The sequence below is a fragment of the Chanos chanos genome, chromosome 5, assembly GCF_902362185.1.
Source record: "Chanos chanos chromosome 5, fChaCha1.1, whole genome shotgun sequence".
Classification (NCBI taxonomy): Eukaryota; Metazoa; Chordata; class Actinopteri; order Gonorynchiformes; family Chanidae; genus Chanos; species Chanos chanos.
In genome coordinates, this window is record NC_044499.1 from 31,665,522 (window position 1) to 31,737,610 (window position 72,089).

The 72,089-nt window shown below is 42.4% G+C and overlaps 3 protein-coding genes across 4 annotated transcripts; 1 reads left to right on the forward strand and 2 right to left on the reverse strand.

Annotated features, from left to right (window-relative positions):
- Positions 1 to 11,182: 11,182 nt before the first annotated feature.
- Positions 11,183 to 20,487, reverse strand: oat (ornithine aminotransferase). The gene is made up of 10 exons (XM_030773377.1): positions 20,430 to 20,487; positions 17,885 to 18,106; positions 17,057 to 17,281; positions 16,683 to 16,778; positions 16,252 to 16,379; positions 15,313 to 15,435; positions 14,635 to 14,763; positions 13,981 to 14,094; positions 13,739 to 13,883; positions 11,183 to 12,656 (listed from the first exon to the last, which is right to left on the reverse strand). The coding sequence occupies exons 2-10, from the start codon at positions 18,090 to 18,092 to the stop codon at positions 12,496 to 12,498; spliced, it is 1,329 nt and encodes a 442-aa protein (XP_030629237.1). The 5' UTR covers positions 18,093 to 18,106; positions 20,430 to 20,487; the 3' UTR covers positions 11,183 to 12,495.
- Positions 20,488 to 21,697: 1,210 nt separating this feature from the next.
- On the forward strand, positions 21,698 to 41,288 carry lhpp (phospholysine phosphohistidine inorganic pyrophosphate phosphatase). The gene is made up of 7 exons (XM_030775641.1): positions 21,698 to 21,828; positions 22,480 to 22,667; positions 23,197 to 23,350; positions 24,213 to 24,276; positions 24,545 to 24,637; positions 24,872 to 24,963; positions 40,960 to 41,288. The coding sequence occupies exons 1-7, from the start codon at positions 21,698 to 21,700 to the stop codon at positions 41,054 to 41,056; spliced, it is 819 nt and encodes a 272-aa protein (XP_030631501.1). The 3' UTR covers positions 41,057 to 41,288.
- A 7,865-nt stretch (positions 41,289 to 49,153) lies between these two features.
- On the reverse strand, positions 49,154 to 68,803 carry fam53b (family with sequence similarity 53 member B). 2 transcript variants are annotated; one of them, XM_030775592.1, is made up of 5 exons: positions 68,732 to 68,803; positions 59,241 to 59,458; positions 58,195 to 58,255; positions 55,447 to 56,168; positions 49,154 to 50,277 (listed from the first exon to the last, which is right to left on the reverse strand). In XM_030775592.1, exons 2-5 carry the CDS (start codon positions 59,328 to 59,330, stop codon positions 49,933 to 49,935), a joined length of 1,218 nt encoding a protein of 405 aa, XP_030631452.1. In that variant the 5' UTR covers positions 59,331 to 59,458; positions 68,732 to 68,803; the 3' UTR covers positions 49,154 to 49,932. The 2 variants fall into 2 exon arrangements, with proteins under 2 accessions (XP_030631452.1, XP_030631453.1); XM_030775593.1 differs by lacking the exon at positions 68,732 to 68,803 and adding an exon at positions 68,607 to 68,719.
- Positions 68,804 to 72,089: the final 3,286 nt, after the last annotated feature.

Consider the following 72,089-nt stretch of genomic DNA (forward strand, 5'->3'; position numbering starts at 1 on the left):
ACACAGCAAGATACACGAAAACCTTCTGAGATAGCCAGCTAATATATCCACATACATAAAATTTTCATTGACTTAATCCAAAGGCTGTTTCAAAGGCCATATTTAGTATGTAACAGAAGTTGAGAGAGAGGTTTTCACCAAACTTAATATAATTATAATAATAATAATAATATTTATTTAGAGCCCAATATCACTATTTATAGTCTCAAAGGGCTTTACATGTCTATAACAAAGTCAAATCAAAATTATATCATGCATAAATTCGAGAAAAGTCTTGTTTAGTCTTGTTTTAAAGGTATTGAGAGAGTTTGCTTCTCTAACTTCTTTAGGTAAACCATTCCAAAGGAAGGGAGAGCGGTAGGAAAAGACTCGGTTGCCAGCGGACTTCTTTTTAACTCTTGGAATGACTAATAATCCAGAATCTTGAGAGCGCAGGCTGCGAGGTGGGTTATAGGGTGTAATTAAGCCAGACAGGTAGGAAGGCGCAAGCCCATGTAAAATTTTATATGTTAATAAGAGGACTTTAAAATCTGCCCTTGCATGAATTGGGAGCCAATGAAGGGAAGCCAGGACAGGGCTAATGTGATCAAACTTCTTCGTTCGGGTCAGAATTCTAGCAGCAGCATTCTGGACCAGCTGAAGACTATTGGTACTAGAGGCAGGCAGACCAGAGTAAAGAACATTGCAGTAATCGAGGCGAGACGTGACGAATGCGTGAACAATGGTTTCTGCATCAGCCATACTTAGAAAGGGCCTAATTTTAGCAATGTTATGGAGGTGATGAAAGGCAGTTATAAGCACAATGAGAACGAACAATTCGTTTTTTGTTGTTTGTTTTTTTTCTTTTTCAAAATTGTTCATTCAAAAACAAACAACAAAACCTGAAACAAAGGGTATGGATGGCAAGAATTTAATAAAGCAAGATTAGCATCAAGCAGTTTGTGATACAGACATAGCAATTACAATTTACAAGCCAGGCAAAGCTTTGGACAATATCCTTGCTTGGCTTACTTTGTCTTTGATTTCTGTCTTCACTGACTATTGAGTTTTGCCTGGACAGACCACCATTGTTCCCTCCATGGGCCCTATCAGTTGCAACAAATCCGCTCTTCGCTGAAAAGAAAGGAAACACGCTAAAGGTTTGTAATTTCCCGAGGAGTGGCAGGTCTTCTTCTTCTTTCCTTTTTTTTTTTTTTTTTTTTTGTAGCAGAGCTGGGATTGTGATGTGACTGACTTTGATTGGGTTCAGATGTCAGAGAGAGATAAAGGAATGGCTATTGACACCAAGAAGATGAGTTTAAACACGGAGGACGGCGATCATCGTGTCACAGGTTGGCATTCCTCGCTGTGGCTAATTGGACGACTTGTCACGGCGGCTGAGCAGCTAGCAAATAATGCCGTTCCCTTCGTAACGCAACCCAAATGCCAAATCTGATCCTATCTGGTGCTGTCAGAGAACACTGCGTCTACACACCGCCTCTGCCCCTGCTGTTGTTCTCAGTAGATGTGACACCATGAACCCAACAGAGAGAGCTCTGGGAACGAGGGAAAGAACACCAGTGCTCACAGGATGAAAGGTCAAATTCTGATTCTTTTTTTTCCCCTCTCTTTTTGGTTCAACCTGAATTAACACAAGAGAGAACAGGGAGAAATAAACAACAGCTGGAACAAAAGAACACTGTTTATATTTGGAGAAATTCTTATGATAGTTCCTATGATTTCAATTCATTGGTGGCCTGATTCTTAATGTGATTCAGTGGCTCATTTTTGCTTTGTAACTTGTTGCTGTTGCTTTTGCTGTTGTTTTAATTCAAGATGCGCCAGTTTGAAAATGGAAGGTAATCAGATATGAAAGTTTGACAGAATTGCTTTCCATAGTTTGATCAAGTTGGCTTAACAAAAAAAGGAGAAGAGCTAAAATGATAACCCCGACCAGGGATGCAAATATCAGCTCAAGTCTTTGTGCCTACATGGTCTGTTGGATTTGGTAAAAAAAAACTAAATATCTGATTGGCTGAAAAATGTCCACACCTGCACCATAAAAATCAGTGTTTTATTATGTATTCAAGACACAGAAAAGAGCAGGATTTTGGCCCTGTAGGACCAGACCTGAGTATCAATTTTTTGGTGCATCAAGACAAAACACTAAGGAAGCTGTGTCCATCAAAAACCAGGTATTTTCACTCATTCTTATTTTGCCTCTGACCCTTTTATTAAGCAACACATTTAACAACATGAAGCCTCACTGGTAAAAGCTTTTAACTGCGCGGGCTAGTTAAAACACCCACGAAAATTTGAGGGCAGTCGGAACGAGCTTCCATTAGTGCATGTTATGGGGTTAATATATGTATTCAAGATACTATCATTACAAATCTAATGATAACGGGTATTACAAAACAGGACCCGTGATTCTTGTCAGTGGCATCCCTGTTGGATACACCCTTTGCTGCAATAAATGGCCTTTCTGTCAGCGTGCTCTGTGAGAGAGCCCAGTGTAGTGTCATTGTGGTACAATGAGGGCATACTAATGCTAGATTGGTCCAGCTGTTCTTTCCATGGTTGGATGGATGGAGGTAATTACCAGGCCTCGCATCCATTCTCATTCACAGCACTCAGACTCCCGGGGCAACCGTTCTCCGCCTCTTTGGATAATAGGGTGAACCTCACATTCCTTCAGAGAGAGAACTGACCTGTTCTTAAATCCACATCAAAAGTTACATTTCAGCCTCATTTGCAATTATATTAAATAATTCCAGCGATATTTGTTTCATATACAGGATATGTATAGACTATCAATATCTCAATACTGATTCCATTAGGCGATCTAAGAGCTGTAAAGAGAAACAGCATTCCCAGAGGAAGGCTATGTATTCAGCTTTAGATGTTGTTTTGGAAAGTACCTTTTTTTAAACTAAAATTTGGAAGTGAACAGTTCATTACTTGGAACTAATTTTTCACACAAATGGTTTTGATGATAATGACTTTGGGGGGGGGGGGCATTGAAAAGATGCTAGACCTCTAAGGGAGCTCACACTGCTCGTACCTCCATCCCAGCCACTTATTGCCTGTGCATTCCAGCAGATTGTGTTCCTTGTTCTTCCCTCTGTGGAGCATAAGCACAGTCAAAACTCAATCTAGAAAAATGTCGCTAGTTTACACAACCCAAGTGTCCCAGCTATATTTCAAGAGGTGTACAGTTTCTAAATAAGCAATTTTGCAAAACAAAATAACTTTCTTTCCGAAAGACAAATTCATAATTCAGCATATAAGCACTCTACATTCTTGGCTCTTGGCTGACATCATTTCCCGAACGGAAATTGTTGACTTTCTCCTTGGGCTTACGGAGCTGAGTTTGTATATCAACAGCTCTCTCACGCTTCACGTTGTGGCTGTCAAGTCTCTCCAAAGAAAGCAAACAGCACAGATGAATAACTTAGAACAGTGTGGAAAAATGTTTAGAACCCATTAGACAGCTTTATAAATGTTGAGGGAGCAGATGATATGATAGACTAACACTATGTAGAACTGAGAGGTTTTTCATGTTGCTTTTTGTTTTGTTTTGGAGTTTTGTTTTGTTTTTTCTCAGTGGGCATTCAATGCTCCACAAAGATTACACCTCAGTCAGCCTGCGTCTAATCCCCATGGCTAAATACTTAGCCTTTCCAGTCCAGACAGGTAAAAGTGAATAAATTAACCTAAACGTTGTGACGCCTGAAGTTATTGTATGGAAACATGCATGAATGCATGAAAAAAAAAATCACATTAAAATCTCCAACCAGGAAAAAATCATGTCAAAACTTGTGTAAATTACGAGCCAACCATTATATAAATATGACTTGCAAATTCAGATAAATAACCCCCCACATATATTGTAAATATGCAGCATTAAGAGTTCAAATGGTGTTTGCCAGGGACAAAATGCAACCATCAATGGAGGCTTGTGGTGTACACTCAGAAGTGGCTAGCAGTGCATGCTAAAGCCATTCAGGCCTAAGCTTTGGTAATCTTACCTCCAGCTGTGCCCAGCCGGCCGGATATTGGGTTGGCACAGTAGCCGCCTCTTTTTATTTCCCCAGAAGCAGCCCTGCATGCTAACAGCAGCTCAGACTGGGGGGTAGAAGGGGGGAGGGGGGTTGCTCACTGACACAAGGAAGAGTACAAATCTACTGAGTCAGCAGAGAGGAGAGGACAGAAAAGGAGAGGAGAACAGAGGAGAGGAGAGGACCCCAGAAAACGTGCTCTCCATCAAGAATGTTCACTTAATACGCTATTTTCATTAAACTGTTAGTACAAAAGAAACATTTGTAAAAGTGTGGGGTCGTGCAATGTAATGGTTATCATGTGGAGCGTTATTAAAAGTTTTACATATCCACCAAGATTAAATTTCTCCTCTGAAGGACAACGACATAAAAAGTCATGCTCAGTATCAATGAGCTTCACTTGAAATAGTAACAAATGACTTCAACTGGACCCAAATGCAAATCTCAGCTCTCTTATGCACTCTCTGTCATGTTGTCTGTGGAAGAGAGCTATCAGTCTGCTACTGTATGACAGACTGGAGTAGAAGCTTTGATTGTCATTTGCGTTTCAAATCAGAAGTATCATAGATCGACTGCCCACGGCGCTCGTCCACGCTACCTAATGGTTAATTTGCCAAGAATGTTTTCATTCGTGGTAATAACAAATGACTGATTAAAACATCACTCTCCACACACCTTTTCCCCCGTGGCGGTTTCACCATCATTTCACTTTGGACAGAGTTATAAATTTTAAATTCGATGAGGCAGTCCGATTAAATGAGATGCAGGCACGTCATATTCTTACATTCTTTCTCAAAGGGAGTTGTCAAGAACATTCTTTTTCTGATTCAAATTAGACAACACGTCAACAACTGTCACTATCATTTCACTTTGAGCCCAGTAATAACTTTTAGATAAATGCATTTATATTAAATGAGACTTGATAGAAATATTTGCCATTATGTTTTCTCAAGGATCGTATCAAGAACATTTTACTTCTGTCATTTGACAGTTACTATTGAAATGTCAGAGAAAACACATGCACAAAAAAAAACTAATTTAACACAACATAATAACTTCTTTCTTGTAGTAGAACCAAAGCAGCTTAAATTTCAAATTTATGGTTGCAGTGAACAGATCTGAAATTGTGGACTCTGTCGAGCCAGGAAAAAAATGAATCTTTTCCAGTGAGAAGAGTGTGTACAGAGGACGCCAAAGAGCAGAACATTGTTTGTCTCAGAGCAACTACTCCCTTTAGACCCAGATACACAGGCACTGCGATCGATTTGGCTGCATTTAGATCACCGGCTCTGGTTAAATGAATGTCGACATCGCTCATTAGTAATTAATTGGAAAACAACGAGCAAGAACACTGAGGTTTATTCATTCTGCAATGTTCCCTCACAAGAACATTCTTTGACTTGCCCTTGAGTATGCACAAAATGAACACAGTCTGTGCCCACGGTGGATTTAAAACTGATGGTTGTAATGAATAGCGACAGCATATTGTGTGGTATATGACAGCATATATTTCCTACATGTTAAGGACATGGTGCTGTGAGTCTCGTGTTTTAAAGGACAAGATATGTCTAATTGTAATTGGGGGCAATTGTTTTAATGTATGGAGGCTGACATAGACCTTGACACAGAATGAAAGTTATAAGGTGATAAGCAAAAGTGTGCCAGTCTGTTAGAGTGAAGAGTTGAAAGAGGTTGCGTAGTGACAGTATTTTAGCAGTTTATAATTTGATGAGTTTAAATCAAAGGAATGTCTCATGAGCAGAACAGCTGACCCATGCTCAACAGAATAAAATGGTCTTAAGACTTGATATTCTACAATTGTTCATTCAATTGTACTCATTTAGACTTTTTTTCCCCCTCCCAATTATTTAAAAGACCTTTATCCCCTGTGCTTTTGGAATAATAACTGCTAAATAATGGAGTCTCCAGAACTGTCTTATTGTAAGCATGTTCTCACTGTGTCATCACTGGTGACTACATTAAACAAGTTAATGTTTTTACTTTTAGCTAGACCAACACAAGTGTGTTCCTCTCAGTCCTGTTGATTTATATGGACATGAACTCCTGTGTCCTTGCTCCGGCTGGTCGAGAGCGTCTCTCTCTCTCTCTCTCTGTCTCTGTCTCTGGAGGTTAATTGTGGATGTGTTCTGTTAGGTGATGACTTTGTACCAGCCGTGTCCTTGTCATGGCTTTGTACCCCACTGAGGTTTCCTCTGTGGGGAAAGTAGACCGATGTGATTAATGCAGTGCATCAGTGAAAATTCTGTTATGGTACTCTCACAATCACACTGTTAAAGTTTTAAGGGTAAAAGTTCACGGCATGCATAAAAAAATGAGGAGTTATGGGTAAAGTTGGGTCTGAAGAGGTTTTGACTGAATGTTTCCAGTTAGATTTCAGATTGTGGCCAATCTACTCCCAAAGCTCTTTGTCTAAAACAGATTCACCATAAACAAGCGGCAACGGAGTGAAGAAGAATCAAAAGTGGGGTGGGGTCAGTGATATCATAGGGGACATCCTGTCCCTTGTGTGAGAACCTTTAGAATGTTCAAGTACACTGTTCTGAAAGGAAGCCTCAGCTTCAGGTTAAGTAGTGTTTTCCTTTAGAAGGATACAGTGCCTTTTCCATCACTTATGATGTTCCAAACAGTATTGTACTCTCACGGTCAGATGACGTCTTGTCCCCACTGGAGAAAACCTGAGGTCATTATAGACTGACCCCTCTCTTGTGTTGACTGTTTCTTGGGTTTTTTTGTCATTGTGGAATCTAAAGCTGTAGGATCTTGCGTTCCTGTTTGTCAGATGTCTTTTTTTCCCCTGTGGGCAATTTCAGTAGTTGTAAATGGATTACCCATAAATGTCCTGAGTCATTTCCATATCTGTGTTTTCCTTTTCATGAGTACAAAGCAAATTAAAATATAGGAGCAAAATGAAGCTAGGGAGTATTAAAGTCCCTCACACAACTCATGAACCAACTCATTAGTCAAATCAGCTAGTCCTGGGGTAGCTGTGTTTTTTGGAATTATAATAATTATCTAATAGACCAACCAACTGTTGGAATGCTTCCTGCAGAAAATGATGAATATCCCTAATTTAGACCAAATGTGAGGAAGCCTCAGTCGGCCAACACTGAGTGTGTATAAATTTTCTGTGGGTCAAAGTCCAGTCTGTGCAGTTTTATATTTATTTAATCCCATGTGCAGGTATAAGAGCAGTTTGTTTGTTTCACAGAACATATAAAGGGCATACCGGGAAACAGATTTAAACTGACATTGGGCTCTGTGTCCATTGATACCATGGCCTCTGCTGCTGTAATGGGGTAATGGAAAGATCACCAGCCAAGTCCCATAATCTTCACCAACTAACCCTCCTGTATTTGATCTTTGAGTTGTGACACCAATTTCCTAGGGGGTGCCTCTCTCTTTCTCTCTCACTCCCCCCCCCCACCCACACACACACACACACACACACACTCTCTGTCTGTGCATGTGTGTAGGATTTTTGTCTCGCCTTGCTTTCCCACTCATTATTTCACCTCAAGCCAGGCTTGCTCATTCTGTCTACTTACAACCTGCTTCTCAATTCACAGTCTCCCTGTATCTGACAGGAGAGGGGACATGAATGTGTCTGTGTTGACCACTATCACACAGCTGAGTGCAACAGCAATGAATCCTCCCTTTCTCAGATGGGAGGACTATAAAACAAAGGCCAGGGCGGTGATTTCATAAAACAAGCAAAGGGGCCCTCTCAAAGAGACAACAAAATGTTCTTATGTGTTGAAATCAGTTGAAACTTTGGCTCCTGGAGCTGTGGTCACTTCCATAAGAATCCTGAAGAAGGGGTTCAGTGTTTATTCTCTCTGCCCTGTTGTTTATGTGCATTGTCTGGTTTAAAAAGGAAGAAAGGGAGATCTGCCATATGTCTGGGCTCAAAATGCAGATGGACTCTTGAGTGTAACATGGACTTGGCTTTTTTCTTGCCATGTGTCAGACCTAAACTATGCTATTTTGCTGAGCACAATAAAACGGGTGCCGTTTGCCACTGTTATTGTGATACCCACTCCAAGTCTGCAGAGGAATGCACTTTAGCGAGACTTTGTTTAGAGTTTCTGTTGAGATGTACTCTTGGGAAAACTCCTGTTTTGGCATACAATGTGTCCCACAGCCTTTCAGAAAGTGAATAAAGGAAGAAGAAGAAAAAAAACTCTGCAGCATAACTACAAGAAGAACAAGTAGTGTTGGACTGCCCTTGGTAGCACAGACTCGATAAATCTGATGATGGTGTGACAGGTAAGGTGACTGGGCAGAAGAAACAGGTACAGGCAACATCCTATGGGACTCAGAGTAATGGTCCTTTCTCAGGGCACTACTTTATACACCCTCAATACATCTACACTGGTGTTTACACCTTATGTTCCACCAGAGTACCACCAGTTTTTGTCAATAAACTCACACAATGCATTTGTGTCAATGGTTTTAATCTTAATTAATCAGACAGGCTGGGACTATCAGTGAATTGTCACTGGTCTGATCCAAACTTCATCAGTAATCCAGATTAATTAAGGATGTAATGGAGGAATACAAATACAATTAAACAATGTACAATAGACAAAAAAAGGTATTATGTTTGTTTTTACACTGAGAGGATTTATGCTGGAAAAGTAAATCTAAATGAAAGATTTGCACAGCCTGGAAAAGCACTAGATTGATTTTGAACAAACAAAATATACACATATATGCATGCATGTTATGCATCTACCACATAAGACCTGTACAGCTTACATTGAGGATGACTGTACATTGCCTGGGATGAATACACAAAGCACATGAATAAGAGCAGCCTTGCACGTCAGCCGTGATTTATCTACACTGAAGGAATAGTCCCTCCAGAATGCTACTACAACAGTTCCATTTCATCTTTCACATTAGGCCTCCAGCTGGGTTTATGGAGATATAAAAAGAGATGAAAAAGTGGAACTGTGCAAACTCTGGCTGTCACCACCTCACTGAAAGCCGTAAAAAAAAAGAAAGAGCAAGAGCAAGGCGGCGGTAGGTCTATTCAGTGACGGATTGGCAGGGCTTGTAATAGAATTAATTCAGTCTATAAGAGGATTCACAGTAATAAAGAGTGAAACAGTGAACATGAACCCAAGGAAAACTGCTTCGATGAGTTTGACGAGCCAGCCCTGCTTAAAACCTGGGAATTTCAATATGAGTGTGAAAGAGAACAGAAATGGATGTTTATGACTGGTGGAATGCCACTTCATCTCCTTCAGGTTTCACCCATTACTGGTAAATTGGTTCAAGGTCCCAGTTTACCTTCCAAGTCATCGGTAAACGCCGCCTGAATTCACTCCGTCAGCTGGTGGCAATGTTGAGTTGTTAGGCCTAACGGAATTCCTGACATTTTTCACGAGCAAATATAAGCCGTATCATTGAGCTTTTCCGGACACACTAAACTTGACCGAAGAGTGTTTTGGCCTGCCAACCCCTACCAGCCACCTCAGTACCTTCAAACCAAACCGAAAACTCTTATATCTTCTCTTGCTAGGTAGTCTAAAACTCCTACGCTTTGTCAGTGATTTCATGGCCGAACAGTTGTCAGAGAATTGGGTCTCCGGCGTGACCATGAAAACTATTAAATTCCAAATGTAAAATAAAGTCAGCGCAGCTGCAGGGATGTTGTCAAAGGTCAAAAGTAATCCGTATCGATTTTGCTTGTACTAGTGAAAAACATAATACGTTACGCACTTTCGTTTACTCGCATTAATTTAGAAGTGTCATTTAGCCTACTCCTTTTTCTCTCCTAAAACAACAGAACCAGAGGGGAGGTAGATGACTGCAGGGACGTGATTTGTAATGTAATTTAGTCATTAGAAACGGCAGGTGAAAGTGTTTTACAAACGGAGAGATGTAGATTGGAGTAGATTACAGGATGTCATGAACAAAACTGACTGGATTCTCCGCACGACTACGAGAGCGTGTTTATCAGCATTTCTTAATTAAAACACTTTTGAGAGGAAAAAAGTCGAACCTTCGCTTATATTTATCTGCGACATCATTTTATCTTTTTTCTTTTTGGAATACCGCCGCGTAACAGATATCTGAGCTTGTTGATAGTGCTTCTTCCTTTCCGTTTCTCCGTCGTTAAGATCAGAAAGACTTTCTTCCCTTTCTTTTCCTGTGGATCAAACAACTTGGTGCGGTAGCTCCAATTTAAACAGCGGTGCCACTGAATCTCTGAAGCGGTGTGTTACTGCAGATACGTGGGAGGCCTAGATACAGCGAGAGCATGACACAGACACATTCTCATATTTAAATTAGCGCAGATGTGTGTGAATCTTACTAAACAAGATTCATATCAGCTTTAAAATTAGCATTAACGGCGCAGTGGAAAAAGCATGTGGGCTCCATTTTATCACACAACGTCTTGGTTACTAAGTGTAATACATTTTACCTGCTCTAAATAACCACCAAAGTATGTGTTGAAAGTAGCGGTGTCGCACAACATATTCTTTTATAAATAAAACTGCAGTTATGATTTTCATTTAACGATATCGCCACTATTTTAAACAGGCATTTGTTCTCAAAGGGTTGGAAGCGGGTAAATCACGAGAATGCATCGTAACGGAACGCGGCAATACAGTGCCATCTAGTGGTAAATGTCGATAGAACCACTTCGCTTGAATCGGTTCGATTAAGCAGCTAGATATTTTCTTTGAGAATCCATTATTTTCTCATCGACCTCTTTGATTCTCAATTACTGTCCAAATCTTCAAACCTTTGCACGTAAACACTTGACATAATCAAACCCCATTTTTTGTATCTTGAGTCAGGAGACCCATTCTCAGTGCTTTTCTGTTACTTAGGTAGTTATTCCAATTTAATTTAGCTATTGATTTATTTATCAAGTCCAGTTTCTGACTTTATCATACTGGTGTAAAACTTGATTTGTGTTATTTCAAAGCTGATTATTATATATGCAAGGTACAGTGTCACCTGTTGCCATGTACAATCTGTCAGTCAACCTCTACCTGCCATATAGATAGATAGAAAGATAGATAGATAGATACATACATACATACATATGATAGATTTTCATGACAACCACATTTGATGTACAAATAATATACATAGTATATGAGCCAGCTGGTTATTTTATTTGAATCTTCAATGTTCATTTAAGACAGCAACAAAAACTGAAAACTCTAAAACATGAAAATGTAACCCTAGTAAGTCTGCATTTCCAGTTGTAACGGAATACCATCTGTTAAACATTCTTTTAGAGAAATCTCACACAAATACTGTACAGATAAATAATTCCGCCTGCGAACACACAGGCTTCTGCAGAAGAAACGCTTCACATTATCCTCTCTAAATTTTCATCTACAGGAAAAATAATGTAACTCAAATTAAACAGCATAAAATTTCAGCAGGCGTCAGCGCTCTGCATTAGACAGCAGTAGAACAGCTAAACAGTGACTTGTGAAACAATGTAACTGTCTTCTTCAGCAGTGGATCTAAGCCCTTGTAACCAATTAAAGATCCTCCCCTGAAACATTTGGGTTAGCCAAAAAAAAGACAGCAGTGACTTGAGTCCTAAGTCTATGGGTCAGAAATGACAACAGTTCCCTTCTGTATTTGACTTTCTGAATATCAACACTGTCAACACTGACATTTCATTTTCAATTCTGTAACACTAAAAAAAGAAAACAAATTTCCCTCAGTCTGTGAACAGTTATAACTGAACCTTTTTCTTACCTTTTTCCAGTTGTTAAAGCAACAACCAAATCCCATCTGTCTAACTTGGGGAAAAAAGTACTTTGTTTTTTTTTTTTATCTGCTTCTTAAAAATGCAACAAATGCATATTATTTAAATTATTCTCACAGTTCTGCAAGGTAACAGTCAGTTTAGACTGTCTACAGTGCTGCAGATATGTAACAATTACATCTGTTCATCTGTCAGCACCCCCAATTGGTGAGTGTGAAACATGGAATTTTTTCTTCCTCTTCTTTTTTTGTATAGACTTCTGCTATAACAATTTTCTGTGTGGTGCATTTCATAAAACTTAAAAATTAAACATCACAAAAATTAAACTGAGGAACCTGCCGCTACGGAGGGGGGGTCTTTACACCTTAGCAATCATAACCTCTTTCACTCCTACCAGGAGTGTGAGGAGACCATGTGTTTAGGTTACTTTGTGCATAAGATCATGTCATATCATCCATGCAGCGTGCTAATGGAGTGTTCTCTCCTACATTCCAGAGAGCGGCCTGCACGGTAAAGCACTTTTGAAATGAAACTATATGAGATTACAGTGTAATGTGCAGAATAAGGTGCTGTTGTTTGAACTCTAAGGAAAAGGGGACGAGGGATCGTGTGGGCGGTCCATCGGGATGACTACTCGTACAGATCACTTTGGGAGGAATCCCGGGAGTTGAGTCAGAGTTTGCAGGCTCAGAAGGAGAGAATGGTTCTCTGAATGATGTCGACACACTCTCTGATCTCGTCCTCTTTGATGATCAGAGGTGGGGCCAGTCTAATGATGTCACCGTGAGTGGGCTTGGCCAGGAGTCCATTGTCACGGAGACGCAAGCACACTCTCCATGCATCATAGTCTGAAAGAATAAACGTGTTACAAAAAGATTTTAGTATTTCTTGTTAGAGTTTGAAAGTTAATCGAGTTCATGTAAATTGTGCCAATGGGTGAGCATGGGTGAAAATCATTTACACTTTTATTAATTTAAAATAATGAAATAATATAATTCTTACATTTTCACTATCTATGGCTACTGCTCAGAAAATGGTTACAAATGTGCTGAAAGTGTGGACTATGCGAAGGCAGAATGCACTTAGAGCACAGAAACATGCAATGTTAATGATCAATGATGGCAACCATCGTATTACAAAAGATCTTTCATTTGAAACTGCACAAACATAATTTATCAATCTCTTATCATCTAAAGTTCCTCATCGGCAACCTCACTGATTAATGTTGCGAAGTCAGAGGATCAAATGTTCAGGTAATTAGAGTGAATGAGATATGACAGCTCTATAGCAAGAACTCATCATTTGTCATTGTTGCCAAGTCAGCATAAGCACATACAGTTTTCAGTGCAACCAGATGATGGTACTGAGTGTTGAATGTGACATCATCCTATTACTTCTCTGTTATGCATTCGTCACCTCCGGCTTAGACGTCATGTCAGTGTTTTAGTATGCATCATCCTGTTCTCATACAGACAGACTCTATCTATTTCAGGGACACCTTGCACCCGTACACGCACTAACACACACACACACACACACACACGCATCCACACATCCACATCACACTCATGTGCTAACGGCTCTCACTCTCTGTTTCTACCTTTCTCTCTCTGCTGTCTTATCAGTCTCAGATATACAGTACATTTCGTTTATTCTGTGTGGTTTGGAAAACATACAACAGTATGTGAACTACTCAGGGCTTTTTTCCCCACTCCTCTGAGAAACAGCAGGCCAGTCAAACAGTCTGAATGACCTACTACTGATGTACTGCCTGTTCTATTCCTTTCCTGCCTCATCTGCATAATCTGTGATGTACTCAACCCTACATTCCTCAGATATCTGAGGGGCAGTTTAGCTGTTTTACTTTATTCACATAAATCACATACATGCAAACCTAAGGCTCGGTAAGCCACCGCATCGTTACTCTTACCTTTCGTCTCTTTAATGACGATGGCGTTGAGCAGGCCTTTCCCTCTTACTGTGGTCACAATTTCACTTGGCAGTTTCATAAGCTCCGCCCTCAGAAGCTGACCCATTTTCTCAGCATTTTCAGCCAGCTTCTCCTCCTCCAGAACCTACGGAGACATAAAGAAAAAAAAAAAACACACATAAAGATGTAAAGATGAACACCTAGCTAGCTAGCTAGATAGACTGATGCAATGAGTCACAAACCTCCAAGGCGGCAACAGCCACCCGACAGGCCAGTGGATTTCCTCCATATGTGGAGCCATGCTCGCCTGGCTTAATCGTCAGCATGATCTCGTCGTCACACAGCACAGCAGACACCTGACACAGGGGGGGAGGGAGAGAGAGAGAGAGAGAGAGAGAGAGAGAGAGACAAAGAAAGAGAGAAGAGCAGGGCATAGCACCTCAGAGTTACCACTGTCAGAATACAGTCTCTATGCATTAATCACAGTAGATCATTTCAGTGCATGGCTGATAGGTTAAGTATGAGTAAATCTTACTTGTATGCACATTTTCCAAACAAGAATCACAAAATTCTCTTTCTGGCCACTAGACAAACATTACGTACTATTTGTTTCCCTACACACACACACACACACACACACACAGAACGTCTAAAATGATCTAGAACATCCTATTTTCCCATCATTACAATTAAAATGTTTCCTTTTTAGCATGATCATTAAAAACCAGTGCAACTCTGAGACGCTAAAATCTCACCAGTGATCTGTACTCTTATCAGTCTGGGCAAGGCCTAACAGCAAGATTAACCAGGAATGGGTGAGACAGGAGAGTCAGGCTGTGGGTCAGCTTAAGGTGTGAGTGAATGTGTGTGTGTGTGTGTGTGTGTGTGAGACTCACTGGGTACACTCCTCCGGAGAGAGCTTTTCCCAGAACCACCAGGTCCGGCCTCACAGACTCGTGGTCCACAGCCAACCGTCTCCCTGTTCGGGCAAGTCCAGTCTGCACCTCGTCAGCTATAAACAGCACCTGTACAGACAGACAGTGAAACCTGAGTCAACAGCACCCAGCACATGGGAGCGTGCACAAGCACATGGGAATAGCAACAGAAGACGAAGATCAAGGAGAGAACTGAAAAACTGTCAAGTCACAAGCTTATCTTGTGAATAAGTTCAAATCCATACTCAAAACAGATCCAAAAGAAATCTATGGAACCTAGATATACTGATCGTTTTCATTTCCCAGATAACTCATTCGGTATTGAACGAGAGCCAGTGTGTTTGTTGGAGAGGATCCACTGACTGGCTGACTGAGGGAATTCAGAGTGTGTTTAGGTGCAGCCTCTAAATGAAACATGCTCGTCTCTCCCAGTTTATGAGTCATGTTTTCCAGTCTTGTACTCTTACCATTGTCAAGGGAGTGATTTTAAAAAAGCAAATTAATATTAGTATATGAAGCTGGCAAAGCGTGCAGATGTCTTCACAGAACAGACAGGTTGTTTTTTAGTTAATTTTTTTCTGAAATGCAGGGGTTTTTTTTATTCACTTATGGAAGGTTCCGGACTGGCGGAGTACTCACGTTGTGTTTGGTACAGAGCTCGCGCACTTTGGTCAGGTAACCGGGGTCAGGCACCACCACTCCGGCCTCGCCCTGAATGGGTTCCACCATGAAAGCCGCAGCGTTTGGGTCCTGAAGAGCTTTCTATACATACGTACACACAAAAACATACACAGTTACCACTGGACCCATTCAGCCGAACACACTCTCTCACACACACTTATAATGTGCCCACTGTGTGACATCCATTTTGATATAAGAGTTCAAAACTACAGTTTCTACAGAGGAGGGATGTCTGTCAGTCCTTAGCTGTGGATAAATGAAATGGTGGTGACTTTGTATGAGGGTGAATGAGATCTCATTACTGAGTGACTGTCACTGTGACTGGCCTCAGGTGAAACCTGCCCTGGTTCCCCAGAACTGATGAGTCACAGGTGCAGAATGCTAGCTAACCTCAGGCCAACCTCTGAGAGACAGACTCTCTCAGGACATGGAAGAGGGAGCTTTGGACTCCAGTTCGTCAAAGAGCCTGGACACGTACTTCTGTTTGAGTTTACTGGCTTCTGTCAGGTATCTGGGTCTATTGTGGTACTTTTTTTGTTTTTTGAACAGCTGTTTTCAACATTATGGCTCAGCAGATACTTAGGGCCAAGTTTCGACTTGTCGTAAACCTTGTCAATGCTGCTTTGTTCCACAGCTGCTACAATGACCCAGTTTGAAGTTACTCTGTAACTGGAACTGTGTTTCATACTGGGAATTGGTAAATACTTAAAAATATAAAAGCCTTAAGCCCCTGGAGGTATGTTTATTCTATAGTTATACTTCACCCACAAAATACTTTGAAAAGAGTAAAATATTACATTTGGTGAGCCATCTTCAAGATAACATCATATTGTCATTCTTTTAAATATTGAGAGGAAAGTAAATAAATCACTTTGAGAGTTGAAAAGTCAGACAGACCTCCAAGGTAGGGATGTCGTTGTAAGGGACAAGCTCAAAGCCAGGCATGAAAGGGCCAAAGCCGTCATAACTGCTGGGGTCTGTAGAGCTAGAGATGGCTGCCATGGTCCGACCCCAGAAATTTCCATCTGTAGAGGGGGACAATGGGATGAATCAACCAAACCACCAAAAAAAAAAATCAACCCTTAAAAAAAACCTCCTATCAAATCTCAACAGAGAAACACTGAACACACAATTAATCTGGCATGGGTCATCTGGCATCAGATTACATTACATACAACCAGTTTCAGGAAAGACACTGGGAAAAAGAACAGCTAATGATGTATTTCATCACAAAAAATGGAGATATTCAGATCACCATATGCATCACATTAATTCTAGAAAATGCCATACAGATGTGTACCCCATCTTCGTGTCTTATGCTCACTTACTTGCAAAGATGATTTTTGCCTGGTACTTGGGAATGCCTTTCACGTTGTAAGCCCATTTGCGGGCCAGTTTGCATGCTGTCTCTCCACCTTCAACTCCTAAAAGTCAGAAATGAACGCAAAAATCAAATGAACGCAAAAATGATCATTCACTTTGATCTCACAACACTACTAAATGTATTACACAGATACATGTATACATACAACACTGTCACAAACATACACCATGAAACATGCAGAGAATCCAGTAATATGAGGTATTTATGCTTGCACGGTGACCTCATGTGATCTTATGATCTATATAAATATACAGTATAATACCATACAGTAAAAACAGTGAAGGTATATGGTAAAACAGAGGGTCTCTGGCTCCTGACCTGTGTTCATGGGGAGAACCTTGTCATAACCAAACAGGCTGGTGATGTACTCCTCATAGGCTCCCAATACATCATTGTAGAAAGCACGGGAGGTCAAGGTCAGCCTGGAGGCCTGGGCTGTAAGGGCTGCGATGATCTTAGGGTGGCAGTGACCCTGGTTCACAGCACTGTATGCACTGAGAAAGTCATAGTACCTCCGCCCCTCTACATCCCACAGATGGATGCCTGAGAAAGACACACACACACACACACACAGTCCACATACGGGCAGGCATGAGGAGTCAGTAGATTTTATAAACATCGATGGCTGTTGGCTATGGTTAAGCGCTAGCTCAGAGACAAGAAAAAGTTCAATATTGCAGTTTAACGGTAGTTAATTTAATGCAGCTTTTAATTTAATGCAGTTTAACTGCAGTCAAAAGGCTAATGAAGTTCTAATTCTGAGTTTCTAATGACAGAAAATCAGCTCCCAGAATTCATGACAATGGGAAAAAAAAGAGAGCCTGGTGTGTTCTGAAGATAAACAAGGACAACATTGGGTTTGAAAAGAATGCACAGTGAACTGAAGTAGACTACCAATTTCACCTACACATTTTTAAATGTTTTTTTAAAAATCTGGCTCATGTGTAAGTACGTTCCATAATTGAGAGAAGTCTCCTCCCACAGTTGTATTTTTGAATGGTGATGAATTTTGAGGCATTTGCCTTATCTGACATCTGCAATATAAATATAATCTACCGTTGGCACTATTGTTTCCATCAGCAATCACTAGAGCCAACCAAGAAAGACTCTATTTCCCAGCAGTCTCTGGGATGTGTGCATCCCCACCTTCTCCTCTCTCCAGTGCAACAGGGAGCGGATGGTAGTTGTGGGCTCCGTAACGGTCCTCGCGGACATACACCTCCTCTGAGGTGAGAGCGCGATCTTTCTGTTTGGCTCGGGAAGCTACAGAAGAAGCTGTGCGGCTTCCAGAATGTAAGCCGCGACTAAACAGTGGTGCGACCCAACGCAGTCCGCAGTTAAGTCCTTTCATCATCACGTTTGTACTGTCTGCAGAAGGAACATGAGAGAGAGAGAGAGAGAGAGAGAGAGAAAGAGAGAGAGAGAGAGGAGAATCAGATTGCAGGTCAGATCACAGCTAATTATGACCATTAAAACCTGGTGTAATCTCTTCCATTGTGTAGGCTAACAAACTGCGCATTTTACATCGAAGGTTATGACAGAGGGACAGATTTCCCATTTTTATTTATTTATTTATTTTTACCAGTCTTACAGATGCTTACACTAACATCCTTGAAGTTGAAAACAATACAGTTTACCCAAACTAAGGCCTCCAATAGTCGTACTAGCTCCAGCTGAAGGTGCGAATTGCTAAGATCCTAAAACTTGGCAACAACAGACAGTGGAATGCATGAAATCATCAGCAGAATTCTTACAGCCATGATATGATGGTGAAAAAATAAAATAGTAAACTACTGAATGTTTCAACTGAGCAGTTAATCAAGTACATTGACTACAAACAATTTAGCTGAAGATTAAGGTGATCCATGTAAATGAATTTAAAATCAAAATACCAGATTATTATAATAATTATTATAACTATTAGTTCTGAAAAAAATCATTTGAATAATTATTATAATAATATTTCATCAAAATCTGAGACTAGTGGTTTGGTCAGGCATGGATGAACTGCAGATAACTGAACTCAGCTGAACTCAGATACGGTTACCACTCAAACGAGATTTCATTTGGTCAGCACAAAGAGAGAAGGCCTGCAAAGCAGCACTTTCTATTCAAGTCCAAGACAATGTGCACTGCCAGTTCTGGTCTCTGTTTCCACTGGACTAATCCCTCCTGTCTCATGGCCAATTGACCAGAAGGGATCCAGCCAACGAGTGGTTGCTATATGGGCCAGACATTTAGCTATAGTATGAGATGAGAGACAAACTCAACCATGATGGGTCTTGGGTTCAACCAAATATCCTTTGGAATAGCCTCATATTCACAACTGTTTATCTGAATCGCTCAACAACAACTGTCAGATGTATCAACCCTAAATCAAAAAGGAAATTATTCTTTTAACAGTACTTTAGTGAGGATAAGCAATTTGGCTGCATTCCACAAATGAACTTTTACTCTGTCATTTGAATCTCCTAAGCAAATCCAAAGAGAACGGTGTAAACTTTTTTATACAACTAAAATCAAGGTTACAAGATTCACTTCCATGTTCTTAGTTATAATATTTACTGGAATGCTGTTTTATTCTGCAACTGTATCTTTTAGGCGACATGTCTTATAAACTGGGCTACGGCAAAATCTCTCTCAGGGATTGCACCATAGTCTGATCTGACTGACAAAATTAATATAACGTCAGATTCGACCTCACCGAGGACAGTGACCGCGATAAGCGCGCGTGTTAATGTTCGACTTGACCAGACGCCGTTAAACGAAGTAACGCAATGTGATAGGCTGCGGTGCTACAGCCCCTCTCACACCCACTCTCTCGCCGGCAACTAAATTAGGAAAACTCCCGCACACACGTGTTTGACACATTCAGCTGCGCACGTAGTTCAACAATTTATGTAAAATTAAATAATGTTCAACTACCACGTATAAACGGCATATGTGCGACAAGGTTTTGTAACTATCACCGAACTCAAGAATGAATAGAGGTGCGGGAAACAACCAACAGGCTACACTGGTCTTGAAAACTGTAGCCGTATTGTCGTTGTAATAAATCCCGGCTTTGCAATCCAAATAGGTGTGGTATCAAATCCATAGTTATCTGTGTTATTTTCAAATCTCGAACGCTACTCAATATATCTTAATTACACAGTTGATTATTGGTTGCTTGAGTCAATTTAATCTCGTCGCTACAGCAGCGCTGTAGCAATAATGTTAAATTAATCAAAAAAGAACAAACTCTCAATTTATGAGTCACCACGCAGTACCTAGCAACCAAGAAAAAGATGCCCAGCTCGTGGAAAAATACTGGCGAGTTAGCAACTAAGCTAACGAGCAAGCCACTGTGGCAAGCCACGTATACGTCGTTTCCTGGCCAGCGCCGTTTTAAAAAAGATTCTTCGTTATGTGGCATCCGTACAGCTACAACAAGTTATAAAATTATATATAATGTGTAATCACTGAAAACTGACGACGTAAGTTACACTAGATGTGCCATACCATGCGGGGTGTTACATGATGCCCTGGCTTTCCTCTTTCCTCTAAGGAGTTGGATACAGTAGTTAAGTGGTGAACTTGGCTTGTAAAATCTACTAGCTGTCCTTTTCCATCAATAATGTTAATTTATCCGTTGATTTGTTGCCTAATAATAATATTTACCGCTCCTGTAAGAACAAAAAAATACATTTACCTGTTAAGATGCCTAATCCACTTGACTTTGAATATGATACACGTCGTGCTGTTGCGCCTCCCTGACTGGTGTGGGCGTCTGTTATGTCAAACCATGTTAACACCGTTTACGTCAATTGCGTACAGGGTCGTTACGCATATTTAAAGAATGTAAATAATTAACCGATTGTCTGTTAGGGTCTTTGAAAGGGTATTCCAAAGGGATTGACACTGGGCATACTCCTTAGTATCGATAGCTAAATTTTATACACGTCGCCTACGAACGGCTAAACGTGGGAATGACAATATTTCATGGAGCGGATTTGTGGATTTCACTCTCTTCAGCACAAGTGACGCAATAGTGCCAATCCGTTGCGCTCATTGTACCCCAAGGTGTTTTGAGAACAATATTAGGCATCTTTAATTTTCGTGTTTCCTTTCCAGGTTCAACCTATAATGTTGGTTAAAACAAAATCTCATGTAAAATAAAATAGGATAGAATATTCCTGTTGTCGCATAAAGATAGAACTGTTTTGTAACTGGTTGTGACAACACGCTTCGAAAATGTTGAAAATTCAGTAAATGTCACATCAGGAGGGTATTCCAAGAAGCGAGTTTAGTGAAAACTCTGAGTTAATTAACTCAGAACAAGTAGTACACCTCCTAATAGAAGAGTCCCATGACTTTGTTTTACTAGGAGAATGAAGCCATAGGGCTCTTCTATTAGGAGTTTTACTACTTACTCTGAGTTAACTAACTCAGTTTTAACTAAACCCGCTTTCTGGAATACCCCCCAGGATGTAAAACATACGTGTTCAAAACGTTTGCTGCGTAGCATAGATGCCTAGCACCCGTGACACTGACATAGACAATAGAATCGTTTTGACTGATTGCCTTGCATACTGTTCTACGATGACCAGAACTTTTACAAAGATAGGAGGACTATTCTGGCACGAGATACACGCATTAAAAACCTGTCAGGTCACAGCTAAGCTATGTAGTGCTGAATGGTTTATTTGATTTATTCATGTTGTAAATAACACGCCAGACCACAAAGGAATATCACGTTATCATACCAATATATCTCAAGAAGAACTACAAAAGAAAGTCTTTTGTTCGCTATTTATGAAATAACCGTAAAGATTAATTTTCTGAGAAAGTCGCTCTGCGAACGTAGCATTCTCTCTCTCACACACACACACGTACTCACGTACGTACATACATCCAGTGAAGTGGACTACATGTCCCATGGACGCTTTGGCTTGCGCATGCATAGTTCAACACAGTACAATGGCCGAGGACAAGTGGACGGGCTGTGTTAAAAGTCTTAAAGGAGTTATTCTGGATATGTGTGGTGTGTTGTATGACAGTGGCGAAGGAGGAGGTGTTCCGATAGACGGCTCTGTCGAAGCAGTGAAGAGGTTAAGTTTTTAGTTCAGTGTAAATCACCGGCACAGCCTTTTCATATCGATCTAATGGAGTGGCATGACACTGTTCCGGGGTTATTTGAATAATGAGTAAAGTTTTGCAGAGGTGTTATACAGTGTCATCTTGACCCCGGCCTTTGTCGCCTTATAGGCAGTAGTCTTCCTCAAAGTGGCATTCTTGAGAAGCATGCGTTTTTAAGTAATAACACGGAACGATTCCTTCTGCAATGGTTGTGCACTTCTCATAAACACTTGGCACAAGCCAGCGCAATTTCTTCTGTCTAGTCAAGAATTTTGGCGTGTGGCATGTCGATCACACGATCTGTGCTAAATTTGGGCACCAGGAAAACAACCTGAGCACCTGTCCATGTAGTGCTCACACCCGCTTAAATACGTCTGTGACCTTAAAAACATATTGTTTTTGTAGCCTATTGAATAGTAGCCGTTAGTTGTAATGTCAGAACGGCATAAAATTGAAAAACTGAGTCTTCATATCGTTTGCACAATTTACAGTATTTAGTACAAGTATGTACTATGTCAGTAGTAGCTCAGTAAAGTTGGGCTCAACACTTATGCCTGTATGTGAAATTGTATTGCCTGAGTTGATATGTCAGGTGGCTCAAGCAATGTTTTATCTCTGTAAAGGCTAAAAGCGTCAGACCTGCAGCTGCGTTTCTGCACCAATGAAACACAGGCTACACGAGAAAAGTTTGTGGCTAAACTGCGGCGAATGGGCTTCGACATCTCCGTCAACGAGGTCTTCTCTCCCGCCCCGGCCGCAGTTGCTATCCTCAAAGAACGCGGCCTGCGCCCGCACCTGCTAGTTCATGATGGTACGTGACCAGGGGGCCGGCCCAAATGGTGTGCGCGCGTAACCTTCTCATTGGAATTGTGGGTCTCATTGAGATGGAATTTGAGAAGCCGTTATAAGCACACCAGCAGAATTACTCCTGTAAATAATCTAGATGAGACAGCCATATGGCCTTGTGCATGTGTAGGCCCCTGTGCAAAACTTTTAAAATGCTTTGCCCCCTCATGACCTGTCATTCATACATGTTCATCTTCATGGGGGTGGCTACCTAAAAGTAAATGATCAGAAGCATTTCTGTGGATCGATCCTTAGATCCTTAGATAGAACAATAGCCTATAAAAGTCATATTTGTGCATTTGGTTCAGACTATTAACTTTGTCTGTGACTTTGTAAACTCAGTCATTGGTATAGTTGTAGCACTTGTCTTGAAATGGCTCTGTCCAGCCTTTAAAATGCAAATATTCAGTGCATTTAAGTGGTGGTCCATTGGAGTCCAGTTTGTAATGGTTGTGTTTGCTAAGTGATTGTGTAATTGTATGTCCTCACCGCAGATGTGATCCCTGAGTTTGAAGGCGTGGATAAAACTAACCCAAACTGTGTGGTCATTGGTGATGCTGCTGAAAATTTCTCTTATCAGAACCTGAATGACGCATTTCGTTTGCTCATCGGCCTGGAGAAACCTGTGCTCTTCTCACTGGGCAGAGGGTGGGTAGAGTTCAGTTTAAACCAATCAAAATTCAGCAGAATCTTTCCATACCATAGACCGTTAAAAGAAAGATATGTATTAATGGTATAAATGTATGTTAAAGATGCATCTGTAATACTGTTTGGAATGTACCAAGAAACCACGCATCATTTTTTTTAGCACAAGACCTTGTTATCAGTTCCTCTGATCCACACTCAAGGATATTTTTTTGTAGTTTACTGTTGAGTCTTGAGGTACCATGCCACTGAAGAGGGTGAAAAAGCTCATTCATTTATCATGACATAGCCTTGAGAGCCTCAATACTATCACCCATTTTACCCAAGTATGTCCTCATACTGCTCCTCTTATACGTTTACAGTGTCATGAGACTGTCCTGTGGTTACATGACTCTTACAAAAACCATACAGCAGAGCTGTTTTGCAAGATTTTTTTTTATCTCAGTTACTGAGACCATTCTTTTATGTTGAGATACCTTACAAATTGGGCAGCCTGTGGCCTAATGGTTAGAGAAGCGGGCTTGTGACCGAACGGTCCTTGGGCAAGGCACTTAACTCCCAACTGCCCCCCGGGCGCAGGTGTGCTGCCCACTGCTCCTGCACCTAGTGGTTGTGTGTGCTCTCTACTGGTGTTTATGGATGGGTTCAATTCAGAGGTCAAATTCACTGCTCACTGTTCACAGCGTGTCTGTGTGTGTAATCTCAGAGATTTAATCTTTAATCTAATGAGTAGCGTCACTTTGCAAGAATGAATGTAACAAACTGTTGCAATGGTTATTTTATCAGCTAACACAATATGCCAGCATGTTAGTACTGAACTGTCTTGCTTTTATTGTCTACATTAAGTCCTTGATGGTGTCTCTAGGCGTTACTATAAGGAGACAGATGGTCTGAAGCTGGACGTTGGAGTCTTCATGAAGGCCCTGGAGGTACTGACTTGCCTCCTGTGTGTCTACATGTCACTACTCATACCAGTATTGCCTAAAATGTCTTTTTATGAAGAACTAGGGAGTGTCTGAGAAGCTTAAGTTTTTAAATGGTGTGTCAGAGTTCACTGGTAAAAAAAAAAAAAAAAAAAGTGTGTGTTGACTTGTCTCCGGTCTGGTGCTAGTCATCTCTGTGAATCTGAAATTCCTGAGGGAGTATTACTGTATAATCCTTACATGGGCATTTGAATTGCTTCTTGTTTATTTTTAGTATGCCTGTGATATTGAGGCAGAGGTCGTGGGGAAACCAGCACCCATGTTCTTCCAGAGTGTTCTGACTGATATTGGCATCCAGCCTCATGAGGTAAAAGGTCAAAACCCATAATAGATAGATAGGTAGGTAGGTAGATAGATAGATAGATTTTGAAATCACTGCTTCTAAGTGGGATAAGACAAATTGGTTTCCCATAGTAAAAAAACAAAAAAATACTATTTGGATCTGATGTACAGATAGTTTACATACCAAAGTTTTTGTCTTGTCTCACAGCCACAGTCAATAGAATTCTTTCTCTCTCTCTCTCTCTCTCCCTGTTCCCAGGCTCTTATGATAGGTGATGACCTGGTTAATGATGTCGGAGGTGCTCAGCAGTGTGGCATGAAGGGTTTACAAGTGAGGACGGGAAAGTACAGGTCAGTGTGAATATGTGTACACGAACAAGCTAAGCAAGTTTTATGTCCAGGATTCTGTTGGAATAAAAATGTCCACAATGTCCACTTGGGGCCAGCAGATGGCGCTAAAGTATTGAACTTGAATCATATTTCAGCTAGAAAGTTTCAGCATATTAAGGCCTTGACTTCCTGTTCTTTTAGATTTAAACTCTAATATGCATATGCTGTGTAATTATTCTAGAATAATTTTAATAGAGAGAGTGATACAAAGGGACTGGGGGTGTTGAGGAGAATGAGTGTAAGAATAGAAGGAAAATGAACGCTAGCCATAAAGTCAATGTTTTATGATTAGAACTTCAACAAAAGTTTTTCCAGTTTATACCCTATTTTTTTTTTTTGTGCATATACGCACATGCAGATGTATATAACATATGAGGAAGAATTTGAGAAGCAAAGAGTGATGGCAAAGCAGAAGAGCTGTGAAGAGGAAGAATACATGAGCGAAAGAAAGTGAAAGAATAAGAGGAATGGGAAGGATAGCTATAAAGGTGTTTAATATGAGCAGGTTTTATACTTTGGTCTTTGGTCGCAGTGTCTACGTGTGTGTGTGTGTGTGTGTGTGTGTGTGTGACTGAGTGAGGGAGAGAGACAGAGTTTGATAAATCCAGGGAGAGAGTGATTTTGTAAGTGTTAGTCACTCTGTTGTTATGGATGTTTGAGAGGCAGGGGGATGTGGGGGCAAGGTTTCATTGAAAAGGCCAACTGGTCCAAAAACAAAGGAGAGTTAATGACCCAGACTCACACTGACCTGGTTGTAAGCTGTATCATTACGGCATCTTCAGACCACACAGTAATGCCAATCAGGGTCACGTTGACGGTAAGTAGAAACTGAAACAATTCAGGCTTCTTTCACACTGCTTACAGTAACCTACACTACTTTTAGAGCTGTTTCTCTGCTGTGGTTGCTCACACGCACACACACACACACACACACACGCATGACATTGAGTCACCCGCATTGTCCATTTTTTCCTGGAAATTCCCATGGTGAAGTCAGCAACAACAGGGTAAAAACAAATGACATATTTTGTTCATGTTACCATCAACTCACCGTGCTGTGTGTGTCTGTGTGTATGTGTGTGCGCGCACATGCGTTTGTGTAGTATGTGTGTGTGTGCACACACGTTTGTGTCTGTGTGTGTTCATCTGTCCATGTTTGTATCTATTCTGACTTTTTTTCAAGGCAGAGCAAACAGGACATCCTACTCTTCTCTTACCCTATTACATTCCTCTCATTCCGTTCTCATCCAATCACATCCCACTTAGTAAGACCTTTACCCAAAGTTTGGTTTCACTTATTTGGTTCTAGTATGAAAAGTAACCTACAATCAGAGGGGTCAGAAATCAAAGGTGACATTAGTGTATAGAGTTACCAAAGATTTTAGCCAGTGAATTCTTAGCTTGTGCTAAAACATTATTATGATCATTAACTGGAGCGTGACAAATTACCACACTAATCACTGGCCTTGCTACTGGTTTCGCAAGAACAAACAACAACATCTGTGCATGTAAATGAATTGGCAAGTCTGTCTTTAAACGATAACTAATGAAAGCTGATGCGTGAAGATCAGGGGTTAGCTCTGAAAGCATTTCTGTATGAATAAAATCAGCTCTTGCTCTAACGTTCTATATTTCTGATGAATGTGAAACAGACTGCTCCTGTGAGGCCAAGGGTATTCGCCTGTGGCAGAATTCTCTCAAGGAAACTCCGTTTTGTGAAGATGTTTAAAAAGGCCCTTATTTTTAAAAGATCCTGTATTTTCAACAACAGGCTGTTATCAGGGAGTCACCTTGGCCTGTGTCTCAGTGAGACTGATCAGGCTGTAAGACTACATGGTCCCGTCATTTTAAAAATCAAGTTTGTGATATAAAAAAAAGAGACAACGATCAAACATGATCATATGAGTAGTTTTACCAGTCATACAGATGGTTGGCATTCACCAAAAGGCTACTCCTGAGTTATCCTATGAATGCTCGCATTACTTCAACACAAGGGACAAGACTATTGTGTTGGATGTTGTATGAGGACACTATTCTTGTGTGTGTGTGCGTGTGCGTGTGTGTGTATGTATATGGATGTAAAGCTTTGACTTTCACTAAACAGATCTATGTGCATTATGATATACTAGCATGAGAGAGTGAGGTTCTTGGATTGCATGCAGTTTGACACAGTTGACAATGTCCTGGTGTCTGTAGGTGGGAACATTATGGCAGGCCCAAAAACACATACACACACACACACACACACACACACCACACTGCACACAGCACTTTGCTTGCTCTCAGATGTGGAGTATTCCAAAAAGTTCTATGCATGACATGTTCTCCTGTACCGCACAGAATGGATGGACTGTATAAATGCAACCATGTGTTTCCTGAAGTGCAATGTTCTGCATATGAAAAATAAATTCACATTTAACAAGCCTCACATACTGTAAGGAAAGTGCTATAAGTGAGGTGTGTGTGTGTGTGTGTGTGACTTTAACCTCATCTTTCTGATGCCAACACGATTAATAGTTAACAAAATTCTGGGGAAAAAAATGTGATTATTCACAGGCAGTTTAGATAGTTTTGTTACTGCAAGAGTTTCTGAGGTTAAAATGTTCTCTTCCCTGTTTCCATTAAACAGAACCAAGTGCGTGTCACTTCGCCTTACACTCAGATGTGTTAATGTGCTGTCAGCCGCCCAAGTTTCGCACTATCTTTCCTCTGGTGTCAGCACAGTCAGTTTCCATTCACCGTTTCACTATGATGTCCTCATTCACATAACACAGCATGCATACTTCTCTCTGTTGATATTATAAGTACAGTTAATCATATACGCCATATAATCGTTTCCCTCTAAAATAAACTTATAGGCTTGAGAGTGACAGTGTTTGTGTGAAGAAAGCCTTTGGAACGGACGGGGGGGAAGATTTAGCATTGTTTAGGAGTGCATGTCCCATGAAACAGGCGTAGCGTTGAGCCACAGAGATAGTTTGGGGGGGGGGGGGCACAGCTGTTTCTGTGCTAACCAGATGCTGTGCAGGCCTCTTTACTTCTCATAAGGTCTTGTGGGGTTTAGGCTTCAAAGCCAAATACTGAGGGTGAGAACTGTAATGAGGAAGAAAGGAAGAAAATGTGTTTTTCTTTTTCTTTCTTTTTTTCGTTCTAGTTTCTTTCTTTCTTTATTTTTTTAACAAGATGCTGATGTGTCAAACACAACGCAGACAAACTTTGACACCCACAACACAATCAAAGAAATTGGCACTAAAAGCAATGTTGCATGACATCCCCACACTATAAAAGTCACAGTTTGTAACACTGGCATAGAACATGATGAAACTCAGATATCACCACAGTTGCAAAAGTGTATTGCTCTAATATTCTCAGTCTTCACAGATTACCAGTGCACAGTGACAGGTGTGATGATGCAAGAGAGAAAGACTGCAAAGAACAAGCCATAGCTACAAAAGAATTAGTACAAGATCATATCCTTCTGTGAATCACAAGTTTTGTGGCAAGTGGTTGCTCACTGCTTATTCAACATCAGCAGATCATGCCTCAGACAGTGCTGCTATGTTAAGAAATATCAAGAAAACCAAGTCCTCACCCCCATATATACATGTATACACAATATAACAGCAAGAGGCATACTATATGTAGTAGCATATCTCCCTGGTACATTTACATGGCCCTCTTTTGATTGACATTAACCATTGGATACATCATATCGGTCGGGTCTCTGGACAGATGAGTGTCTTGGCTCCATGATGAATTGCAGTCAATAACATCTAGTGTGCACACCCTTCTAATGTCAACGTGTGCGTGTAGTCTGCCCTGATGATACATTGAGATTATGACTTGTTCAGGGGAGGCCAAAACAAAAAGTCCCCACTAATTGCCGTGCGGACTCTGAGGCTCCCTAATAGGAGGGTGTAGCCGATTACTACGACGCAACTCTCCCATAGCTGGGGAAAATGGAAATGGCTCAACCAAAAGGCAAGGCCTCAAGAGACACTCTTGTGGTAATGTAAACCACGTTTTTATGCATCAGACCACCCCCCCCCCCCCCCCCCCCCCCCCCCCCCCCACACACACACACACACACACACACATAAAAGGTGCAGAAAATTGGCCTACTTTTTTTTTTTTGGAGGCCTGAGTGCAGATGTTGATCAAGTGCATGGGAATTGACCAGTTTCCCGAATGATAACACGGGCCAAAGATTAAGAGTTACAGCACATGCAACTGCACGGCATCCTATACTCCGTGTAGATGTCATGCATTTTAAAGCCTGTTTTGCCCTGTGTATCTTATTTATATCTCCAACTATGTGGTCTCAGCCTGTAGAAGTTAGCATTATAGTACATTAAGTCATTTAGTATCCTGACCTCCATGCAAGGACTAAGACCACTCTCTTGCTGATTTTGGCTGTAAGTGAATGGAAGTCTGCATGGATGAGTAATGGCTGCTTTGCTTTGTATATGCTCTCAGATCTCAGTGGAGGCCTGTGTGGTTCTGTCTCCCTGCTAGTCTTACTCCTCTTATCTCAAAAGGCCCGTTTTTAGCTCAGCAGGCCACAGAGGGAATCCTGCTTTTGAAGCTGTGTGGGTGGCAACTAGACTTACATACTGTTCACAGTCCAGTTTGGAGGTTGTTGCTATATCAGGGAACGCTGGTCTTTAGAGATGAGGAAACTGACTCCAGATCAGGTGTCTGAGGGCCTCTTTTCCTCTTGAACCTTTGAAGCTCCATGAAAGGAGAAAGGACCTAGGAGAACAGATTAAAGGTTTGGGCTGTGAAACGATAGTGAGGTCAATGGAACCTTCCATAAGAGCCCAAACAACCAACAGCATCACAAGCCAATCACAAGTTCCTGTCAGAATGTTTATTTCCTTTCGAGTCTTAGATTCTCCTCTCCTTAATATGTTCCTAAGAAAGGACTTGCTACCCTATGGTGAACTCTGTCTGACTGTAGTGACGTGACATGGATTGCAGCAACTGTAAGAGTGTTGTGCACTACACAGCACAAACAACAAGCTTTTTTTTTTTCTTTTGATAAGTCAGGGGAAATGGTGGGTAACCTTTGTAACATTTTCTTTCTTCATCACTGTGTGCGAAAAAGACTGCTCCAAACCAAGACTCTGTTTGTCTCTGTGTAGAAGAAGAAGTAGTCTGGGAATGGTTAGGTTAACCCCTGCTGAATTCTGACTGTGCGGTAGCAGAGACCATAGCAAACTTTATCTTGCTGACTAATGGAATCTCCACAAACACATTTACTGAAAGTCACTCTTGCCAATTCTGGAAAATGTATGTGGGACACAACCACTGAACTGAAGAGATATCCTCTCACTTCCAAGAGACTTTAATGGGTACGGAAGTGTAAGCAAGTGTCATTATGTATCCATAAAGACTGGTCATTGCTCCACTTCTGTAACTCAAGCCAAATTCCATGAAAGGCCACATTTGGCTCACTACTGTCCGGTTGCAATGCGGTTGCGAATGTTGGACCTTTATCTGTTTGCAGATGCAGATTCTAGAGAAGAAAAGAGCAGGAAGTGACCTGAGGTCAGGGATAACTATCCTTCTGATGTCACATAAGATAGTTGTGCTTTCTCTCTCTCTTTCTCCCTTTCTCTCTCTCTCTCTCTCTAACTATAAACTTTGTAGACTTGTAGACATAGTGTTGTGTTCCTTCCACTAAGGAAAATAAACAAACAGCCAGCTGCCTGCTCCTGCTGCAGGCCCTCCTTGAGGGCTGTGTGTCACAGTACTGGTAATTGCTCTTCGTGTGTAACCTGCTTAAACACCCTGCAGACTGAGAGTCAGAGATGGTTTCTTAACTATGTCTATATTACTGATCTCTTCAAACCAAACTGTCTCCATCAACACTATGCATGAATCAGACAAGAACAGGGTTTCTCAAAGCCCCAGATAAAGAGACAGACTAAACAAAGACTAAAGGAGTCAGCCCACTGAAAAAGAATGGTAGCATTTGGTAGCCTGTGCCATATTGTTAGTTGATGTTCAGATCTGGTTAAGTGTGAATGGGCCTGGTGGTGTACCCCAGACGCTGACTCCTCTGATTTGTATTCAGATTGTTTCCATCGGTTTGTGTGTGAATGTGAATCTGGATCACAGTCCTCAGGAAATGACTGTTAAACCTCCTAAATCCTTAACTCTGTTTTGAAAAGTTTTTTTTAATTACTATTTATTTAATCTTAAATTATTTAATCGGTTCATCAAAAGACACACTGTTCCCTCCCAACCAACAAATTCCTCTGCTTCTGCATTTACTGAGCCTCATTGTTTATGATACGCAAGAAATTTCCTGTGCACATCGCCTCCACGAAGCAACAACAAGGTCGCCCAAATTGAGTGGATATCTCTCCTCAGTATGTTTAAGAAGAATGAAGGATCATTAAGAAAGCAAGTCTCTGAGTAAACAGGTCTCTTGTGTTGTGAGAACAGTGTTTCAGTCAAGGGCACGCAGACAGAAACACACCTTGTGGCCTCTTTTGTCTGTTGAAAGATGAGCAGTCCTCTCCCACGATATTGAGTCTGCAACCATAACCCCAGTTCTCCTCCACAAAACACATCTGCAGGTGCAGTTTCATGTACATAACATGAGAACATGTGTGTGGGTGTGGGTGTGTGTAGTTTTCTTTACATTTCCTTGTCCTGCAGAGTAAACTTAGAGAGCAGACTTGTTATTTGATGGGTACACAGAATGTGGTAATAATGGCCTCGCATGTTCGAACAGGACTGGTGGTGTTTGAAAGTTCTTTCAACTTTATCTTTAACCTCACGGTTAGTGGAGCATTCATAGCCTCTGTTTTGGGTAAACGGAAAAGGAGGTAACCCAGTTCGAGATTGTTAGCACCTACTGTTTGCGAAAGTTAATCCCAGTCAATTATAAAACCTTCAGTAGCAAGTGTGTGTTCATCTGTGTAGGAGCCGTCAGCGGCAGAACTGGATTTGTTGTTGCGGTTGTCTTTGTTTGCACATGAGTGTTACTGAAAAGCATACTGCATGATTCTTGATTGGACTAGATCTTGATTGGTGACTAATATCTGTTTGGTTTGGCTTGAGGAGCAAGTTCACCTATGCACGTGTATTGAGCATGCTCTTGTAATTAAATATTTACTGCATATTCACGTCTTGAAATCCGAAAGGTAATAATAACTACGTCAATAACTACTTTCACAGACTCACCCAACCAGGTGAAAATTCCTGTATGTCCTGCCTGAAAGACTAACAGGAAAAGATGGTTCTTTGTCCTACCTCCTCTGAGGACAAAAGAAAACAGTCGTGAATGAGATAATATACCATATGGAAGACATCGTACTGGCTAGAAACACGTCTGGGGTTTTTGAAAATGTTTGAAATATTTTAAAAAAACACCTCTGTTAAAAGCACATTAAAGTTATGTAGTTTTAAGGGCATTTTACATCATTGCATTAATTTGTCATCATTTTAATGAGAATGAAAAACAAAATGAATCTTATCTGAAACTGCCTGAAGTACTGATAAACACCTATTATCAGTTACCTGTTATGTTTTACACAGGATTGTACAATCAAAACCAAAACCAATGCTTAATGCCACATACATTAGCTGATACATGCATCATTAACAAAGCATGAGCTACTGGTCATGTGTGACACAGATGGTGTGATGGTACGTGATATTGTTCACAATATTGGTGAAGAGGCATTTTTTTCTATTTGTTGAATGAAAGGTCCACTGGAATTTTGGAAGAAAAGTGGGAATTATGTGTGGTTGTGTACTTTATGAGCACACACTGCATTTCTGGCAGCGTATCTATGCTGTCTGTGCCATGAACTCCTGGCTAGCTTGTTCGTTAGCATTTTCTCTCAGTTGTGTTGTCATAAAGCCTCTAGCCTCCGCTTGGGAAGGAAGCAAAATTTACATTGTTCAGTTTGTCAGCCCAGCCACCATTGGTTGCAGGGGTGTTAGCTTAGCATGCTAACAGAGACCAACTGTATAGAACATTGTCACAGGCTGTTGAGAATATCTCTCTCTCTCCGGGGTCACCATCCACCTGCATGTTGTGTTAGAAGTAATCTCTTTGAAATGAATAAGGAGCCATGCACTCTCTGTTTTTTTTTTTTTTTTTAATTCCTTCCTTTTTTTCTCTTTTTTTCCTCCGCCCTCAGACCTATAGCGTCATTAGCGCTAAAAATAACAGCATTGTGTAGGTCTTGCTATTTGTTTGTGAAACAGCAGCAGACGGGCGGATGAAGAGGAAAAGCAAAACGAGAGAGAGAGGTCGTCCTATGCCCCAGTAACTTTCAAACAGGACACTCTCATCCTTCCACACCTCCTGCAGGGCCTTTGGGACACAACTCAGATCTCATTGGCAGTTTGGATTAGCCTGTAGACTTTAGTGTCTCAATGCATTGCCAAATATTTTTATTTCCACGACCACATTGTTCTCTCGTAGACAGACAAACAGTGTCTGTTAGTCTGTGGTAATGTCGGATTCCTGAGTGGTTCATCTCATCTTTTCGAGTTACACAGTCACCTGCTTCAGTGGGTTTTTGCACAGCACTTTGTAACACTGACATCGTTCCAAAAATATGTCCTTGCTTGGGGGGGGGGGGGGGGGGGGGGGGGGGGGTGGTGTATGTGTGTGTGTGAGATGGTTAAAGCTGTCTTGACCTACTCTGTGTAACACACATTTTGTGTGCTGAGACAATTCACCTAGCACACCTATATGAAACTACTGACGTGTGTGTGTGTGTGTGTGTGTGTGTGTGTGTGTGTGTGTGTGTGTGTATTTTTGTTTACGTTCAGTGCAGTATTACAGCATGTTGTTTACACACCGGCAGTGGGGTGTGGTGGTATAGAAGACAATAGGATAGCGACATCCGTGTTTGATTGTGAGGTATCATATTCAAAATGACAAACTCCGTTAGGAGGTCCTTATGTTCAGACATAGCACAGACAAATCAGTTACCACTGAAGATATTACCTATTTATTTAAAGGTCCACCTCCTTATTTTTGTTGTGTGAACAGTGCACCCAAGATGCTAATCCCAGAATGGTCACTGGCCTTGTGTGGTTTTTGGCTGCTTATGGATGACTGAAAATATCATGGAAAATACCAAAAATACTAAGCGACATAGTGACCTGAGGGGTCAGATCAGTGAAGTTCAGGATCTGGGTGGAGGATTTCGACGCACTCTGACCACTGAGGGATTTCCTTTTTCCAAATGACTGCAGGGGGTTTGATGGATTTCATCATGTAAAAGTTGTGCTCATGGCAGAGTGTGAGAGAGAAGACCACATATTCTCGTAATATTTATTAAATGTGTAATCACTTTTGATGTCATTAATGTGTTTATATTCCTCTGTTAAAGCAGCATCAGATGCTCAGACTTCCTGTATGTGGGAAGAATTTCCCCCTTTTTAAATGTAACCATATGTGGTCTGTGAAAGATGTTATTTTCTCTTTTGATGACTTTGAAAGAAGTTTAAACAGTTTTTGTTCTCTACCCTTTAAACAGTAAAATGAAATATGAAGTATTACATCTCTTGAATTTTCTGTTAAAATGAAACAAAGGAGAAAAAGAGTGTGGTTTCCCCCTGACCTCCAGATGGTAGCGTGAAACCCAACGCGCTGGCCCTTAAAAAACTAGTCTACAGGCCCTTAACCTTTTCGGCAGGATCCTGGCACCCTCTGTCCATCCCACTGAGGTGGGCGACTGGGCCCAGGAGCAGAGTGTGGGCCCACAGCCCAGTGTCTGTTACAGAGAGTCCTCTGTGCAGCCACCTCTCTGTGTGCTGGGAGTATTACAGTACTGGCCTCAATCTATACACACACACACACACACACACACATGCATGCGCACATGCATGCACACTCACTCAGACACACACACACACTCTGACACGCTTGGATGCACAAAAATGTGTAGGAGCATACACACACACACACTCACACAGAGAGAGGGACTAGGAGGCGTCTTAGTGAAAACATTGCAGTTTAATGAATAGGGAGAGATGTGGGTCATACGTGAGGTGTCCAGGCAGGGAGAGCAGCTGGAGAGTGTGTCCCAGGATGGGGCGACTGCAGGGTCTGGGAACAGGAGGGGCCTTAATCCTGCCCTGTCACTGTGGGGCCCAGACTGATTAGCACAAAGATGATTACAGCCCTGTTCTTTATTGAAGAAGGAGATGAAGTTTTTTTTTTGGGATGGATGATGGGCTGGGAACGTCCAATATCTTGACACCTGTGTCATGCCCCCCCACCCCCACCCCACCCCCAAAGAGTGTTAATAGCTGTGAGTGCATTTGTGTCTGAGTCTGTTTGTGTTAATATGACGGCAGATGGTAACTGTCTCACACAAAGAGGAGATTTGCTCATTATGTAACCGCTGAAACTTAATTAATGCATATTCTGTTGCTTCGTGGAAGGCCCCAAGCCTAACTGTTTGAACTCATTTTCCAATCTTGTATGTAAAAGTCAAATTAATCCTCTACACAATGGGTAGCTTCATCAGGATGCATGCTGTCCACATAAAGCTTTGTGCAACTGAGTCACACAACAGGCTCACATCGAACTGACACTTCTGTTTATGCAGGGCAGATGAAAATAAGTTACAAATACATTAAAGTGACGATTAACTTCTAATGACCGTTTGAGTCACTTTTACACGTGTTGTTCATTAAGATAGCTCTCATTGTAAAGCTTCCAGTTCATTATCAGGAATGTTGAGAATGGTTTGAGGGTGATGTAGCAGATACTTGCAATGCTCTGTGTTTGCTGAGGTGGTTCAGCTCGTACTGAAGCACTGTAAAAGGGACTTTTATACACAGATGAGAAAAGTGCAGTTCTGACTGACTGGTTCCTGGGGCAGAGATCCAGGTTTTTCATAGTAAACTCCTTGGGGTAGTCTTGGCTTTTAGAGCAGCGTGAGTAGTGTTGTTTGGGTCTTTTTTTATTGTACTTGGGGTAGTGGAAGGGGTTTTAAGTGTTTTCTAGCATTTCTATAAATACCATGAGCCAGAAGTAGAAGGATATAAACAACCACAGAATAAGCTGGAAAAAATCCCCCCCGCTCCCTCTCTCTCCGTCTCTTTCTCTCTCTTTCTTACTCCCTTTCCTCTCCTTCCTTCCCTTGGAAGATCATGATACACCATTCATCACTGGCTTCTTTTATTTATCCCAGAGAGGTCAGAATGAGATCATATTCTCACCCTCAAGGCCAAGAAAACACACACACACCCAGATACACACACACACACACACACACACACACACAAAAACACACATGACAGGAAAAGGCCTTGAGCTAATGCTCTGGTGCGTCTCTGACGGAATTGCAGTAGTGCCTGAGGACGGCCAATTGAGAGACATTACTCTGTCTTTCTCTCTCTCTCTCTCCCCCTCTCTCCTGCTCTCTCTCTCTCTCCTCCTCTCTCTAAACCGTATAAAGAGAATATGATGTAGGCACCAGTGTTCACATGAAAGCCCCCATTTGTTTCCCTACACACACACACACGCCTACATTTACACACACACACACAGACATGGGGCTTTTTCTCACCCTAGCCATAAGAATTCAAAACCACTCTGTGAAATCGTAGTAATTAGACGCTGTCTCCTCCCTCCTTCTCCTGACTGATTTTAGTACCTGTCGTCACTCTGAAATGATACCCCTGGTCTTGTGTATATGAGTGTTGAGGGGGTTTCAACAGGGCCTAGAGTAGTTTAGGGAATTTATGGCTCTGCTGGTGAACTGGCTCTTTCTGTCTGATCTCACGCTCTCTGCCAAAGGCATGGCCCAAACTCAGTCAGTGTTTTGGCTACACGTCCGTGTTTTGGGCCAGTATAAAGCCTGCCACACTCGCTGGACTCTTTCTCCATGTCTTCGGTTTTGCTGGCTGTCGGGAGCAGTTTGGGTTTTTTCTCGCGTCCAAAGAGTTGCCTGTGTGCAGCGAAGCAGAGAGAGTGGAGTTTGGAAAAGCACACGGTACGATGCTGTTCACTCCAAGTTTCCTCTGTAGACTGTATGAAAAGGGTTATTGAGCTGCTGGGACTGGGACTGTGTACTGAGGCCGGGGCAGGAAAAGCAAAAACCCTGGGCGAGAGTCAGAGAGAGCTGAAGAGGGACCACCTGCTGCACATCAGACAGCGAAGAGACAGGAAAAGAATCAGGCCCGGGGCCCGGGCTTTACGCATGGTGGGCCTGACTTATCTAACGCGGTGACTTATCTAACATGGTAGAGAGTCTGAAGAAGAACAGATCAAGAATAAAGCAGGCCACGATGACGATTACCAAAAGACAACAGGAGTCGTCATGCATGGCCTTATGCACATTATGACACCATTGAATATGAATACAAATACCCCACAAGAACGCTCAAAAACATCTACAACGTACATGTATCACACTGGTCACAGACACCACAAATGCATCTTCCTTTTACTACCTCTCCATAGAAAGTAGTAAATGAAAATGGAGCTTAGTTTCCCTATCAGCATCCCGCACAAACATTTCTTCTCCCTCCACCCTCTGATCAGGCCTGCTGGCCTCCGGTGGAATGTATACTCAAACAAACACACCACACACACGCATGCACAGTGACACAGTGTGACCTAGTTGTTGTCCATAATTACACACCCATACACACACACAGAGGGACACTCCTTTCAAAAGCAGCTCTGACACTTATGCACAAACTTACGCACGCACACTCAAAACAGATACTCAGCGTGTGCTACACCTTCTCGTGTTTGTGTAAACGCGGAGTCACAGAACCAGCAGCAGCCTAAAGCAGAGCATTCGCGACTCTCTCTCATCTCCGGCTTCAGACATCTGAGCTATGTGACACGAGGTCACATGTTTCCAGCTCTAGGGGAATTATGGGAGATAAATATCCACCACATATTGGCATTTGTTAGGTTTTAAGGTGGTAAGTGAAAACATGAGCGGATGTTAAATCATTTGAGTTTTGGGATCCAGGAGGCTGGGATGACCCTCTGATTTCAAACGTGTTACTCCAGTGGATTAAATGAGTTTGTCTGGGCAGCGGTGGTATTGTGAGATAGACACATGACTGCATCTGTCTCTGTTTATCTGTCTGTCTGTACATCCATCCATTTGTGTTATGGGCTCTCTGTCCATCCATCTATGTATGTATTGGTCTGTCTGTCTGTGGGCTATCTGTCTGTCTCTCTGTCTGTCTCTTTATTTCTCTGTCTGTGGTTACTTTGCCAGAGGTTCTGTTAGCAGACTGCTGGACAGTGACCTTTCTGAGGGACAATGTGGCTTTGTTTACTTGGTCAGTGACACTGAGCAGCGGGGTTTGAAAGGCTACTGGTGGGAGGGATGTCGGGTGGGGAGGTTGCGGGTGGGGGAGCGGGGGGGGGGGGGGGGGGGGGGGGTGATGGTTTGGCCTATCTGTTCCTCTGTATTGATATTGCACTGACCTGTAGGACCCAAGGGGCCATTACCTCAGTGGTAACACTAGCTGCTTTGTGCTGAATTTTGCATGGTCACATTGACTTGGTTACCCGTCAATTATTCATGCGCCAGCGAGGAAAAGGGGGCCAAAATGAATGCAGTCTGACTCAAGCATGCATGCATAACCAGGCAAACTAAGGAGCTGCAGATTTAGAGAGAGAGGGAGAGAGGGTTAGAAAGAGAGAGAGAGAGGGATAGGGAGGTGAGATTGACTCTTCTTCACCGTATGCGGTAACGTGATATGAGTGCTCTGTGAGTGTATCTGTGTGTGTGTGTGTGTGTGTGTGTGTCTGTGGCCAGACCCTGAGGGCAGGACAGGGAGGGCAATCAGTAATACAGTTAAAGAGACATAACAGGCCATCCATTAGCAAAGCAGCTCATATAACGCCCACACAAGCTGCTGACAGAGAGCGTAAGCACACACAGTATGTATGCATTCTCTCTCTCTCTCTCTCTTTCTTTCTCTCTCTTTGTTTGTCTCTCTTTCTTTTTCTGTTCTTTTTCACTGTTACTGTCTGCCCACTTTCAAATATTTACCATGGTACAGGATGTCTAAGGCTAATGATGTTGCTCTTTATTGAATAACTTCAGGAAAACAAAGCCACTCCATCTGGTTTTTCTATCAGACGCACACACACACACACACACATACATACATACATACATACAGTATGTGAAACACAGAAACACAGGAGTTGAAAGTGGGACATGTCAGAGACACTGACTCTCTATCTCTCTCTCTCTCTCTGTCACTCACACACACACACGCACACATACACACACACACACGCAATGGGGTTTGTCTTAGTACTTTAATGGTCTTAAGGGATCGTTTTGCATAAGCACACACGCCCTGTAGGTGACTGACAAACACTGACATGTGACACAGACACGCACGTATTGTACTTATCTTTGTATCAGATCACACACAAACACACATATACACACACAAACGCTGTAGACTGATGTCTGTGATAGGCAGCGTTACACACACATAAACTCACCACTACACCTGTAAGACAAGGAGCACTTCACACACACAATCTCATACCTACACATTAAACTGCTCTGTGAGGCAATGAGTGCTTAACACACACAGACACATGAGAACAGGGACCTGTAGCTGTGTTCACTGCCATACTCCCTACCCGCTGCCTTTCAGAATGTACCAGAATCTTAACATAAATCTCTTCATCTGATTGGACGGGAAGAGGCCCCGTGTGTTGCCCACTTTGGTGCCATGCCAAAACACATCCCATTTCCTCTGCCACCTGATTAAAGCCTGCAGTCTCCCTCTGTCAGGCAGGCTATACAATAGAGAGAGCCGTGCCAGGCCTCTTACAGACAGGGCCGCGGCCAGAGGCCCTTCAGAGTTTTGGGGGGTTTTGGGAAAACCCTCAGAACATCAGTTATCACATACGATAAACATACATACCCACAGGCCCCCTGTTTACCTCTACTGTTTTTACTGGAACTCTCTTTTTTGAGGGGAGTAATATCCTTGTTGCAGTCAAACTCTCTGATGTGTTGATTTTGTGATAGAGAGGCTCTGAAGAACAATCTGGAATGGGAGTCAAGGGAGGTGGGGTGGGGGTTGTTAACAGGCTTAGCAGTTTGGCTTGTCTCTGAAATATACACATATGTTGATGTATCTTTTCTGATGGAGACCTGCTGTGTATACACACTATAGTATGTAACAGTCCTGGGGCACAATTACACACACACACACACACACACACACACGCTACAGACATAGGTTTGACACATAGACACAGTAAAATACAGCAGGGTTTTTCACAATAGTGGCGTGTTTTGCTCACTCATATAGTCTAAAGAAACCATATGGCACACAAATCCATATCAGAACATTTTCCTCCGCTCTGTGCGTTAGCTGACCTCTCCCCTGTGCTGTCAACAGAGTGGTTAATGAAGTCGATAGTATCAGCACACTCTGTCTTCTTGTTTACTGATGTCTGTGACTGTTTAGCTGGGCTGGGTGATTGACGCACGCTCAGCTTTTCCTGTCCAATCCCACGGAGACCAAAATGATGGAGAGTGATGTCATAATAGACTCGTTGGAGCCCAATATGGGATCCAGTTGACATGGAATCTACAAACCTTTGGCTCTTGGTGCAGTACTCATACACCTTTGAGAAGCTTAGGGAGCTTTTCACGCTGGAATTTGCTGACCCATTGCAATCCTTAACCCTGGGCCAAGCAGTGCTGGCATCTCTTATCATCAAAATTCATTTGCATTCCAAAGAAATTCCTTGCCTAGCCCCAAAAATGGTTCTAACCATACTACAGATCAAGACTAGGTTACCTGTGGAGTTTCTTGTTTCAGTAAAAGTAAGACAGGCCTAGAAGTTTAAAAAAACCAAAAAAACAAATTAGACAAACCAACGAAATTTGCATCGTGTTGTTTAGCTCTTTCTGTTTTGGTTCTAATCTAACCTCCCACTCCTGTACCCATCTCCAGGCCAAGTGACGAGAGACATCCCACCGTCTCTGCCGACGGCTATGTGAAAAACCTGGCAGCTGCTGTGGATGCCATTCTGAAACACCGTGGCCAGTGACGTAGGAGCCTTCTAAAACCGATCCCAGATCTGCTGTAGTCACCACTGTGTTGTAGGCAAACTGAAACAGACATGTAATAACTTGAACACAGATCAGCACCTTATATAGACATATAACATAGTGTATTATAGTTAGGTTAATTACTCTGCAAGTGATCAGTGGGTAAAACCTCACTTTAATACTGTAAACAGTAATGTTTTGAATATTGACATGAAAGAGTTTAACTGTTGAAAGGCATTAGACATAAAGCATAGCTTTAAAAACAGACAGCATTACTGTATACCATACGTATACAATACATTAGAAATACAAAGTAGCTCATTGTAGGATATCTGAAAGAAAAAAAAAATTGGTGGAGTATCCATAACCGATCTCCTTTTTGCAGTCTTTCATTGTCACACTTTGTTTAAATGTAGCCTGTAAGTGTATACAGATCCATGTGTCCTTGTTGAGTTACATTCTCCTGTCCTGACTGAGGGTTGAGTTACATTCTTCTGTCCTAAGTGAAGATTTAGTTAGTTTCTCCTGTCCTTAGTGACGGTTGAGTTAGATTCTCCTGTCCTAACTGAAAGTTGAGTTCAATTCTCCTGTCCTGAGTGAAGCTACATTCTCCTGTCCTGAGTGAAGCTACATTCTCCTGTCTCGAGTGAGGGTTGAGTTAGATTCTCCTGTCTTGAGTGAATTAAGTGGGGCTCAGGACCCACAGGGGGACATCAGTACACCCGTCCTGGAGAGCCACAAGGTGTGCAGGTTCTCCTCCTGTCTTAATCCAGCTGTACCACTGAATACCAGAATCAGCTGTGTACGATAAGGTACAAATTCCAGCAGGATCCACCTCCCCTCAAGCAGGGTTGCCTAGCCTTGTTCTGAGGGGACTTGATTGGTCTAACCTAAAGGGATTCTTTCCAAAAGAACCCTCAGACACTTCGAATAGTTAACCAAGTGGTCAGTAGATGCTACAGATCTGACTGTCTTGATTAATCTGCATGCTATACACATAGATTCTCCAGGGACAGAGTGTGCTAATGGAATTTGCTGCTGAAAGATAAACACTGCCTTGTAAAGTGTGAATATCATTATACACACTGCCTAAGCTTATGACTTCACCTCACTGCATCTGCAGTTTTGCTGTTCAGGAATGAAGAGCCTAGAAAAACAAAGAACTGGCAGAGTTACATAGGTTGCTAAATATCACAAAGAATGAAAGAGAGACATTTCAGGACCTCCAGCCGCCAATGTGTATGTGGTTTCTTTTCTTTTTTTATTTTTTGGGTCAACAGTTGTTTGGGCTTGGGAAACCAGATGTGTGTGTTTATCCTGTGAGCAGTCAACAGGAACACCGACCGTCTCTGGTGAATGGGGGTTTTCACTTAGTAAAACCCAGGACTGTCACCGGGGGAGAAAAACCCTCCCTGACACAGAAACTTTTGCATCTTCACAAATGGCACGATTGTTTTCTAAAATGTGAAAACCAGCAAACACTTCAGACCCTCTGAGGATCCAGAAGTGGGTCATATCCGACACTAGGTTTTTAAGTCTTAAACAGCCAAGTTCTCTTGAAGGAGGCATATACTGTACCTGTAATCCCAATAAACACACACAAAGAAACTGTTTGCTCTACACACCTACATAGATACATCATCACACAGGCAGACAGGGTCAAAACCTTCCCTAGATGGGAGGCAGCAGTGTAACAAAAACCATCTCTTAATAACCTCTCAAGTGGCTGTCATGGAAATATCCCAAATGCCACAAAGCATGAGCAGAATGCTCTTTAGATCTGATTAAAATGCTTTTCAGATGAGCCGTCTACTCTCTTTAATACTGATGTTTATTGCCTTGCTTTTTGTTTTTTGTTTTTTTTTTCCCTCAGACTGCTACCTGACGTCTTAGGAAGGATCTGGGTCTAATGTAACCTTTTAGAAGGATGATGTAGGTCCTTCACTAATGTGGAAAAAAACAAGTTCTTCCTCCATTTTTTTGCACAATACACTTGGAAGTATGTCGGCATTTAATTGGCTAAAGCTCTTTGGGAAATGTATGTGTGTGTGTGTGTGAAGACGATAAACATCTTGTTTAATGGTATGCCATGATTGGTTAACTTCTTTTCATTGTGTTCATGATCCTTTGCATATAAATGGAAGACAGATTACGGGGAGAAAGTGCATATTAGTGTAGCTAAAAACCTTTGCCTCAGATTTCTCTACAAACAGTACCATGTGACAATGAACTGATTTGTTTTAGTTTGTTTACTGATTCAGTTGTTTCTAAACCTCTGAAGTAAAAAAAAAAATGAAATGTATTTTTGTGTTTCTCTTTCTCTCATGTCTGTATATGGTATGTTTGACGTATTGCTTTACTGCAAACAAAAGCGCTAAACTGAATTGATTTATAGAGTTTGCTCTGGTATAATTCACTGATACCTGACTAGGGCACAAAGTTTATTGAGGGAATTATGTGTAATGAAATCCCAGAGACCCTAACGAAACATTGCTTCATCAAGCTCAACTTACAACCCAGGGCATTGGCGGTGTGTTTGTGAAACTGTTTCAAGTATGAACCTCTTACTCAACACTCATTCGCAAATTTTCTTTAATCTGCGTACACAGAAAAGGGACTTTTTTTTTTTCTCTCCAGTTTTTTTCTTCAGTGCTTCATTGTAAGCCCAAGGTCTACCACAAACACTGAAATCTGATGTAGTCTCGTGACATTGTCGTTATTATTTCTTATTGTAGCGGTCATATCATAGGCCATAAGCTTGTAGAGGTTCCCAGGCTTAGCGCCGTGTGAGTGACATTTTGTCCCTTCTGGGTGATATGCAGGTTTTGTTTTTGTTTTGATATTTTTCCCACACCAGTTTTTTTTCCTGCACTAGATTTCCCACAAGACTTGTTTGGACTGGTGCCTTATTCACCATTTTCTACCTCACAGTCAGATTGGCACCGTTGGGCATATAGGGAGTTTCGCGGAAGTGAGTTGTTGGGTTAGAGTTTTGGGAACTGCCGGTTCAAATCCCACGTCAGGCATCGGCGATGTTGACTCAGCTCTGGGGGGTGTGTGAATGTCTGCTCTTTATCTGTCCATTACCATTATGCCTTTTGGTGATGCCTTTTGCTCCAGAGACGTGACAACGTGGTACCTCTGTTTCTGAAACCCTCCACCTACCACAGCAGCCCAAGCACACGGTGATTAATGAACGTTAATCATTATCAAGAACTCCACTCCATGGTTATTATGATGTGTGTGTTTACATGTGTCAAACCATCTGGCTGGGTGCATTGAGCATTAGCAAGCTGTTATTGAATTTGACCAGTTCCATGATGAGACATAGCTGTCGGGTCCGTATCAAGTTAGCGTTTATTTTGACGGTATTTGTCCTGACTTTGATGTTGTAAGTGCCCTCCCTGACAATAAACCTGATATGGGAGAGGGCGATCTGTCCTTTGATACGGTGTGAATGAAAAGAGACGTTATGACACAGCCTGTTTTACAAGGGGTGGGGGTAACACCGCATTTTCATTGGTCTGACTCACTGACTGATGGACTTGGAAAAGTGATACAGTAATATTGTTCACTTCAGCTTTGTGATGCTGATGAGTTCTCTGCCCTGGCCTGAGGGTTGGAAACCTCACTACTGAGAAACCGATTCACATGCCTCTGACGCTGCCAACATAGTTAGGGGTTTATGTCTCAGTATGAATAATCAGTAACTCTCATTAGATAACATTCTGATTAACCCCATGTTCAAACGATAAGATGCTGATTAAACATAACTGAAGTTTAAAACAGTGTATCTGCAAACACGTATACAGACAGACACTATATGAGCTACACTGCCACACAAGTACATTTGTCTTACTTTACAGACCCTTAAAGATTATGTCATATCCTGTTCAGAATGACTGACACCTCGGGGCTGGGGGTGGGGCTGGGGGTGGGGGTGGGGGTGGGGCGCAGTCAGGAGGCAGCAGTAAGTGTTACAGGGGTGTCACGGGGAGGATAATTCTACAGCGCACGTCATGGTTCTGTTTACATTTCGCTCTATTGCCATGGTAACACAGCCATAAGAGCTGCAGGAGCACAGCGCGTGGTCCATCAGTGGCCGAATCTGTGCTTCACACTTCAGCTATTCTCTCTCTCACACACGTCATCTTTTAGCTTCTCCCTCACGGCGAGGTTTTCCTGAGGCCAATCTGTAAAACAAACAGATTGGCGTAGTCTCCTGAGAGCAGAGCTCTTTTCCAGAGTTGGGGTGAACAGTCACACGGTAAGTTTGAAATTACACCAAGAAGTATACACTTCAAAAGCAGGATTTATAGATTCGCTGGGGAGACTTAAAAATCAAAAGTCTCTCTCATTATGATCTAGCTAATCCTACTTCAGAATATATCCCCTTTAGAACAACTTTCTCATTGAATACCAGTGTCATGTGACAAACCTGAAATCTTGCCAGTTTACATTTTAAATGCCCCACGTCCATTTAAGCACTTCTCGATCTGCAGGAAATGGAGGATCAGCTCATCCAGCTCACGCCAACACACCTGCAATTGAGGGAGCCTGGTAATCCATAGCAACGGTATATATGAGTTCAGACCTGTGTCTGGTCTTTAGCTGTTCTAATGTGTGTGTGTGTGTGTGTGTGTAAGCGACTGGATTTTTTTTTTTTTTTTGTCAGGGGAGACTCCTTGCTTTCAGCAGCCAGTCTTGCTTGCTTTTCCTTATTGCTGTCACCGCTCTGCCTTCCTGAAGAGCAGCTGGAGTAACAGTCAATAGTGTGGGAGGACTGGCTGCCACTTCAGTTTGCTCGTGCCGTTAGTGAGGAAAAGTAACCCTGCCTCCCTTTTTACGACCAACTTCGCACCAGCACAGATATCGCCTCCATAACCCACCAAGCCATGGGACTGTTGTTACACGCAGGATATGGGCCGGCCTACACGCTGCAAAAACACCACGGGTGATACTGAGACTTTAATCAGTGCCAGAGGGAGTAAAGGTGAAGGGAGTGGAACAAGTCAAAGGTTCGAATTTTACGGGATGAGAGCACCTTTCAGATTATTCTACGGTTCTCTACTTCATAGTACAGTGTTTTTAGCAATAGAGCCTAGCATAAAACCTAGCGTTAGTAGTGGTTTCTTCTTCCTTCTTTGCACAATAGCTTGCTGACAGACACTCCTCCGCACTCCAGAGTCAAGTATTTCAGTTTCTCACAGAGGTGTCTGGTTCCTGACCGTAAAGGAACACCATTCAGGCTCCATGTTCACACTCAGGCTCCAGTAATCCTCTGCTGATGGGGACAGCTCCAGGACAAAAAAAACCCTCGCCGCCCTCTCCCTCCCCCTTCAAGGATCAAACAGGGCAGGGCAATGTGTCCCTCAAGCCAAAGCCATGCATGAGCAGGCTAGTCCTGTGAAGCCAGCCTCAAGTCAAAGGGAGTGTCCTCTGTCATAGCCAGGTTTAAAGGACATAGCATTTGCAAGCACGGCACATCATTTTTTTTTTTTCTTTTTTTAGGGAGGGAATGAACCACGTAATCCAGCCATTCAATTGCCATAAATCCACTCCGAACCAAAAGTGCATCTCAAATATTGACACCTAATCATAACAGAAGTAAGGTAGGGGAGATTTCCTCTGTTTTATTAGATCACAGAACGACATGCTTGGACTAGCTGGTTGTGTAACGTTAAATTTCATCCGATTATAAAGAAATAGTCATACACAACCATCACGAAAGAGTGGAAGACATTTATTAAATCACACCCATTCAGTCCCTTGGTTAAATCATTCAACCCCTATTTACATCCTGAAGCAACTGACTGAATTATTGTTTCACAAGGGAGTGAAAGCTGGGATTCACCACAAATGCCAAATTAACATTTCAGCCAGTGGTATTAAAAAAAAAAGAAAGAAAAAAAAGTAGCCTTTGGAATTTCACTACGTGTATTATATAGCATGGCACAATCCAGCCACACAAAACCTCCTGTCTCATTTATGGCTAGACCTCCAAGGCAGTGTGGAGGTAACATGTACATCCCATAAGTCCGGTCGTCTAGGGAACAGGGAGCCTTCTACAAAGACCTTGGGGGTTGGATTTCACTGGAAAGCCTGAGTTTGCATTTATTCAACACCAGGCTTGGGTAGTCTCTCCATACACCAAACCACAGCAGTGTAGCAGTGCTAGACAGACAGACAGACATGGACTGGTGTACAGAGACACAAAGCAGGAGCTACGGCATGCTTAGTGTTTGGGATTGTGGATGTGTTTGGAAGAAACGTTGTTACCCTCTACAGCTGGGCTGCCTTCAGTCATAACCTAAGGACCTCTGTGAGCACAGGCCTGTTAAAAAAACAGGAGTTTGAGGACTCATTAAATAAACCTGACTTGCAGATTGATCAGCCCATATACCCGCCTACACTCAATTCCCCCCAGGAATACCCCGGGCCTGTTCTAGAGAGTCTACAGAAAACGCTGTTATTTCTTAAAGGCTACTCTTTTTCTCGAAGCTGATGCCGCTTCACTGCTCGACTGGTGTGCAATTTTGAGTTGCATTACACATCTGTTGTACACAACGCTCTCTCACTCATGTGAGCCAGACTAAGCCGAAGGCAACAGCACGGATTTTCCCACGACATACATCTGGCCTGAGTGTGGAAAAACGTGCCTTGTATGAGTTATCCTCGTAAACTTTTGTTGTTGTTGTTGTTTGGAACTCATACCTCACGAATGCATTTAGAAAGCTGCAATGTTGCAACGAGCTTCCAATAATTATGCTTTTATGAAACACATGCAGTTACTCAATCACTGAAATACTTGAAATGTTTGACCTCCGGCCTGATGTAATGTGTGATTATCGCTTCAGTTAGTGAGAATGTACACAGACACACACTGTTTCACATGTGCAAAATGCCACAAACACCCATTTTTACAGCACTCAGACTTCTCAGTGATGTGGAAAGTAGGGTGAACGTCCTGTTCTGGACACACACACACACACACACACACACACACACACACACACACACACACACACAGGTTCTTTTCAGTTCCCCTTCCCTCACTGTTTTGATTAAAGGCTTCAGCTGCACTCGCCTTACAGAGTTTTTACAAGTTTCTGTTAGCTCGTTTCCTCCTGTGGTAGTTACAGCAACTGGTTCCACTGGGCTTATAAGGGCCGCTTGTGCAGACTCAGGAAAAAACACCATAGTGACTGGAGAATGCATAGAAACACAAGCTTTTCACCACAAGTTTGACCCCTTATAATTAGAAAAAAGAGAAAATAATTTCGTGTAGTTTCAGGCAACTGCTATTGTTTTGGGTGACAGCCTAGAGAGACATGAGTCAACTCTTTCTCTCACACACACGCACACGATTTCGAAAGTGCCCCAACACGGAACGTGAGGATAGAGTAACTGATGTTGTGGCAAGTCTGAAACTATAACAAAGTGGCTTCAAAACCCACACATCTCACAAATGAAAGAACACACAAATTAACACACACACACACACACACAGGCAGAGGCAGAGAACGAGGGAGAAAACAAACAGGGCGAGAAAGACACACAGAGTTGGGAGTTGGGGGGGGCTGGGGGGCAGCAGCAGCAGGTCTGACACATGTCCCACATAGAGTGGTGCCCCTGTGTTACCGTGCTCTCTCTCCCCTCTCAGCCCAGAAAAAGCCCCTTTTGTCTCACAGTGAAGGGAGAGAGAGAAAGATCCAAAAAAGATCAGACCCCTCAGCAGTCTCTCTCTGTGAGACACACACACACACACACGTCCCAAAGCTTTAGGACTCCCACAGATTCAGGGTTACTCTGTAGGCCGAGGTTCCATCATTCAGGGTTCACACTCTCTCAATCTCTAGCCCACTTGTTTTGCACACTAACCAATTCAACCAGACATAAAACACAGAGCACTGCAGTGTGACTATTTAGCCAGCCATCCATGAGAACCAACACATACAAAGCACATGAGCATTTAGCTTAAATAATACTCACAAAGAGGTGTTTCTAAGTTATTTCCACAAGAAATGCAAAACACTACTCATTTTACAAACACATTTAAAATGGTGTTTATTCATATAGAAATACGTACATTTCACTTTGCTTTTTTTCTTTTTTTTCTTTTTGTAGTTACACATTGTAAAAAGAGAATTAATTCTATTAGCTTGTTTCACCAGTGGGGGGAAAAAAGATCAGTTCAACTGTCTTGTTATGTTATTTGTGTTAAGTTTGACGCCCATGTCTTTTGTGCGTGTGTGTGTGTGTGTGTTCGTGTTTGGATGCATGATCACTCTGATTTAAAGGTCAAGGAGGAACCCAAAGCCACCATGTGCAGTTCTCAAAGGTTTTTGTTTTTTTTCTTTCCTTCTTCATCTTTTCTCCTTTTTCCATTCATGTCATCGTGAACCTTTGTACTTTCGGAGGAAACGTCATCAACAGAAGCGTTTAGCACCAAGCTTGGTGCTGGAATTTTTTTTTCCTTAAACAACAACAACAAAAAAAACCCTAAAGGTCTATTCGCTCCACATTCAGTACATTAAGGTATTCAGGCTAAGAACTGATCTAGACTTTGAGAACATACAACTGAGATTCCTAATGCTTCCTCCTTTTCCAAATGCTGACAAGCCACGATATCCAATCTGCACCCAACGTCAAGCAATGGCCCAGAGAAGAGAGAGAGAGAGAGAGAGAGAGAAAAGGCATTCCCAGCACTCATCTCTGAATCGCTAACCCTGAGAGATCTTCTCGAGATCCTCCAACCTTCACGGTGATCCCTCATCACAAGCTTCAACCTGAGTTAATCCAACTTTTCCCCACATGCTTTAGCGTTCCAACGTCTCACTACACTTCAACTTAGGCTACTAACAATCTCATTCTCTCAGTTCCTCTCAATCTGTTCAATGTCCAGTTCGCCACCAAGCTGATAAACATCTCTCCTCGTCCCGCATAGTCCCGCCCACAACTGTTCGCGCTCCTTTCCATTGGCCGTCCCGGGCATCAAATCCGAGTAGGAGGAAATGTCCCCTTCCTGTTCATCGATGACTGATTCCTCGCTGGTTCCCTGCTCCTCCTCTGTGTCCAGGTGAGGTTCTGTCCCTTGATCACACACAGAGGAAAAATCCAGCCGGTCTGCGCTGTCAAAAGTGGGCCGGGTGTGGCTTGACTGGCAGCCGTCGTCACTCGTAATCCCAGGACAGCTAAGACTGTGGAAATTTGGAAGTTTCTGTGCAAGGGGGGAGGAAACAAAAGAAAAAGAAGATTTTTAATTAACTCGCTTGATATTAGGCAAGAAGCATTCAGCCTAGATGAACTTCGAAAGAATGGCTCACATTTCAACATGAATGTGAAAAACCTCAAGAACTTACCGGAAACTAACCCACAGTGTCACAATGCGCACATTTATTATCCTCATAAGAGAAACTCAGACAGCATTTTTAAAGTATGGGAGAGTAACCTTAATGCACATTTTTACAGTATTTAAATAGCAACAAAGCGGAGTGGAGTGGAGTGGAGAGGTGGGGGCTGTGTGTTTTTTTTTTCTCTCACTGCTTGCAGCAGTCCCATGCAAGCACATTAGCCACGGTCAGAGTCGGTTGCCATAGTGACAGAATATTTGCTTTGTAAATCAAGACGCGTTTTTCCACCATGCACAGTGCCCCCCCCCACCCCCCACGCACACACATACACACACTTTCAATTTCAACTGAGGCCTAAACTCAGCAGTTGGACCCACTGTAGGGAAAAAAAAACAACAGAAAAAAACATGACCACCGTGTGCACTTGTTAACATATACAATTGCCTACATTCTACAGAGCTGGTTTTGAAGATGGCTCAGCCAGCAGTGAGCAAGAGCAATCATAGGGGGGAGAAAGTAAGGCTTAACTGACTCAGTAGAGTCGTTCAGACCATTTATTACGTGTTGGGACAACTGCTGCAGCTGAACTGGGAGTTCTGGACTGGAGCTGGTCCCCACGGGGATCGGCCAAAGCCCTTGTCCAGATAGCAGCAGGCAGACTTCACTCAGCCCTGTAATCCTCAGGCACTGGTACTGCTCAGAACAATGAGTGCATCCATTCACAGAGCCATGTGAACGCTGCAAAACAGCTCTCTTACAGGCACAGAGCAGCACCAGAGAGAGAGAGAGAGAGAGAGAAACAGCTGGGTTTAAGCAGAGGGCACACAGAGCCTTCTAGTGAAGGACTAAGCACTGGACAGCTGTCCTTCAAGCATGACCACCAGAAAGACAGAGAGAGAGAGAGACTGAGTGTGTGTGTGTGTGTGTGCACGTGCGTGCGTGTGCGTGGAAGGGGTCGCAAGGAGTAAAAGTACAAATGTCCAAACCCCCGTAAGGACTAGCCACTGGACTCTTACGTAATGCATGTATGAGCATTGTGGGCCTCCCTGCATACAAAAGACATGACAGATGTTGAGAATACACATGCACACATGTAATGTGTTTAGACAGGTCGCTATGTGTGAATAAGTCTGGGAAAGGAAGGGTGGGGGTGGACTGGAAAATGGATATCCTCATCCAAAGAGAGAGAGAGAGAGAGAGAGAGAGAGAGAGAGAGAGAGAGAGAGAGAGAAAGAGAAAAATGCAGAGATAAGTAGAGAGAGAGGGAAAGAATAGCAAGGCCCTGCTGTTTACAAGGAGGTACTGACGAATACTGATTCTGATATAGATACTGGCTGATAGTAACAAGTATCCTGGTTTCTGTGAAATGTGTTTACTACAAACACTAGCTTTGAACAGTGCCTTCATACACATCCACTGTGCTGGTGCCATTTTCTGAAGCAAACCAAGAACCAAAAACATTAGTGCTCCTTTGGAAGTTTCGGTTTCATGCTCTTTTTAGAACTCGTGTACTTTCTATGCAAATTACTTCAAAACCCAGATCTTTGAGCTTTAGCGACGAAGCATGTAAATCGTTTGATCTAGCTTACAAATAAGACATGCCCTACTTCTGTAAATTAAATAAGTATTTAACACTTTATCAAAAAAAGAAGAAATAAAATAAAATCGAAACAAAGTCATAAATTGAATTTGGAGGATTGAATTTTGGCTGGATTCTCATTATTCAATTATTCAGTCACGTAGATTTCTCCAGGAATCTATTAGAAACATAAAAATAGTGCAGCGCTGGGAGACGCTGAAGGAGTTTCCATGTGTGGTGTGATTAAGGGAAATGTCATTACGGCCAAGTGAGTCATTTAAGCCTAAGCTCCATTTTAGGCTTATCAACATCACCACAGTCACGAAAACCTCAGATGGCACCGGAGAGGGAAAAGGCCACGGGGGAACACACAGGTGAAGATGTGCCCAACCATGATGCAAGTTCAGGCATATTTAAAGGGTGAAACCCACAAGCACTCCAAAAAAAAAAAACAGAGGAGCTTTCTATTTTTCCCCCATTGAGGCTTCTCACGAAAGCTCCAATTCGATTTTATGCTATTTGTTCATTTAGCTGATGCTTATTCAGAGCAAATTATAGTTCTGGCTTTCTCTGTCAGAGGGTGGTGGTCCGCACCTTGTTAAGTACGTTTCTCAGGGGGGCACCGGCAGTGTGCTGTCATGCCTGGGGTTTGAACCAGCAACCATTTGGTTTTTAGGCCGATTCCCCTACCACTTAAGCCACTGCCAACTCAGAGTGTTTGGCCTTACTGGGGCTAACTGATAGGCCTACAGCGACACACAGATGTCTTGCAACATTTTTATGACAACACAAATTTGAACAGTACAGTGACCACCATGTTCTCAGAACAAATGGAGCAACAGGAACTGACCTTGAAGGTCTGTCAAAAGGTCAACATCAACTCCTCTGCGCAAATCTGAGCGCTTCCTCTGGTGATCGGCAAGCTGATTCCAACAAAAGGAGTTCAATAAAATTTTTCATCTAGAAACATGATGCCCAGCAAACACATAAGGACATCACATCCGTGCAAATTCTTTACGTACAAGCCCACGTGCTTTAAAACTCCTTTTATTCTTTCATGAGCTACCTTTCGACGCAAGTTGCAGTCAACAAAAGGATTAAGGTAAAACTACAGAAAGGTTCAAAGTCCAAAATGAAAATGGTCACTTCAGACATGCTCAATTTATACCCTTAGCACTTGACCCAGTTAAATGATGCCGTTTTGGAGGAAGAACATCACGACTGGCACAGAACAGGAGGACTGATCCCAAATCAGGACCGACAGACTTCGACAAGGCTTTGAACCCATACAGATTTCAAGCAACAACCAACAATATCTGATGAAATCTGGCAGCACCATAATTTTGATTTCCAGTAATTCTACATTCCAACAAAGGTCAATGAATACACAGTCGTGAAAGAGCACACAACAGAGGTAATTAACCCCCCCCCCCACCCCCCCCCCCCCCAAAATAAAAGGGGGGGGGGGGCAGGTAGTCATTAACAATCACCAGGAAACACATTATCACAAATCCAATCCCTCAAGTAACACAGTGAAACATTCTACAAGACCAGGCTAGGCCTGTTTACGACAATGTGACCGAGAGATAGAAGTGTCTGCCTGTGTGTGTGTGTGTGTGTGTGTGATCCTGAAGGAGAGGATATGTGTGTTGATAGGGCGCGTCAGGATTTGGGCAAGCATGTTAATGGAATATTACTGGGATCATGAGCTAGTACGATCTGGTGCCTAGAAAACCTGGAACAGCAGGGGTTACAGATTGACTTCCATCAGTTCAGCCCTCCTGAGGTAACCCTTTCAGGATTATATAGCCATTTTCTCAACAAATGACTGGGTCAAATGCAAAAGGTTTTGTTCATTCAGGAAGGAAAACGAGAAAAAAAAGAAAAAGAAAAACTGCACACTGCCTATCTGGAAGGGCATCGTTATAATTAAGAATGTGTCTCCTAAGAGTATAAGTATGAAGAAGTCACACTGACAAAGTCTTAGGAGTGAAATAAACAGTGGCAGTGCCTGTGCTGTCTTTACCACAGACTCACTGAATCTAATCACCTAAAATCCTGCTCCTGCTGCTGCCGCCCAGCTGCATCAGGTCTGACACCCGCTGCTCTGTAAATTACGACTACCCTCAGACTTCACACACCAGAATACTTACAACTTGATTTATGAAAAGTCAAATTCCAAACTGCAATTTCCAAAAAAAAAAAAAAAAAAAAAAATTTATCTTCAAATGTCATAGAGTCAGGGAACTTCAGAAATGTATAAATGCTAATGGCAGGACAGTGCAGGCAGACACTCTTGCTGCGGTAGAACAGATCTTTTGGTTCCCTCTGACCACACACTTTCGTGCATAGCTTTTGCCTGAGGCTAACATTCAACTGTATTTTATCCAACAGTGAAAAGTGATCACAGGGCCCTTTGTGAGTATGCAAACGTAAACAGCCTAACATGAATGGCACCACACACATAACTCAGGCAACATAAAAAAAATGTTTGGTGTGTTTGTGGCACGTTCATATCCAATAACTCTGTCCTTCTGTAACATGGTTTACAGGCCAAAAATATTTTTGGCCCTGCATGGTAGAGACGTGATGTCACTTCATATTTGTCTGTCCCAGTAGAGGATGACCAGTCAGACAGCGTTGTCTCAATGCACCATCTGTTTCCCCCCTGTTCAATGCCAGACTATAGATCAGAGGCCTGCCGTCCCTCACTGCTTTCTCTTTTCTATGAAATGTTGGCAGAGCATAGAAATAGTATCTAAAAAACAACGCTGCCCTGAATAGCTGCTTTGCTCAAAGGGTGTGGTCGAAACGAGGCGTTTGCTCGTCGGGTGGCATTGAAGATACAGCAGCGACGAGGGGTTGGAAGAGGGGTCGACGAACGGAGAGACGGATGCGGTCGGGCGGCCGTAGGATTCGGCGGTTAAAGGGTTTTTTTTTTTTTTGTGAGGTTTCGCTCGGTGACCCAGAAAGGTTCTTCCTGAAGTTGGGAGCCCGTCAAGTGTGAAAAGAACAGACAAGAAACATTTTCAGACTCTGAGATGATGAGCCAACGTGACAGCGGGTTAAAAAGTGTCTGGTAAGGCGAGGGTCTTTGCACAGCCTGTGACTAATATGGTAAAAACCACGACTGTGCTTGTGCAAATGCCACTACAGCAGGGCTAAGTAATCTACGAGAAGTTGGTTTTTTGGACTGGAACACTCAAGATGTGACATCCTGTTTAAACCACGCAACACTGAAGTGGCACAACAGCATCGCACACAAGTGCAAATTACAAAACAAAAAGGCCACAATTGTTGGGGGAAGAAAATCAAAGTTGAACATTTTAACAAACCAACCACCAACACTACGAGGTCAACCCATCTCAGCTGATTATAATAATCTTCCCACTTCAGTGGAAAAAAAACAAAGTCCCCCGTTGAACCCTGAAGGTTTTTACCCCCTGCAGTCACTCACCTGGGTCATTTTAGCAAGATCCAGTGAAGGCCTCTGTTTGTGAGTGTCGGCAGGTCTCCTCCGTTTCATGCCGATCTTCTTGTCGTTTAACACGCAGGGTTGGGAGCGGCTCCTGGCCAGCCCCCCTTGCCCAGTTCGCCGATCCAGCTCAGGGGTGGAGTCTGGGGAGCTAGCCTCCGAGGGTCCGCGAGGCTCGGGGAGGCAGATCTGTTCGTCGGAGAGGTAGAGGGGACGCGGGGGCTCGGAGCAAGGGCTGGTGACCTGGCCGGTGAAGGGAGGAAATGGGATGCCCTGGCCGAAAGAGGGCAGCTCCAGCACGTTGGAGCGTGTGGGCAAGCTGAAGCTGGAGCTCCGCTGCATGGCTGGAAAACCGATCTGAGCGAAAGACGTCCCCAGGCTACCGCCACGCTGGACGCTGCCCCCGCTGTGGCAGCGCCGCTTCTCCACCGTCGTCCAGACGCGGGAACCCTGCGGTCGCCACGACGACCTGCAGCTGGCCAGCTCCTCCGAGCAGGAGTGCGAGCGACACTGCCGTTTGCTGGGCGGAGCGGCGACTCCGGCGGAAGATGTCTCGCTAAGACTCAGGTCTCGAAGAAGGCCACTGATGGAACCAGCCGCGCCTGCGGCCTCGGGAAACCCATCCCACAAGCTCTCTAAGCTGGAACCAACTGGGCGCTGATGCCCTCCACAGCCACGGCCCACATCTCTCCACAGACCTGTCTCTGCAGCAGGAAAACAAACACAAACACAGTCTGAGTTTGTTTTTTTAAGATTTCACACCATGAAAAGGAAGCCCATGCCTAATATAATCATATTCAAGAAGACAGCAGTCACACCAGCCAAGCAGAGAGCAATGGAGTGAAGGAAAACAAATTCACATAATTAAGCAGGCTAAGTAGCTACAGCACGGGTGCTTATTAGTTGTAAAACTGTAAGCACTTCTGATGATGCTGCAAGAAAAACAAACAAACAAAACATTTCATGTTACAGCGTTCTACAGTGTTCTTCTGGGAAGGAAGTAGATCAGCCATTACAGCACTGTCTCGTTTCTAGCCACAGGTTGAACCTGAGGGACCTAAGCCCGCAGGTGGTCAACAAAACAATGTTAAAGTGCAGCACAGTAAAGACTAGTGAGACAAAGGCTCCAGAAATAGCAGCTCCTGGTCGGTGGCAGGCTGCCACGGGTCCCTGTTGCACTGCAGGCTACAACATCTTTAACGGCCTGCAGTTCAGAGCATGTGAGTGGCCGCCCCTAATAACTCAATGAACTCTCTACTTTGACCCAATACCGTATCTCAGCAACGCTTGAGTCATGTACTCCTACACCTGGAAAAACAGGCAAAAATAAAGCACTCCTGACTCCATTCAGACACGGGTTTTGGGGTTTTTTTGCATCAAGAAATTGTTTTGAAAGGAAAAAAAGGCCTTGACAACTGAGGCTCAGTAAAAATCCACCCAAAGAAAATATCTGGCTTCCCATCATCACTGTGACAAATGCCATTCAGGTCCAGAGGACGATCTTTTTATCTGGGTCAGGACTCAGTTCCAGGAAACCCAGGAAATCTGTTATTTTCTTTCTTTCTTTTTTAAAAAGAAAAAGGAACAACTTCAAATTTAAAAGGCTCAAAGGCAGAGAGGGTGTAAAGTACAACAAACACAACTCTCGGTGGTCAGATGGTTTGATCTGTCTATGAGTTGTCACCTCTGAGGGAAGGAGTTTGGGGGGCACCCCACGCTCGGATGGTTTGATCTATCTATATGTTGTAACCTCTGAGGGAAGTGTTTCGCCATTTCCTGGAGGTGCTTTTGATTTGAGTGACCAGGCATACAGACCTCGTTCTTCATCTAAGTCGTTGTACGCAGAGGGAGAAAGTCACAAACAAAAATAATTCGGCAAAAGCGCTCCTTTTGTGGGCTTCCAGGGAAACAAAAGGAACAATTACCCGCCGCACACCGTCGTGGGCTTTGTGTGACGTGCCAGCGCAGGCGATCTGGTGCCAGGCTAACACTAATACAAAACTCTATTGATCTTTTTTTTCCTGTGTTCTGAGTGCCGCTTGTTTCTCTGAATCAAAGAGCGCTACTGTTGTGTTTCTCTACCTCTGCTTTTCTGCTTTCTGATGTTTTGGAAACTAGAAAACAATACCTCTTCAGTCAATCACCTAACAGATCACTGAAACTCGCAAACACAAGACAGTACAGCAAATCAAGCCAAGTCAACAACGTTATTTGCCACGGGACGCGAAAGTTTAGTGTTCACCTCGAGTGCACTTGTCACAAATGGAACAGCTGTGATCCAGTGAGACTATGTCTAACTGCCATCAGGTGTAAGGCTCTTCAGCACAACAGAACAGATGTTTGGCTGGGGGGGGGGGGGGGGGTGCTGAGTGGTGCATGTGTGCATGTGTGCATGTGTGTGGGGTTGGGGCGTGGGGTGTAAGACAGCTCTATTGTCTCGCTTTTTCAGAGGTGACAACATGCGCAGCTCTGCCTTTCCAACTAACTGCACCTGACTCATAACACAGCTCTGCAAGCTGCTGAGAGATGTTGTCACAAATGCTTAATTATGGGTGAAGCGAGGAACATTTAAGCAGTGTACGTCTAGAGCAATTAGACCTAATGAAGGAGTGAAACCTGATAGCATGAGAGAGAGGTTTGGGGTGGGCCGGTGTGGGATTGGGGGGTGGGGTGGTGCTCACAAACAGAGAAGCTGATTTAAGTTTCCAAAAGGCCCTGATAGACACTCACCCATGCCTGTGTAAGTGAAGAGGGTCGTTCCCTGGCTCATGGTCTTCAGCGACGGCGATCGCTGTGGAGAGACATGGACGGCCAGGTCAGGAAAGAGCTGTAAAAAAACTGTTACAGAGAGCCCTCCCACCTTCCCCCCCCTCCCCCCAAAGGCCCTCACCCCAAACCCTTCTTCTTTGCTGCTCACTACACTTGCCGTGCGTTCATGATCGTACAGGAAACCCAAACACCCAGCATCCTTTATTTTCAACAGCAACGTGACTGACAAAGATGGGTCATGTAGACCACATGTAAATCATCCGTCAGTTAGAAAAACAAAACCTCTGAGCGATAAAAGCAAGTTAAAGGGTGTGATGTCAGTGGTTCTTCCATCTCTTGACTTTACACTTGGGACTGCGCTCTCTACTTCAGCTGAAATGGTGAGGTCTGAGGAGGCTTAGGTGATTTCTAGCTGGATGACTTCAGTGCGCGAGGCACAAGGCAAGGACAGTTCACGTTACTGTCAGGGGATTTTTCTCCTCTCTGCACGTTACGCAGGGAGATTTTCAGCAGTCAAATATGACTCAGATTAGCCCTGACCTAGCCCAGCCCTGTGAAATACCAGTTTTAAGTTCCAAGGTAATGAATCTAACCAGGAAGATTTGAAACAGATGACACGCCCTTCCAATACCAATTCGAACCATTATGCTCAGAATCGTGCTAACAATAACAAAAACATCCTCTTTGAAAAAAACACAGGATGGAAACGTAGCATTGTAACCAATTTAAACACAGAGTTTGTGGAATCGGGAAGCAATGGTTTGGAGTTTTCCAGCAAGTTTAGCTCATGGAAAGTAAAGAGCACTGGCGCATTGTTTGTAAACTGTTAAGACTTCAGCGTAAACACTGCCCATTTTCATGGCCCATTCAATGAAAAGAAAGAAATCGTTTGCACACTTCAATGACAAAAACACGTCTGTTGCTAGAGGATGAAGGCTCGCTCGCCTTGCTATACAAACATGGCCTCACTACATAAGCGAAGGTTCCAAAGTTCAAATGCATCTTACCAGCTCCAAGTTTGACTCCTTGGATGTTACATCATCAACACCCTTCTTTTCCAGTGTTTTAGTCTGTATGATCACCATGGCAACACACATTTTCGCCACAACCCATTCCAGTGCAGGTAAGATTGGTCTGAGTCCATCTTCAAGTGTAGCGTGAGACTCAAATAAATGTCAGGGGCCCTTGGTTTCTTCTGGAATGTTCTCTAGAGGTCACCTCACCCCTGCGGACACAAAAGAATGGCCAGAGTTACCGGACAACCATTGTCTGGATACATCACCATTAAATTACCATAGAACGCTGGAGGTGGAGACTTTAGTCTCTCTGGTCAAAGAATGACCCTCAGAACAGGCTGAGGCAGGAAACACACTGTGTTCATTAAGTTTATTTAAATACACACACACACACACACATATATACACATACACACAAAAACACCCAAGATGCAAACAAATGTGGCTACTGATCCAGAGAGAGATCAGAGTTAAATTACTGTTTGAAGACATGTGACCCACATTCATTAGGGTATTTTATCGCTCAAATGTACTATTTTGATCGTAACCTAGGGTAACTAAACAAGTGAATAACATCACCCGTCTGTTTTATATGAGATATGATGTAATCAACTGAATCAAATCATCAGTTTTATAACTGCGCGAGAAGCGTTAACCAGTTCTCTCCTACACACTCACTGGATTGGCTAGTAGTCATGCCAAGCAGATTCAAGCTGCCTTGTGGAGTCCCGCCTTATTTCAAACCTACATTGAAAGGTAAGTTATAATCATGTGCTCAGTTTCTTAAAGGGAGGCTGGAAATAGCTATGCCTTGCCTCTATCATAACAGCCTCTTTACAATTCCCTTTTCCTGAGAACAAGGAAGAAATACAAAGACAGACAATGATCTACAACGATCTCCTAATCATCATGTTTGATTACTGGTGTTAACAAAACATTTTTTAAAAGACGAGAACAACAGGAAGAACAGAGGAGGGCGAGAAGTAGTGACAAAGAGGGAGGGAGACAGAGAGAAGAATCAGTTGATGAAACATGAGACTGGTTCCATTCTATAATACTGGGAATGAGAAAAAGGGACATAAGGGTAGTAAAGAAAGTATCACAAGACCCCAGGAGGGCTAAACAAGACCCCGCACCATATGATTTCCATTAGCGTCGTTGATCACGCAGGTCAACGACCTTCTTTTTCAAACCACTGGCTACAGTGGCTTTACTGAGAGGAAACGATTTGAGCTCAGTTCTGAAAGAGCTCCTCGGAGAGACACGCCATAACTTCACAGATGTTGCATTGTTTACACTTCATTGACAGTTGATAAAGCCACAGCCTGAGTCCCAAGCATGGTTTCTCTGATGAGGATGAAATCTAGACTCAGTCGAAACGGAGTCATTCTGAAACATTCTGAACAAAGAGCCTTCATTTAAAAGACAGTTTAGTCCAAGACTAGAGTTGATCTTTCAACGATGGGGCCAGCCCAAAATGTATGAGGTTTAAGAAAAGAAAAAAAAACAAAACAACAGAATCTATTACATACCCAAATAAAGTCTTGCAAAAGATGCTCTTTTAAATCATAAGGAGCTAAAAGACTAACACAGAAAGAATGAGTATGTAAGTTCATGATCAAAGGAAGTTTCAACCACTCATGGAGAGCCCGGAACATTCTGGGCCTGCTGGAGGGCATTAATATATCACTGATGACTGTCTGCCATGGACCACCGACCCAGAAGAACCTTTGACCCCTGCCAAAAATAGACACAGTCCATGAAATATAACGCTGTTAACAAAACTGCAAAGAACTCTGAGCAACCTACACAGAGCAGGGGAGAAGGTCCCCGAGAAAACTCCTAGTATCATTTGTTAGACTGACAACCTTAACTAGTGTAAAAATAATCTTCATTCTGGCTGTCACTAAACTATTATAATCCCCTAATACTGTAGAGTTGCTCTTCACATCCTGTTAAGTCTGTGCAGCCCACATTTGACAACCAAAGGAAGGAAATTCAGACAGAACGCTGCACCAGACTTACCAGTTTGTTTTACTGGTCAACGCTACTTGTCAACTCATTTTTCATACTGTTATTGTTGGTGGCTTAATGAAAAGAACTGCAGTTACAGAAAATCTGTAAGGTGGCCAAGGCATTCTCCAAGTCAGTGTAACTGGTACAACACCACATGGGAATGGTCACGGATGCACTGCCTGTGGTTGAACTCTTAGCATCACACGCTGAGTGCTCTGTCTAAAAACACACAGGATCAGGGTGCTGGGAACACAACCTCAATGCTGGGAAATAAGAAAATAATCCAGTAAGGCAACTAAATGGATATTAAGGTCTCCTCCTGTCTCTGACCCATGACTCAGCGTCTTGAGATGACTGGTCGCCTGCACTGCATGCTCACGACAAGAGCCGCCTTGTTTAGGAGGTCGTTCCTGCAGGTAAAGGAAGTCATCATTCATTCATGCTAGGTAGCAAAAAATTACAGTTGTGTTCACTGCTAATGCACCTACAGACAGTGAAAAATTCTCCAGAAAAAAAACCTGAAATGCTAGAAACCAAACAAGTTTCGGCTCCTCCATAAAAACATATTGGCATATGGGCAGATGAACCACTTGCGTGTGGTTGAAAACATAAACGTATCCGTAAACAAACAAGTCCACTTCCCTTATCTGAATGTTTTAGCAACAGTTCATCCAAAATAACTAAATATATTTGCTAAGTCAGTGGTAAACTCCCGATCATCATAGGCCATCATTACAGTCACCGCTGTAAAAACATATTACCTCACTGCTTACTCCCGATAAGCTGAATGACTAGTCATGCAAGGGAAATACCCCTACGTTTGGGGTGAATGAAAATATAAATTCAGTCATTTTTGTGATAACTGAAAAATGTTCTCTTAAAAGGGCCCTAAGGAAACAGGACAAAGTGTGACAGCAGTCAAATAACCACGAGAAAGACGGAGAAACTGCAGTGCCTCTGGGCAACTGCTGTCGTTCAAAGCCTAATACGACCTGTGGAAAACACTCAAACCTGGTGTAGTTTTTCGAACTCAAACAGTAGGAATACACAGACACAGTAAAGCTGATTTGGGGATGATGTACAATGACGGCTTGGAGTGACAGCATTTGGTTTGACTTGAGCCGAGAGGCTTCGTTCCCGTGTGTGTGTGTGTGTGTGTGTGTGTGTGTGTGTGTGTGTAGGTGAACATACCTGAGAGCTGTGTACAAGCCCACATATGCTTCTCATGAACATCACAATACGATAAAGGGATCCAAACCTTGGTGGCTTCCATTAAAGCCATGCTCCATTCATTTTTTGGCCACATGGTATAAGCATGCTGAGGACCTGTCTGGGACCGAGGCGTATTTGGAGGAAAAGGCCTCTGACAGACAGAGGAAAAAAAGAGATTGCAATGAAGGAGGAAAGAAAGAAAAAAAAAAAACTGACTGGCACAGACTTTGGCAGGGGCGGCACTTTCTCATGCAGGAATGAGAATGCCGAAAAGCAAACAAGCCAGACGTTCCTAGACCAGCTCTGCCTGCCTCCACGGCTCCAGAACGGCCCATTCTGTGATCTGGATGTTCAACCTCAAAGTGTAGAGGCGAAAAGAAAAATGCAGATTGACCCAGTTTCATCCATCAGCCCTGGTTCATGAATGATTGACTGTGTCCCAATAACCCTGAAAACGTGCTTCCTTTTTCCTCAGGTTCTTTTTCCACCACAAATCTGAACGAACTTGTTCAGTAAAAAAAAAAAAAAAAATTATGACAAAAGAGAATTCATGCTCCCTTGCATAACATCACCTCAATTAATCCCACAAAATAAAACCATATAAGAGTATTTGCACACTGCAAACACTCTTGCACACTGCATGTAAAGGGCTTTTCTGTGACTTGTGGATATATGTACCTTGGTTGATGATGCTTCCCTTCTCACGTAACATAACACCCTTATCTCTCATCTCTGAGAAACTCTCAGAGAGACGGGCGACGGCTCCTTATCTGCTGAAAAACGCCAGTCAGCGTGACTGCTAAAGGCCTAATCACAAGCAGAGAAACACAGGCCTCCATGAAGAACACCCCTCCATCACCTCCCCACCCTCCCCCACCCCTTGGGCATGGGCTGTTCACATGTCACTGAGTTGCAGCTGGCCTAACCTCGGTGGTGACAAATGACTCTGCGATGGAAGTGCCATTTTGGGCCAATCAGTGGAGTTGCACATTTCCTCTGTGGCCAGCCCGAGCCTTTTAAGCATGTTATTTTTGGATGCCGAAAGTTGCAACAGCCATCTCTTAGGTAAACTTTGGGGAAAAAACACCCAAAGGAAAGCCACAGAGCCAGATGGGGACAAATGCTAAGAGTAGTGTTTGTGCAGTCTGTCCTCCCCGATGTGCACTGCTAGCCAGCAGGAACAGCTCTGTAATAACAGTATAATTCAGTGGCAGTGACGTTTAAATAAGATTATTCACGATTGCTTTCCTCATGCTAATCCGTCACTACTGTAGAGCCAAATATTTGTGCCCCCTGAAGTTCAAAGAGGACACGTACTGTAGATCAGGACGTCGCTCGGCTCTGAACAATCTCTGGATTGTGGCCGAGCGTCTGTAGAGCACCTGAGATGAGACAGGCCGCGGGGGCTGAAATTCAACCCATCAAACCGTGCCACTGCTGTTGACAGGTATTCTGCAGAAGAACGTACGTGTGCCTTCAGAGACACAGAGGAATTCCGTTGAAGGAGGGGGAAAAAAAAAAAAAGAAAAAGCGCAAGTTTAAGTCTACACTGTACTGTGTGGCGTGACAAGTTTATGTGGGATATGTTTTGGGTTTTTTTTAATCGGTTAACACTGGTAAATGATCCATATTTGATTTCCTCCATGAAATGCACTTTTTGTTTTTCCCCATGTGGGATGTGCAGGCAGAACATAGTAGAGGGGGCAGAGAGATGTGCAAGCATAAAGATGTGGAGAACGATAAAGAAAACCAGTTTGAGCCTCTGCTATATTAGCCGTTTTTAAGCCAAGAGAAACGAGAGGAAATTTCTACAATGTTCTAAGCTCACTGGGAGCATCAACTTCTACGTCTGTGGGAAACGGTAATAAACGAAGAACGAACATGACAGGAAGAGGAGGCAGTCGCACGTCTCCGCCTGCTGAAATAAGGATCAACCCTCTGGTCAGTGACGGTGAAGAACCATTAACGACCCAACCACTGCTCCAGTGTTCATCCAGTTAGGTCAAGGCCCACACCTATTTGTTGGCTGATCTCCACGAACTCCATATGAGATTTCACACCCAACACAGCACACCCAAAAGGAGCAGAGCTATAACTCATCTCTCTGACATTCTCAAAGAGATTTAATAATTATTGTGCACCCTTCAGCGATCTCTATATATTCACGTATGACGGGGTGTCTGACTGTCGCTCAGTCATAAATCTCCTCAAAAATCAAAAGCATGAAAGAGAGAGGAGAGGGGGAAAAAAAACTTGAGGGAGAAAGGGAAAAAAATGAAGACAACAAAACCCAAAGACCTTTCTTTGGCATCTGCCAAGTGAAGCACGCATGGTTATGGAGCAAGTTTAGTGGTAGACTGGCTGTAAATCAATTAGTTATGTATGTCCCACGTTAACTGTGACCCCTCTGACGCATTTTGAGCCAAACCAAACCAAATTAGCTAAGAAGGCAGTTGCAGTCTTGGGCCTTTATGAGGTCAGCAAGCTTTGTGACCACAAGGAATGCCACATTTCCAATTGTGAAACACATCTATAAATCAAGGCTAACCCAAGGGTAACGCAGTCTTTCCAAATTGGCCATGTTACCAACAGATACTTGTAAAAACGCTGGTGCATTCAAGTTCTCTTCTTTTGGTGTAGCTAAGCAGCGTTAGGCACGGATACCTGATCTGGTCAGCTTGCACAATGCTCTGACCAAAAATCTTGGGAGAAATAGACGTAGACTGGGGGGCTCACCCACGGTTTCATAAGCAAGCAGCTGTCCCGACCAGTTACTGCAAAACACAAAGGCCCTGCCAGTCAGTGCATTTCAAAGGAGAGAGTCAAAGAGGCTGTTTCACTCTTAAGAGGCCATGCTGTTTAATTAGCCAGTTCAGATTCACTGGTACTGTATACCTGTGAGACAAGAGAGAAGCAGCTTGCATCCAGATCTTTTCAAATAAAAAAAGAAAGAAAAAAGAAAGAAAGAAAAAAGTTTGTGGACACCCATAAAGTTCCTTTATACCGTGGCACTTGAGTTAAAAAAAAAAAAATCGTAGTTCCATCTGGAAACTCACTGGGGAAACAAGCTGGCAGTTAAATTGTTACCAGGCAATGAGAAGCCTTTGCACGAATCTCTATGCAGATCCATGACCTCAAGAATCCAGTAAGATTCTGAAGTTTCAAAACAAAGACATCTTGTGATCTAACTGAATCCTCTACATGCAAGTTCCAATAGACCAACACTGATGATAGTGTCTGATTTCATCACAAGCATTAGCTTACCTTCCTCAGTTTTCAATAATAAGATTTGGACACAATGAATGGACAAGAAGATGAGACCATTAACATGTTGGGGATGAACAACAGGCTAATGCTGTAACCTTTAAGTTCCTAAAAGCCAAAGGAACAGGCCATCTTAAACCTGTACAACAAAACTGCTTAGGCGCTTCGTCACTATGGGAACCTGCTTCACACGGAATCAAAACATCACAGGACGGGAAGCGAAAAGAGAGAGGAAAAAAAAAACCAAAAAAAACCGAAACAGCCTTTTTTCTATTTCATAGTAATCATCAAGTTGCGATTCTCAGTGTGCGGATGACTCATCCTTTCATAAACTTACACACATTGTGTACCAGCACAATCAAACTTCTCTTTCTCGGTCACATTCTAAAATGATCTGATGACAAGCATCAGTTTTCCCAATGCCAATAAAAATGCAGACGCCCATCCTTCAATATAAGTGGATCATTAGCCTCACAGAGCTGCAGCAATAAAAAAAAAAAACTATCCTTTACAGGTCACATGGTTTAAGAGAAAGAGAGATTAAGTGACCTACTTAACGGTAAATGTATACGATAAAATGGTGAGCGGCATGCGTCGTAGCACAAGGCGCTTCGAAAGCATCCAAAGTGCAAAGGCCTCCTTGAGCCTGAGAAAGTCTGAGATCGTGATCACACGTGTAAAAGTCTGATACCTTTACTTTTGTCTAGTCCTTTACAGTGCATTTTGATCTATGAAAAGGAGAAAGTGGAAATGCTTTTTCTAAAGGGGTTGTATTGTGTGTTGGCTACCCAACTAGGTTTTATGAGCCTTTTTCTTATGGCTTTGGGGAAAAACTTTGGGCTCTATAATTACATTTAATATCAAATAAACACCCAACTAAGACCACATATATATACAAACAAACAGACACAGATTAATAAAACAGAATTAGCCTCTAGAGTAATATCTGTCCTACATACACTTTATAATCCATCCAAAAAATGTCTTTACAAGCAGAAGTCCTCAACTGGACAAACTATAAATAACAATTGTGATTATTTCAATGATTTAAAGAAATATATACTGAATACAGTGATTAAACCACATATTAATTTCCTGCACATCCAGAATTGTTGTAATTAGGAGAATACTTCAGCATTTCAACTCAATGTTTTAACAAAACCTGCCAAATGTGGGCCTTTTGACTTTTAACACCACAGAGCCTAGGTGTATTGCCCAGTCACGCCTAAATAAGCACCACAAACACCCCCTCAAAAGTTATTTTCCAGAACTCTCTTATGAAGAGGAAATGGAGTTGGCCAGCAAATTGGCGTTGTCCGGCACTGAAGTATTGCAAATTCACTCATACTAATGCGTAAAGAGTTTCTGCCCTGAAGACAAGTTATAAAAAAAAAAAAAAATGAAAAAACAAAAAACAATAATAACAATTCATGAGAGCAGATCCACAAAATGTAGGCATGCCCTATAAACCTAGAGGAGCTATTTTTATGAATTCTCTTTGACAAAAAGGATTAGCTTTTCAATGCCAGCCCTTCTAGCTAGAAGCAGCTGGGAAGCGAGAACAAGCCTTAGAATGGTTCAGTGTTGGACTGTTGCCTGCCCAATATAAAATGACAGCTTGAGGAACACCAAAACATGACAGCCATTTCAGTCTATGCCAATGCACCCCACAAACTGCAGCATACTGACAACTTTGTGAAGTGATTTCAGGACATGGCAAAATTCATAGCTGCCTTCAATGGGGCATTACAAAAGGTCCATTAAATGATGCCTAGTAGCCAATTCCTATCATAATCATTTTAATGCAAAAAAGATGACCAACTTTCGCAGTATGTGTTCTGAGTTAATCAGCCAATACTAGTCCCGGATCAACTTAATGAACCAAATCAGATACCCATAAGAACTGATGAAAAAAAGATGGGGACAGAGAGAAAGAAAAGTGAGCCCCTCAGTATGAATGGGGGTGCTCAAGAGAGCTAGGAACTCCGCTGCCTTGTTTTCATGGCCTTGTTACGGCCCAGAATTTGTTATTTTAATGTAGGCGACTTTGTATTATCACCAAGACATTTTATTTACCCCCGAAACTATTCACTCCGCATGACTCATTACTTTCAGCAGCCAACTACAATACATGCGAATTTAGCAATACCTGGGACCATGCACAGAAAGAAAAAAAGTTCAGTTCTAACGAGCTTTGTTCCTCGACAGCAGAAAGGAGCTCGATCCCCCTCATACCAAGGAACAAGATGTAGGTAACAAGAGATTCCGGACAGAACGTACTCTAATTCAGATGTTGTGGGATGCACTTTGTTCAGGTTCTCTCGAAATCGTGCACGTTACTGCATGTTCCGTCAATGATTAGTTCTTTTTGTAGCTCACTAGATCGCCTGAATTGATATTACTCGCTGAGGAGTTCTTGAACTTGTTATCATAAAGTTTACTTTGCATTAAATCAGCCTTCTGGTAAAATTCTGATAGTTGGGTTAGGACGCAATGTTCTTTGTAATAAGCTATAAGATGTTCCACCAACAGTGTGATGGCTGGAAAGCCAGCCAATAAACATGCATAGGCAAACAATAGCCCGCTAGCAAGCTAACCCAAAATACTCTGGCGTTAGCTTGCTAGCTAACTCTCCAGAAGAAAAGTTTCCTTTCTTTGTTGTTCCTTTAGCTTGTTGCTGTTACGTGCCTGAAACACCAGCCTTGGACGGGAAACCATAGCTCTCTCATGTCAAGTCAAAGAATTAACTGACATGGCACATTCAGCTGTCTACAATTTGCAAACCTATCTATTTCAAAGAAAATATCTTGTTTGAAATAGCTAATCAACAAGTTGGAGCTGTCATATTGAAAGCAAGTTACTCACGATGGCCATACAGTGCATCTTTTCGAGTTGAGTGTTGAACAGTTGACAGCGTTAACAGTTTGTTGGTAAAACTAACTTTATCAAAAAATCATCCGCAGGACTCGCGACAAACAAGATCCACAAACCTAGTGTTTCATGTTCCCGGTCCCCTGTGTCTTGTGTTGCACACGGGGACGGTTCCCTGGCGAGCAATGCACTCTACCAGACGCCTGTCCACACACTAACACTAACACGCTTCAGCTATGCACTCTCAGACAAACCATTGTCCTGTCTAGTGGGGAGGTTCATAGAAATGTGCACGTCAAGAGGAAAGACAAATTGCACTGGCAAATTGCTGAAGCATGTATATAAGTGAGAAAATGTAAATTTATTTTATTTGTACATGTATTTTTGATCTTATAGGCATAATTGTACAAAGTTTTAAAGTTACGATCTACAACCACCCCCACAAGCACAGGTGATGTAGTATACCTACACCGGAAAACTTGAGATTACATTGAGTTATCTTGCTAACATGATCAAGATTTTTTCCCGTGTGATTGTTGATTTTATCTGCCTGATGTACATAAAGTAGAAAACATAACGTGGATGATGCACTTGAAGAGAATATACATGCTGCTGTGGTAATATGAACATTACGAACATGTGATTATCTTTGAAATTTACCTTGTTCAACAAGACCTGTCCATCAAAACGTGCGTGACACCCATGAACACTCCCTTTTTCATTTCAGGTTGGCACTACACCAAAAGACCTACATAGTGTTACTGACAACTTGACATTCATTGTGAATAGTCATCAAATGTGTCCTCACCCTCATAATTTTAGAGTATGTCAAAGGCAAGGCCAGAGGGTTCAGTGAAAACTTTAGAGTCACTGGTCTGTGTGGCTCCCCCGTCTAATATGTAAGACTTTTTATGACAGTTGCATAAACAATCACATAATGTTTAACGTTGACCAGTGGCAAAACTATGTTACAAAATTACATTAATTAAATGGGCTTTCTTCAAATGAGAACTCAATCTGTAACTGTGACGTCATGGCCCCAAACAGAAATTATGCCATGCCTCTGAGAAATCTTTCTCCGTATATAAAGTGCATGGAAACTAACCTGACAACACAAAATTCGTGAGTGCATGTAATTCAGTCTAAAACACCATTGTCTAAGGCCAGGAACTCATTTAGAGAGATAGATGTCTTGGCTATCTGAAGACACCTTATGTGAGGTCGTTGGTCTTGAAGGTGTCAAATGGTGTGACACATTATCTATTAAGAACCCATTTGGGTGATGAGCTCTGTCTCATACTTAGTTGGGAGAGCAGGACCTATCAATCATGTACCATTTCTGTTTCCATTTTACCTAGCCATCTCATAGCTCTCAAGCTTCCTGTTATTAAGTGTCTGCTTTTGATGTGCTTAGTTTACAAGACAGATATTCCGCTAGGCTGAATTAAAGCCACCATAATTAAAGCAGCATAGGAAATATTAATACTGAGGAAATTATGTCAAGTGTTTTCCTTGTGACTTTCTCAAATTGCCACCTAGCCACATCTCAATTTTTTTTTCCAGTTACCTGTGAGTGAACCTTATTTTGACAGGAGCATATATAATGCTTGGCAGAAAGCATGATCCTACTTTGTCACCTGAAATTTAATGGCAAGGCTTAAAGAAATAGAAAAGTGAAGGCTTAAGTATCTAACAGTGTTAAAACACTGTCTTGTAATATATGCAAGTCTGAACATGTTTAACAGGCAGTAGGGATATTCTGGCTTGGGCCCTTAACTACAGTTTGCTAATGCTGTGACGTTTCTTTACTGACTCTCATGAACTTCATTTGGCAAGAAATTACATTCACAGGTAATGAATCTTCATGTGCACAAGGACATTCATAATTATTGTTGAAAAGGACAACTAAGGAACACCAGAATGTTTCACACAGTGGGCATGTGTTTATTTAAACAGATACATCTATTTACTGATTTCAACAGATCTCTATATTCAATTCAAAGTAAACAAATTTCATATCTCTCAACTGATTGGAGATTAAGGCAGACGTTCAGCCAAACTGTAAATGTAAATGAAACAAATTAGCTAAACTGGAGAGAAATAAAATGTTCAGTTCTGGTTTAATGTGGGTTTGGAAACTCCCAAGTGTGAAAATAGGGTGGGGTGAGTGCTACCCATCCCTGGCAGACAAGACTGTTTATCAGAGGGCAGCATCTGCTGTGTTTTTACTAATCTTCCTCTAGGCAGACAGTCAGCACCCAGGACCCAAACCTGTGTCACACCTCCGAGGTTAAAGGGCAGAGGGATTTGTCTTCAACTGACACAGGACAGGAAATGACCAAGTAATTGATTAAGTATACCAGAGAAGTGTCCACAAAGACAACAAGCAATGTCAGTTGTATCTAGACAGTTCTCATAATTCATTGCAAAGTATAGGGGAAATTGTGAGTATATTCCAAGTCATTGTGAATCATACTCATTTGAGCCAATTCATGTAGCGATTGCCCGTCACTACGTGAAACTGAAAAAGAAAAATGACATATTCAATGATTAGAATACAACAAATGTCAATGCTCAGTAATTTCAGTTGTTTTTATCCGTTTGAGAGCAATTTGAATTTGAAAAAAAATATGATGTGTACGTTTTCCTTGAGTTTGTGGAGTTTGTACACATAATCTTCAAGTGACCAATCTACCATACTTTCATTCTACAGCAGCATAAAAACAGCGTAGACGCTAGCAACTAAGAAACGTCTTATCGATAAGGAGCTGTTAGTTGTTTAATTAGTACCATCTAGTGGCCAGTTAGGTGAATTGAGGTAATGAAAATTTTCCATGCTGTAAAAATGCTGGCTCATGAATTTTCACAGGATTTCAGACAAGCATTTATGGGAACTAATACTGAAAATGTATAGAATCGTTTGTGATTCGTTTGTGGTGTTGACAAGATCATTTTAGAAGTATTCTCTATATTTATATATGAAAACATACATATTTCAGGTACCATTTTTTAAATGACATTTGACAAAAATGACATTTCAAAGTAATTACGAGTAATTAATGCGATCTTTAGCCTTTTTCAGACTTCTTCATACTCTTCCAAGTGTTTTTAAAAATGATTTTGTGTTACAAAACCAAATAAAAGTTATTCACAGAAAATCCAAACATCCAAAGCTTCACAGATCAGCATGAAAGGCAGTTATGTGTGAGCTAATTAAGTCTGGATATGCAGATTAATAATGAAGAATCAATGAAACAATGATTGAATAATGAAAGTACAATGTATTTCAGCAAGAAACTTTTATCAGTCTCCACTTTAAGCTTTAAGCAGCATCAAAGTCAGAACTGGTGTAATTCTGAATTATCTTTGGACTGCATCAGATATGCTAGCTGCACCACACACTGTCTTATTGATTCATCCAGATAGTCAGATATGTTGATATAATGTGATACAATGTGTGGTATAACAGATACACTG

Coding starts and splice junctions, on each gene's coding strand:
- lhpp (XM_030775641.1), top strand. CDS start 21,698: ATGGCCGAGGACAAGTGGACGGGCTGTGTTAAAAGTCTTAAAGGAGTT. Junction 21,829..22,479: donor TCTGTCGAAGCAGTGAAGAG/GTTAAGTTTTTA, acceptor ATCTCTGTAAAG/GCTAAAAGCGTCAGACCTGC. Junction 23,351..24,212: donor CTCTTCTCACTGGGCAGAGG/GTGGGTAGAGTT, acceptor TGGTGTCTCTAG/GCGTTACTATAAGGAGACAG.
- fam53b (XM_030775592.1), bottom strand. CDS start 59,330: ATGTGTGTTGCCATGGTGATCATACAGACTAAAACACTGGAAAAGAAG. Junction 58,256..59,240: donor AGGAGTCAAACTTGGAGCTG/GTAAGATGCATT, acceptor GTCTCTCCACAG/CGATCGCCGTCGCTGAAGAC. Junction 56,169..58,194: donor CTTCACTTACACAGGCATGG/GTGAGTGTCTAT, acceptor TTCCTGCTGCAG/AGACAGGTCTGTGGAGAGAT.
- oat (XM_030773377.1), bottom strand. CDS start 18,092: ATGATGAAAGGACTTAACTGCGGACTGCGTTGGGTCGCACCACTGTTT. Junction 17,282..17,884: donor TGCACTGGAGAGAGGAGAAG/GTGGGGATGCAC, acceptor TGTCTTTCTCAG/GCATCCATCTGTGGGATGTA. Junction 13,884..13,980: donor TGGCTGTTGCCGCCTTGGAG/GTTTGTGACTCA, acceptor ATGTCTCCGTAG/GTTCTGGAGGAGGAGAAGCT.